At 38.7% G+C, this 70,156-nt stretch overlaps 1 protein-coding gene across 2 annotated transcripts; it reads right to left on the reverse strand.

Annotated features, from left to right (window-relative positions):
- Window positions 1-13,562: 13,562 nt before the first annotated feature.
- On the reverse strand, window positions 13,563-57,972 carry MAP3K7CL (MAP3K7 C-terminal like). 2 transcript variants are annotated; one of them, XM_012764479.2, is made up of 5 exons: window positions 57,701-57,972; window positions 55,208-55,316; window positions 43,353-43,414; window positions 32,845-32,960; window positions 13,563-15,393 (listed from the first exon to the last, which is right to left on the reverse strand). In XM_012764479.2, exons 2-5 carry the CDS (start codon window positions 55,275-55,277, stop codon window positions 15,213-15,215), a joined length of 429 nt encoding a protein of 142 aa, XP_012619933.1. In that variant the 5' UTR covers window positions 55,278-55,316; window positions 57,701-57,972; the 3' UTR covers window positions 13,563-15,212. The 2 variants fall into 2 exon arrangements, with proteins under 2 accessions (XP_012619933.1, XP_012619932.1); XM_012764478.2 differs by lacking the exon at window positions 57,701-57,972 and adding an exon at window positions 57,574-57,661.
- Window positions 57,973-70,156: the final 12,184 nt, after the last annotated feature.

The raw sequence follows: 70,156 nt of genomic DNA on the forward strand, positions 1-70,156 counted from the left end.
GTATGTCTTGTATTACACCATTATTCACAAGGGTTACTAGACAATAGGCTTTTCGAGGCCAGGAATAGCATCCCTTTCTAGTGAAACAGCTCCAAAATCCCAAATCCAAGAACTGAGAAAGAACTGAGTAACTTGGCACTATTGTCAAAACTTTTCTTTGTCATCCTTCACCCTTGACTTTGCCTACTAGAAAGGAAATGCCAACAATGTGGGAGTTTATGACTTGCTATGCAGAAGTAATCATTCTTACTTCCATTTCAGCCACCAAGACTGACCAAATATTTTATTTCCGTATCTTACACACATATCCCCACACACACAATCATATAAACACAAACATATATAAATGGGCAAAGTGACAAAGCTTTATATTTGCAGGTACATTTGTATTCAAAATACTCTAAATAGATATTCTTAAATGAAGGAATTTGGATACGATTAATATCTTTCATGAGCTTTCATCTGGTAGGACAGAGGAGGGAATTGCTAACCAATTTGCTAAAGGAAATGCCTAAACTGCTAAAAATTAAAGTACTCTTCTTGGTCAGCTCCAGAAATAAAAAGACTGCACCAACGTCACTGCTGACTAACAACTACCCCAAAGGACTTGAGCCCCCTTCCTGGGGCAGTTTCATAGTTACACCCACACACATTTCATCCCATACACTCAGTCTCCTTTGTCCATTCTAAGTTCCAGGCAAAAGGATTCTGTTAGTTAGGGTTGTCCAGAGAAACTTAACACACAGGAAAGAGAAAAGGAGAGAGAGATATTTTTTTCATAAGCAATTGGCTCATTAAATTACAAAGGTTGGCAGGTCCCAAAATCTGCAATCAGTAAGCAAGCAAGCAGGAGGCCCAAGGAGAGCTGGTGGTGCTAGTTCCAGTCTGAAAGCCAGCAGGCTCAAGACCCAGGAAGAGGCCAATAATTCAGTTTGAGACTGAAGGCAAGAAAGAACCCATGTCCCAGCTCAAGGCAGTCAGGCAGGAGGAGTTCCCTCTTACTCAAAAGAGGGTCAGTCTTTTGTTCTATTCAAGTCTTCAGCTGACTGGAAGAGGCTCACCCACATTAGGGTGGGCAATATGCTTTACTCAGTCTGCTGATTCGATTGTTAATCTCATCCAAAAATACCCTCACAGACACATGCAGAATAATTTTTGGCCATATATCTGGGCACCCTATGGCCTAGTCAAGTTGACACATAAAATTAACTATCTCAAGAATGTAAGGGGGGGGAGGGTCCAAAAGAGTGGACTAGAAGAAGCCTGCACACAGTGCTATGTGAACATAGGAAACATATGAAAAGATGCTCAACATCACTAATCATCAAGGAAATAAAAATTAAAACCAGAATGAGATAACACCTTACCCTTGTCAGAATGGCCATTATTAAAAAGCCAAAACAATAAAAACAGGTGTTGGCTTGGATGTGGTGGAAAAGGAATGCCTATACACTAATGGTAGTAATGTAAATAAGTACAACCTCTATGGAAAACAGTATGGATATTCCTCAAAGAACTAAAAGTAGACCTACCATTTGATCCAGCAGTCCCACTACTGGGTATCTACCCTAAGGAAAATAAGTCAATTTATAAAAAAAAAAAAAACAAAAAAAAAAACCTGCATCTGATTGTTTATTGTAGTACAATTCACAATTGCAAAGATGTGGAATCAATCTAAGTGCCCACCCTTTATGAGAGGATAAAAAAATGTCACACACACACACACACACACACACACACACACACACCATGGAGTCCTACTCAGCCATAAAAAGGAATGAAATAATGTCTTTTGCAGCAACTTGGATGGAACTGGAGAACATTATCCTAAGTGAAGTGTCTCATGAATAGAAAGACAAATGCCACATGTTCTCACTAACAAGTGGGAGCTAAATGATAGGTATGTATAGTCATAAAATGGTGTAAAGTACATTGGAAACTGAGAAGGAGGGAAGGAGGACAGGGGGCAAGAGATAAAAAAAATCTACCTATCCATGTAACAAAAAGCACTTGAACCCCTTAAATCTATTTTTAAAGTAAAAGTTAATTAAAAATAAAAAAGGAACATGATTGGAAGCTTCTGTGCCAGTTTCTAGAACAGCCAGCCCACTGTCTTGGCCTGTCTTCTTTGTTTCTTCCTCCTCTAGCTACATGGAATATAGATGCTGTCATCTGGGACCATGAGAATGAGGAACATACCTCAATAGTGGCTGAGGAATTTGAGGCCCTCAAATTTTATGGAGCAGAGCCTCCATAGCAGCCCAGGACAACACATCCCCAGTCTTTTACATGAGAGAAAAAAGAAACTTTCACCTTGTTTAAGCCACTGTGATTTCTCAGGCTTCTGCTCTTCATGGACAATTTTTTTTTTTATGTTTTATTTCAGCATATTATGGGGGTACAAATGTTAAGGTTATATATATTGCCCATGCCCCTCCTCCCCCCTCGAGTCAGAGCTTCAAGTGGGACCATCCCCCAAACGTTGCACATCTCACTCATTGTGTTTGTATATACCCATCCCCTCCTCCCTCCCACCTGCCCAACACCCGATAAATGTTACTCCTATATGTCCACTTAGGTGTTGATCCGTTAATACCAATTTGCTGGTGAGTACATGTGGTGCTGGGTTTTCCATTCTTGGGATACTTCACTTAGTAGAATGGGTTCCAGCTCTATTCAGGAAAATACAAGAGGTGCTATATCACCATTGCTTCTTAAAGCTGAATATACTCCATGGTATACATATACCACATTTTATTAATCCACTCACGAATTGATGGGCACTTGGGTTGTTTCCACAGCTTTGCAATTGTGAATTGTGCTGCTATAAACATTCGAGTGCAGGTGTCTTTTTCATAAAGTGACTTTTGATCTTTTGGGTAGATGTCCAGTAGTGAAATTGCTGGATCAAATGGTAGATCTACTTGTATTGCTTTGAGGTATCTCCATATTGCTTTCCACAGAGGTTGAACTAGTTTGCAGTCCCACCAGCAGTGTAGGAGTGTTCCTCTCTCTCTGCATCCACACCAGCATTTACTGTTTGGGGACTTTTTGATAAAGGTCATTCTCACTGGCGTTAAGTGGTATCTCATTGTGGTTTTGATTTGCATTTCCCTGATGATTAGAGATGTTGAACATTTTTTCATATGTTTGTTGACCATTATTCTGTCTTCTTTTGAAAAATTTCTGTTCAGGTCCTTTGCCCATTTTTGATAGGGTTGTTTGATTTTTCCTTGCTGATTTTCCTGAGTTCTAAATAAATTCTAGTTATCAGCCCTTTATTGGATGTGTAGCTTGTGAAAATTTTCTCCCATTCTGTGGGTTGTCTGTTTGCTTTCTTGACAGTTTCTTTGGCTGTGCAGAAGCTTTTAATTTGATCAGATCCCATTTATTTATTTTTGCTGCTGTGATTGCCTTTGGGGTCTTCTTCATAAATTCTTTGCCTAGGCCAATGTCTAGAAGAGTATTTCCAATGTTTTCCTCTAGAATTCTGATAGTTTCACACCTAAGGTTCAAGTCTGTTACCCAGCATGAGTTGATTTTTGTAAGAGATGAAAGGTGTGGGTCCTGTTTCAGCCTTCTACATGTGGCTATCCAGTTTTCCCAGTACCATTTATTGAATAAGGATTCTTTTCTCCAGGGTATGTTTTTGTCTGCTTTGTCCAAGATTAGTTGGCTATATGAGGATGGTTTTATATCTGGGTTCTCGGTTCTATTGCACTGGCCAATTCTGATCCTAAGTGATATACCTCCCTTTTAGGGGAGGACAGGGTAAAATTACAGATCAGACAACAATTTAGACAAAATACCTGTGGCTAGGAAGAGAGAAAACCATAAGACCTGTGTAGGCCACCAACTCTACAGTGAGGGTAATTTGTAAAGCATAGTAATGTCTACACAGCCTTTCAGAGCATTACTTCATTTCTTTCCAAAAATAACCTTGAGAAGCAGAGGAGACTGATGTTTTTATCCTCATTTTTTTCTCTCTGAATAACCTAAGATTGTCTCTGCTTATATAATAATTTGATTTTAATTGATTCTTCATATTAAACTAAGCAAAACCACTCAGTAACAAGTAACAATTTAATAGCTTATTAAATAGAATGCTATTACTTTGCAAATATTTACAGAGAGCTTTAAAACATCTTTATGAATGTAAATTTAGCCTTAAAGAAGATTTTGAGATAATAATAAAATTCTCTTTAACGTGATAGACACTAAAGTGACTTTGTTAAATTTAAACTACATTTCAGTGAAACCAGTGGTCACAGTAGAACAAAGGAATATCGAGACTGTTATTTGTTTGTTGGGATGGCTTTTAAATAAAGCAAGGAAATACTATTATTGGTATCACAGTACATGTTAGCATTATTTGCCAGGACAAATTTTAAAACTGTGAGAACTCTTCAACTATTTTTTAGTCCAGTGTTTTTCTAACTTGCTTGACCATGAGACATTGTTTTCTTTTTTGTTGTTGTTTTTGGAAATATTAGTTAACATTTCAAACACTGGTGTTAAAAGAAATGCTAATCCATATTCTATTTCCAGGGCATTTTCTTCTCACTAAACACACTAGAGTGGAGCACTAGGTTGGGAGTGGTGAGGGGTTACACAGATAAACTTGCAGAGCATTCTCCACACTGACTCTCTAATTAGGGTTGCCTGTACTTATAAAAATACAGAATGCCAAATGGATTTCAGATGAAGAAACAAATTTTTAAGTATAAGTATATCCCAGCAATATCTGGAATATACTATAAAATTACTGATGATTTATCTGATTCCTGAAATTCAATTTTAACTGAGCATCCTGTATTTTCTCTGGCAACCCCACTGTCTTAGTCTACTTTCCCTTGCTATAACAAAATACCTGAGACTGGGTAACTTATTAATATAGAGAGAAACGGTTTATAAATATTAAGAATTATTAAGTCTTCTTGTTGGATTTTTCTCTCCACCACTGTATAGTGACCATCTTTGTCTTTCCTTATTGCTATTTTAAAGTTTATGTTATCTAATATAAAAATAGCTACCCCAGCTTTCTTTTGATTTCCATCTGGCTGGAAGTTTGTTTTTCAAGCCTTCACCTTGAATCTGAAAGCTTCTTTGTAGGTAACATGCATTTTCTAGAAATAGCAGGTACTTGGCTTGTGTTTTTTATTTACTCAGCCAGTCTATGTCTTTTCAGTGGACAATTCAAGCCATTCGCATTTATTGAGATAATTGATATTTGGGGTAGATTTCTGTTCATATTGTTGGATAAATTCTTATTGTTTTGTTTTACCTCTCAAGTCATTTTGGAATCAAGGTTCTGGACTTTAACTCTGAAGTGATTTTTCACTGGTGGGTGTCTATTGTACTGTTCAGAGTATAATGCAAGTCTGAGTACTTTCTGTAGGGCAGGTCTGGTCTTTGCAAATTCCATCAGTGATTGCTTATCTGGGAAAGTCTTTATTTCTTCCTCATATATGAAGCCTAATTTTGCTGGATAAAGAATTTTAGATTTGTCATGATTCTGTTTTAGAAGATTGAGATTGGGTCCCCTGTTCCTTCTGATATGTAAGGTTTCAGTTGAGAAGTCTGCAGTAAGTCTGCCAGACTTGAAGCTTTACTACAATGCTATAATAACCAAAACAGCATGGTATTGGCACAAGAACAGAGATATAGACCTTTGGAACAGGACTAAGAACTCAGATATAAAACCATACTCATATTGTCATCTAATCTTCAACAAAGCAGACAAAAATATACATTGGGGAGCAGAATTTCTATTCAATAAATGGTGCTGGGAAAACTGGATAACCACATGCAGAAGATTGAAACTGGATTCCCATCTCTCACCTGTCACAAAAATCAAATCACAATGGAAAACAGATTCAAGTCTAAGGTGTGAAATCTTAAGAATTCTAGAAGAAAATGTTGCAAAAACTCTTATAGACATCAGTGTAGGCAAAGAATTTATGAAGAAGACACTGAAAGTAATCATAGCAGCAACAAAAATAAATAAATGGGACTTGATCAAATTAAAAAACTGTACAGCTAAGAAAGTTATCATTAGAGTGAATAAAAAACTTACAGAATGGGAGAAAATATTTGCATGCTAAACATCCAAAACGGAGCTGATAACAGAAAATTAATAAGAAAAAGAATCAAACAATCCCATCAAAAAGTGAGCAAAGGACATGAACCAAAACTTCTCAAAAGAAGACAGAATAATGGCCAGCAAACATATTTAAAAAATTTTCAACATCTCTAAATATTAGGGAAATGCAAATCAAAACCACAGTGAGATATCACCTAACTCCAGTGAGAATGGCCTGTATCAAAAAGTCCCAAAACAACAAATGTTGGAGTGGATATGGAGAGATAGGAACACTCTTACACTGCTGGTGGGACTGCAAATTAGTACAACCCCTATGGAAAGTAATTTGGAGATATCTCAGAGAACTAAAAATAGAAATACCATTTGAGCCAGCAATCCCACTACTCGGCATCTACCCAAAAAACAAAAAGACATTCTACAACAGGCGTCCTCAAACTATGGCCCGCGTAGTACCTAGCACATTTATCTGGCCCTCCGGGTGTTTTTGCCACAGCTGCCTGTCCTGCTTAGCAGCCGTCCCAGGCCCACAGTGCGCACTCTCCAATGGTCTGAGGGACAGTGAACTGGCCCCTATTTAAAAAGTTTGAGGACCCCTGTTCTATAATAAAGACATCTGCACTCTAATGTTTATAGCAGCACAATTCACAATTGCAAAGATGTGGAAACAACCCAAGTGCCATCAATACATAAATGGATTAATAAAATGTGGTATATGTATACCATGGCATACTACTCAACTACAAAAAACAGTGGTGAACAGGCACCTCATATATTATCCTGGATAGAGCTGGAGCCCATCCTTCAAAGTGAGCATTGTGGAAGGGAAGGGCATACCATTAATCCTTGCTAGAGAGAGGCAAAGATATAAATTGCAACCAAAATGTTTATACTCTCATATTTTCTTGAAATAAAAAAAAGTGAGGTATCACAAGAATGAAAAAACAAGCACCACATGTACTTGCCATCAAATTGGTACTAACTTATCAACACTAAGGTGCTCACATGGAAGTAATATTCATTGAGTGACAGTCAGATGGGAGGGGGTAATGGGGATAGGTAACCTCACAACTAATGGGTACAGAGTGCACTGTTTGGAGGAAGGGCATGTTTGTAGCCCTGGCTTGGGCAAGGCAAAGACATTATATGTAACTAAAATGTTTGTACTCTCATAATATTCTGAAATTAAAAAATAAATAAAGAGAAAAGGTTTACTTAATTTATGGTTCTGCAGGCTAGGAAGTTCAAGGGCATGGCCTTGGCTTCTGGCAAGGGCTTTGTGCTGTGTCAGAACACAGCCAAGAAGGGCAAAGGGGAAGCAGACAAGTGAGAAGAGGTAGAACCAAATAGAAGCAAAAAACTTGCTTTGTAATAACCCACTGTTGAGGGAACTAATCCATTCCCATGAGAACTAATTCATTCTCACAAGAGCAAAATCTCCCTACCTCGAAAACCATTCATAAGGGATCCCCCTCCATGCCCTAAACATTTCCCACTAGGCCCCACCTCTCAACATTATCACATTGGGGATAAAATTTCAACATGGTTTTTGGTAGGAACCAACAAACCATATCCAAACCATAGCATGTATCTTTAATCTTTGCCCAGGGAAGAGAAGTTGCTGGTCTTCCTGGTTCAGATTTCCAGACATTTAATGAGGCTTTACCACAAGGCACAATCCCAGGATTAAAATCACAAGTCTAGCCATCCTGCTTTCTTCACTAGCTTCTAGGGCATGCCCACCACTTTAGCTCGTCAGTGGTCTGTGCTGGAGAGTCTCCAAGTAACTCTGCAGATCCACTCTCCACCCTTGCCACCTGCTCTGTGCCCTGGGAGACCAGCTGTCTGGACCCCAGCATCTAGGCTCCCTTGTCCTCTGGCTTCCAGCTGGGCATGGCCAACAGGAGCCACCAGGAGAAGATGGAAGGACAGAAGGAAAGAGAAACTCCCTTCCAAGCCCTAAGTAGGCTGTGGCATGGCTTCCCCACCAAAGGACAAGTTCTTGAGAAAAGTCAGTTGTCCTTTGTTTGCCCTTGGAAGCCCAGGCAAGACTTTTCCAGAGATGACCAGCTCCCAGGGCTTCACAGCCCTTCTGGTTTCCCCTAACCTTGCCCCTGACTTTATAAATAATCCCTTCATTATATTCTCTTTTCTTACCCACTTTTGAGCATATTCCTTTTCCCTATGAGAAACCTGGTCAATACAGGGTAAGAGTGAAATGCTGGGTAAATGGAGATTCCCTGCTTAATCCTAAATTTCAGACTTAAACCTAGTCTTGCCAGAAAGTCCTACTTTGGCGGTTTTAGCATCTGGCTAACAATAAAGAGGTCCTTTGTTTCCCATTTGTAGATCAGCTAGCTAAAGATAAAAGAATGGCATTCAGAGAGCTTACTATAAGTTTAATATAAAGCTTGTTATTACTACCACTACTTTTTTTTACATTTTATTTATTTATTTTATTTCAGCATATTATGGGGTACAAATGTTAAGGTTACGTATATTGCCCATGCCCCCCCTCAAGTCAGAGCTTCAAGCATGACCATCCCCTAGACGTTGCATATCTCACTCATTATGTTTGTATATACCCATCCCCTCCTCACCCCTCCCACCTGCCCAACACCCAATAAATGTTATTCCTATATGTCCACTTAGGTGTTGGTCCATTAATACCAATTTGCTGGTGAGTACATGTGGTGCTTACTACCACTACTTTTATTAGGAGGTGGGGGTCAGAGGATTCAAGTGCTGTCAGTGTTTGTCACTCTATACTTTATGGAAAAGGAGATCATACAACAAATTGAGATTTGCATGCAGACCGCAGCGACCCCATGGTGAGTGAGTCTTCATCTCATTTTTTGCCTGGGATCTGAGATCTGACCAGTGTGTTCACGTTCTTAGTTTCCAGAAATCGTAAATCCAAAGATTTGGTTGGCAAGCTAGATATTCTCAGAATACTTAAGGTGAAATATACATAATAACAATTTAAATGATAAACAAAACCAAACAAAAAAAAAACCGCACCAACTTAGCCAATTTCTTGCTTTTTTTTTTTCTAGCTATTTTTAACTACTCAAATCACCATAGTATCTATGACATTTTGGAGATTGCAGTTTGTGAGTCATATCCTTGTTTACAGGAATGGTGGGAGAAAGCTTGTTCAGCATTTACTCCATTTATGAGAAGTGACCAGGCCATTAAGAAACTGGGTGAGCAAAGCTGTTTAACATATAATTTTACCTTGTCCTACAAGCTATTTATCTTTCCTTTTTTTGGGATTCTGACTTGAGAAAACAGCCACTGCCCAGACCTGTTCAGTTTCAGATAAAACAGAGTGTCAGCAGTTTGCAAATGCGAAGTCCTCCTCTTCTGGCTGTAGAAAAACTTGCTTCCTCCTTTAGACACGCTGAATCCTAAATGGATCCTAAACTCCTTAGTCCAAAAGCAGCCAATAAAAAGTTTTTAAAACTCCAACTCTTTAGGGAAAAACTGTTTTCCAGCTTGAGTGACTCAGGGCATCAGTTCATGGTTGTTATCATAGCCTCAATAATCTGCATTCATAAAAGCTGCCCATTTTATCTCTCTGCCTTCAGAGGTGCCTGGAAACCACACACACACAATGACTGAATATGGATATTTTTAAAGTTTCAGAGAGCAAAATGAAATAGATATTATTTTGTCACTAGAACTGAAACTCTTGAGTATAAATTTTTCTTCCAGGGAGTGTTTGTTTGTAACTATGAGAAATTAAAGAATATATTCCCAGTTAATTAAAACATAGGATGTAGAACTGGAAGGGTATTCAGGGAATCTGAAGGTCAATGCTATCATCTTTTTGAGTTGTTCACTCTCCGTCTTTGTGCACTTTCCTTTCTATGTTCATGTTTGATGTGATCTGCATTCCCAGCTCAAATTATTCCCATTCTTTAAAAATAAAAAGACAGCTCAAAATATTGTTTTAAGAGTTCTAATTGTTTGAGAATACTTTGTCACCACTCTGAGTTTGGCAACTCTGAAACATGAGGTAAGCAGTTAAAAAACAGGTGGATTGCTGAAATTTTCATAAAAATCAGGATTATTGGTGTCACCAAATTAGGCAGACTTGATCTGCCTTTTATTCTGCCAGGCCACTTGATATCGCTAAGGGTTTACTTAATTTAATGTTACTTTTCCCTAAGGAGAAAAACATTCATTAAAATGGCATTATAAGTAAAATGTGTATAAGAACCCTATCTAAATAAACCTATCATCTATCTATTAAATATGTATAGCATAAATAATCCTATATAGCACTCTAAGCAACTTAAATCAGGTGATTTATTAAGTAAAAACTCTTACAACATGTTATCCTAGAAGAAAACATGCTGCCTCTTTAACATGCCTAAAATTCTCCGGTGGCTTCTCTGCTTTTAGGATTAAGGCCAAAATACTTCATGTGATCGTCAAGTTCCTGCCTTATTCTACAACTTCATCTTATACCGTATTCTCCCTATCTCTTCCTGTTCAACCACAGGGCCCTTCCTCCAAGTCCTTAGATGTTCCACAAAACTTTTATATGTGTTTTCACTCCGTCTAGATATTCTTCCTCCACCTACCTTCTCTGCCTCTTTAGCTTTTACTCACCCAGCAGATCTCAGCTCAATAGTCACAACTTTAAGGAAGCTATCCCAGAGCCCCCTTTTTGTGTGCCCATTAACTACATTTCTTTCCAGTTTGGCCTTCACCTATTTGTTGTATTCATTATCTATTGCTTCATAACAAATCACTCCAAAACTTAGCATCCTAAAACACACACGTTTATGGCATCAAGTTCCTGAGAATCTGGAACCAGGAGCAGTTTAGCTGGGTGGTTCTGGCTCAGGGTCTCCCGTGAGGTTGTGCTCAAGACTTCAGCCAGACTGCAGCCATTTGAAGTCTGGCTTGGGGCTGGGGCATCTGCTTCCAAGTCACTCATGTGACTGTTGTCTGAAGGCATCAGTTCCTTAGCCCGAGGGCCTCTCCGAAGGCCTGCAGTGTCTCTTCTCAACATGGCAAGGAGTGATCCAAGAGAGAGCAGGTGAGAAGGAAGTGCCAATGTCTTTTATGACCTAGTCTGGGAAGTCACGTGCTGTCACGGCTGCTTGACATTATTTGTTAAAAACAAGTCTTTAAGTCCAACTCACAAGACAGGGGAAACAAATTAGGCTCCACCTTCTGAGGGAATTTTTGGATATAGTTTAAAACTACCCCATGTGGGCATTTAAATAAATGTTTACCCCCTTTACCAGACTAAGGGTCCCTTGAGAACAATATCCCTGTATCTATTGTTCTCTTTTGCATCCCTGGCACCTTCTAGGATGCCTGGCAGAACATGGTCATTCAATAAATATTGAATGAATGAACTAAACTTGGTACTTGAATCCCAGCTCTGGGAACTTCGTACGAATTATGTAACATTGATTTCTGGTTTTGGTGAATGCGGACAATCATCGCTATCTGCTAGGTTTGTTATAAGAATAATACAGCCTATGTAAAGCACCTAGTGTAGTCTGGCACAGAAGGGGCTCTTAAATGTTATTTCTTTTCATCTTCCTTGCCTCAATCACACATGCAATCCATCCCAAGCCATGTGGATTCTACTTCTCATTATGTCTTTCCCATCCCTCCTCATCTGTTATTCCACTTCAATTGCTACTACCCTAAGACTCTCTCACACTCTCCACTCTACTAGCCTCCTAACAGTACCCTGCTCCCCTGCTCTTTGTGTAGTGCAATCTGTCCCACACAGGGCAACCAGATTAGTTATGTCTATGTCTTCATTTTTGCATCCTCTATTGCTGTTGCTTTGCCCTGCACTTGGTAAGTGTTGAATTTTTGTTGAATTGAATTTGAGTTCCAGATCTCTTTTAGATCCTTATTTGTACTGAGTTAATAATACATCCAAACCCAGGTACCAGGATGAGAGAAAGAAATATGCTTTGCCAACACCGCAGGTTATAAATTTGTCTTCTAGCCATATGTAATCACATTCTTTTCATGCCTACACAAACTAAATGGCCCACAAACAGCAAATTCTTTAGTAGAGCAATTGCAGAATATAATGTGAGTTACATTTTCCTTTAATTCTAGCTCTAAAACAAGCACCTTCACCATAATACTAATAGAACCTCTGTGCTCATTTTTGACAGTCTCTAACATTGTCATTATTTTTTTTTTTTTTTTTTTTTTACTTCTGGCGTATTTGGCTACATTGTCATTATTTCTAATAGCACAAATATTGTAAATATGTTTGAAGATAGAAAGTTCTTAAATGATCTGTGTTACATAGATAATATGCAGTGGTAAACAAGATTTGTGAAAACTTGTCAAATGAACGAAGAGATGAGTCTGATACTAGAAGAAATTCTGCCTTTACATTTCCCTGACATGCTATAAAAGTAGATGATGTTTTTATGTTTTAATGAAAAAAATCTGCTTAAAAACATACACAGAGGGAAATACTTGCATTTAAGTCACAAATAGGTATCTTTTGGAAACACATAGTAAAATTTCAGGCTGAGACTAGCAAAGATATGAAAACTATTTACTCAGTGACTCCTTAATATAATACCAATGGTGTGCAAATATTTCCACCTTATTAAATTATTTTTATTCTGGTAGCACAAAGAGATGTTGGAATTGTATTTCCCTGTTTCTCATGGTCAACAAGGGACCGTGACTGCTTGAATTCTATAAATGTACGCAACCCTCTTCAGATGAGCAATAGCCAAAAACTAATCCTTGAACTTAAATGTCAGTAACTTACCTTTCTTCCTCCCATTCCATTAACTTGGGATTTACATAATATTAGTATTTATAAGTCTTATACTAAAAAAAGGGGAGATTACTAAAATAGAAGGTTCTGCCAGGAAAAGAAAGACTTTTGCCTTTGGTCAAATGTTAATCAGCTTAAGGATGAATAGGCTCACATAACATTAAAACTTTGAGACTTATCGAAAAGCTTCATTTTTCAAATGAGGAAACAAACTGAGGATCAACATGCTGAAGGCCCTCACAACTTGGCGCCACGTGGCAGGAAGTCTGTGGCCCTGCAAAGTGCTTCCCCTTGGCATTTGCCCAAACTGCGCAATGATTAGTCTACCCCAGGGTGTATCGATCTTGGTGCTATTGTCACTTTGGGCTTGCCAATTCTTTGTCATGGAGAGTTGCTGTGCATTGTAGGATGGTTAGCAGCATCCCTGGCCTTGGCCCTCTAGATCCCAGTAGCACCCCTTCATACTAGTTGATGCACCAAAAAAATGTTTCCAGACATTGTCAAATGTGTTCTGGGCACAAAATCACCCCCCATTTGAGAACCACTGGTCTGTCTAAGGCCATCTTATTGTGTTAATGAACTATTGTATGTTTTTTGGGCAAATACCGTAAGACACAAATGTTTCATATTCACTATTATAGTTCTGAGTTGTTTATATGAGAAATCACATGATTTCTTTCCAAGAAAAGAGACTTCACTTCTTTTTTTGGCACATGCAAATACAGCTAAGAACAAATTCTGACCAGGATTAGGACATCCCAACTTTTAGTATAAAAGAGATTAACCAAAGGAAAGAAGTCATTTTATAAAAACAAAGCAAAACAAAACCAAAATCCTGCACCCAAGCATCCAAATGTTCATTGCAGCACAATTCACAATTGCAAGGATCAACCTACACACACACCCCTTGGAGTATACATCCCATGAAAAGGAATGAAATAATGTCATTTGCAGCAACTTAGATGGAACTAGAAAACATTATCCTAAGTGAAGTATCCCAGGAATGGAAAAATAAATACCACATGTTCTCACTTATAAGTGGGAGCTGACTGATGGGTATACATGGTCATAAAGTGGTGTCATGGACATTGAAAACTAAGAAGGGGGGAGGGAAGTGGGAGATCAGGGGGATCTACCTAACAGGTACGATTTACCCTATTTTAGTGATGGGTACACTTAAAGCCCTGACTTCAGCATCATAAAATTCATCCATGTAACAAAAAACACCCCATAAATCAATTGAAATTTTTAAAAAATAAATAAATTTTGATTATTTATTTTTATTTATTTATTTTTAAATAAACAGATGTAGTTAAGAAAGAAACAAAATATAAACTGGCAGTTTTGATCTATGTTTAATGAAAAAGAAGTTACACGAATAGAAATGGACATTTAACACAGAGATCAATTTATGAAAATATGGTGATAGGTAGAACAAGGGGAAAATCATTTTCATTCTGAATTTACTTACACATTCCCATTAGTTGTCACTGACCTAAAACATCTCCTTAAATCCAAAACAAAGTAATAGTTACCATTTCACTGATGTTTTCATGGGAACACACCCAAGTAATATCCAAACAAAAATTTTCCATGTCCCCTCCTCCCCCTAGAACACACAGAGAAAGGCAGAGATGTTTACTGTAGGTAACACAGTGTGAAGAAAATGCAGCCTTATCTGTCTTTATTATAATAGCAAGTTAGCACTGGCAAATGTGCTTTGGGCACAAATATGATTTCTGCTGATATTTTCATGAGGAAGCTTTTATGATATGCAACCATTTATTCTTAGTACAGTCAATCATTGAGGGATTAAGTCTGACTGGTGAACATAAATATATGCAGAGAAGTTTCTGACAGTTTAGATTTGAGCACATTTGAAATATTAAAGGCATGCAATTTAAAAACACACAGATGTGGGACTACAGTGAACATCCTACTGGTGTGTTGCATGGCTTAACTCTGCTCAGCTCATGACTCTTACAGGGGTCAGTCAATACTCTATTTTTATCATTTTCTACCCTTGATGTATATGACATGGTTACATCTTCCTAAATGAGAAAAAAATATATATCTTTGGAAAAGAATTCTGATCTCTGAAAACATATATTGGTAACAGCTTTGCATTAATGATCTCATTTAAAATAAAATATCCCCTTCTCTCAAGCTAGAAGCTGAAAAGCATTAAACTCATTATAACGCTTGCCGTGTGGGTAATAAAGAGTAGCAATCAATGTGACTCACTATTCCTTTAAAATAAAAATCTTTTGGCCAGCGCAAAGCAGTCACCAACCTCTTAAGTGTACATTGAATAATTTAAAGTTAGGATGAGCCCTGCCTCTTCTGATACTGTATTCTAAGTTTTTCCAGTTGTTCCACACATTGTGCCTGGGCCAACTTCAACGTCCGATTCTCCTCCGTGAGAGCCTCGAATTCCCGAACCAGCTGAGCAGCATCCACCTTCTCCTTTTCTGCCTGATCCAGCTTGGCAATGAGCTCCTTCCTGAAGATGCAGGGCACACAGGGCAGGAAGATAGACAGAGTTCAATAAAAGCAAATTATTCAGTACCAGCATGATGGAAGCAGATGGTTTCATTCTGCTTTTCTAAATTTCTACCCATCTCTACTTGCCTCCAATGATTTACTTTTATTTTGCCAACTTTGCAAGCTTTATTTAGATCTTTTTATTTTATTCTAGCACCTCTAGTAGACACACCCAAAATATTAGCATATACAAAAAAAAAAGCCCCACAGGTCCTTCAATAGTCAAAAAAAGTGATCTTTATAAGAGTACAAGAAGTTATAAAAATTGCAACTAATTTATGAAAAAAATAAAACATCAGTTTATAATTGTTTATAATTTAAGATGCTGCTATTTATTGTCTGGTAGTTTGCCCCTTACCAAGTCTGTGTTCTCCAAATTTAGATTTTATCGTCCTTTGTTTTCTATATCTGAGTTTTACAAATCTTCACTGGGCTTCTTAGAAGTAAAGAATGCCAACTCTATCCTTGCAGATATTGTAATATTTCCCATGTCTTTCCCTAGTCCTTACATATATATTTCAGCCCTCATTAACAAAATAATGTGTATCCATTTAGTCCTGGCCTGACTCTAAAATTGAGAAAGTAGGCAGAGGGAACAGGAGGAAATTACAGTGACACCTTAAGCAAATTCAGTTCTCAGTAAATATTTGTAAATAATTCATTGATGTAAATACACATTATAAGGAGCTAAAGATCTGCAGTCCGTGTTTAGATTTAATAAACATGACAACCAGGTCTGCTGCCTTTATAGGGTCAGTTAATCCTAACCTAGACTAGAACTAATTAAATTCTCCTTTGCCTCACATTTCTTCCTCCTCTCTAGGGTAAATGTTCTTCAGATACATAGTTTCCTAGATGGGCTTCCTGAAGGGAAGGCTTTGTACTGCTGGCGTTATTAATATCATTAGAAGATTGTAGATATACCTAGGCAAAGTTTTAAGACTTTTAATATGTATTTTAAATAGAAACCAACATATCAAACTCAAAACATCATATACCCTAAGAGTAGACTAGTTAAAAAAAAATCTATGTAAATCTGATTTAAAGAAAAGTATTGAGTAAATGATAGTGCAGATATGGCATAATTCATGGAAGTTGTACCCAACTGACCAAAGCTTGGGACACACTGCCGCCAGTCTCAGTCCCAAGCCTTCTTCTTAGCCTCCCTCAACCCTGCAAAGCCCCTGAGGCTCTGTGGATGTGTTGTCAGGGAACAGTTTTGAACCCCTGTTCTAAAGTAGCAACAATCGTGCCTTAGTGTGTAACAAGGACAAATATTATCCTTATTAAGTTCATTCATTATTATTGTTGGCCACATCTCTAAAAGCCCCTATTCTTCCTTCTTCCACTGATCAGATACCGATCTGATACTACATACTATGATAAGAAAAAAGGAAAGTATATATTCCTGAAAAGCAATAATATTCAAGTTTATATTGGAAATAAGCCCATGGTCACAGGGATCAACGGGGAGTTTCCTGATCGAAAGTATAACCTGTTGTGTTCCAATAATCCAGAACAAGAAAATAGCCGACCATCTCATTCAGTTAGGTCTCCAAACATTTTTTATTATATAATACTATTAGTTTAAAAACATAAAACTTTGAACACAAGCCCAAACTATTTCTACATGTCTGTATATTCATTTGTAAATCATATATGCACTAACATGTACATTACAAAGCATACCCAAATATAGATATGTAACGAGATAAGATTGGATGCTAAAACTAGTGGGTGAAAGACTAATGAGTCACAAGATATTTACACAATCTCAAAATGTATTCCTACAAATTTCTTATTAATTGCAAAGGGGAAAAGTATGGAGAACTTTGGAAGAAAGTGACCAAAGTTGATATCAGTAGTAATGAGGTGAATAGATACAACATACACTGTGAGAGACAGAATATCATTTAAGTGGTATTCTTGCCAAAAATGCATAATCTAAATTTAATCATGAGGAATACCAGAAAATATCAAATTGAGGAAAATTCTACAAAATTGCTAGCCTGTATCTTCAAAAATGTTAAATGTTAAGAAATATTCCATATTTTAAAAACCTAAAGAGAGCCGGGCGCGGTGGCTCACACCTGTAATCCTAGCACTCTGGGAGGCCGAGGCAGGTGGATTGCTCAAGGTCAGGAGTTCAAAACCAGCCTGAGTGAGACCCCATCTCTACCATAAAAATAGAAAGAAATTAATTGGCCAACTAGTATATATATATATATATATATATATATATATAAATCAGCCGGGCATGGTGGCTTGTGCCTGTAGTCCCAGCTACTCGGGAGGCTGAGGCAGGAGGATCACTTGAGCCCAGGAGTTTGAGGTTGCTGTGAGCTAGCCTGACGCCACGGCACTCACTCTAGCCTAGGCAAGAAAGCGAGACTCTTTCTCAAAAAAAAAAAAAAAACCTAAAGAGAAATGACAACTAAATACAACTAAATACAATCTGTAATTCTTGAGTGGGAAAAAAATAGCTAGAACATTAGTGAAAAATTGATTCAATTTGAATATGGACTTTGGATTAAATAGCCAATACTAATTTGTCATTGTATCAATGCTAAATTTCTTGATTTTAGTCATTGCATCATACTATGGTTAAATGAAAGAATGCCCTTATTCTTAGAAAATACTCACTGAAGTGTTTAGGGCAACGGAGGATGATGGTGTGTGTATATACATACACATGTGTACAAATACATACATACATATATTTATACACACATATATTTATGTCCATATACACATAAATACATACATATATTTATATACATATATACACGCAGAGAGAATGTGTGTATGTGTGTTTGTGTGTGTGTATAGGTGAGAAAGAAAGAGAATGCCAGTAATGTTCAGGGAGGAAAAATAAGGCACAACTGGGGAAAATTTTAATAATTAGTGAATCCAGTAAAGGAAATATGGGTGTTCTTTATACTACTTTTGCAACTTTATATAAGTTTGAAACTGTCAAAATAAAGTCATCCTGGAAAAAAGAACAAAAATTAAATCAGAATAGAAGTTCTAGTATTTTCTTCCTGCATCCAATGAACTGACTTTTGCATCCAATTTGGTATTCACTGAGCAAAACTAGGCATTGAAAAGAAAGTGCCCCAACAGGGACAAATGGACAATAATCTGGAATATTGGTACGCATATACACAAAATTCCTTTGGGCTGTTACTGATTTTGGATCTTCTGTGGTATTTAAAATAGAATAGACTGCCAATAAATACCTACTGAATAATTAAAGAAAAAGGCAGCTAAGTGATAAATACATTAGTTTATATTTTAAAGCTAAAGAAAGAGAAATTCAATGTGCTCCATTTAATTGAAAAAGTCACATAGCTAATAAGAGCCAGAAATCAAGCCTATCCTTCTGATTAAATGTTTAGAGCTTTAAGCCAAGTCTAGTTTAAGCAGTAAATGTCAATAATTAAATATTGATTAGTAAAAGTATTCATGTAATTATCCTAAAGAAATTAATAAGTAAAACCTATATAAGTAAATAATAGAGAGAGATGCTCTAAATCCTCTATTCACCAAATTATCTATTTTTGTTCTATTTTTTTTCTTTCAAATTACTTGTGTCATGCAAATAATTTAGGTGGAAATAGAGTTTCACTTTCAAATCATGGTCTGAGAGTTGCCAGTACTGGGAATAACAATGGCTATCTTCCTGGCTCCATGTCTGGCCTCGTTTAAAGCCATCTGTTATGAGTTTTGACTGGTAGAGATAATAAATCACAAAATTGCGTAATTTGCAACAAAAAGAAGAACGGTCAAAACTGTCTATTCCAATCTTCTCACATTGGAGAAAGTTAATAATAATTTCTCCTTTACTGGAATCAAGAAGACTCAATTGACAGGTTTCCAAATTAGTTTCGTGCATTTGGTAACCAATCATACAGCTATTCAATGAATACTGTCAAACCGTCTATTGTTTCCTGTCTAGGACCTATTTATGTAGACATATTTATGCTCATCCATTATTAATTCATAATTAAACTCTGGCACATCAAGCTGCAGACACAGTCTTATAAATAGATAATCTGAAGAACAAATTTATAATTGACTAGAACATGGTCCTGCCTTTGATTTCTCAGTTATCCTGCCTATCATTCCCTTCAATGTAATGTGATACGGAGATAGAAGACCATAGTTACATAAATATTATTTCCTAAGTCAAAACCTGTAACACTGAATTCCATACGGTGTTGTTGAATAGTCTAAAGGTCATAGCCTTGGGGTCCAACACAGATCATTGGCTGTCCCATCTTAAGCCACATGCCTGGAAAAGTTTTCAGTTGCTAAAACAAATGGGGGAAGGAAAAGTTCAAGTGACTTGGTAAAGACTTTGAAAGTTTGCAGAAATTAATGACAATATTAAGGAGATTCTTTATGTTGCAGGAGTTTGAGACATGGATTCATCAGTGGGACAAATATTTCTCTGTTCTAGGAAGACCATTTCCATAGTTCTTGGCACTTTCAAAGTTGACTAAAGGCTTTTATTTGGAAAAGGCAAAATTTTAGACAATTTGGTCCCAGTGAACTAAAGACTTCTGGATAATAATGTAATAAAATAATATCTTCATCCTAGGGAGAATTTTATTTTCAATCACAGATTTAAACTGCACTCTTGGTGGTTTTTGAGAATCTTATCAAATACAAGCATCTGTACATAGAAGAGGAGTAGATGCCAGCAGATGACAAAAAGCACATGAAAGTCTACCTTCATCTTATGCAGGTGGAGGAATAATAAATGGTATTGAACTGGGATTTCCAAAGCTCATTCTAGACTAAGATATTGAAGCCTTACAAATGAATAATGCATGAACAAACATACTTATATCTTCTGGGAACCAAAGAGCAATATTGCACCCTTGGAAGAGGAAGTGGGACTTGCTCTGATATAGGGTTTCTCAACCTTGGCACAATTGATGTTTGGGTCAGACAATTCTTTGTTCTTGGGGGCTGTCTATACAATGGGAGTATAGTAGGTTTAGTGGCGTCCTTGGCCCCTTTATTCTCTAGATGCCAGAAGCAAATCCACTCCTTCTCCCAGTTATTACTACCAAATATGTTTGTAGATATTGCTAATGTAGGGTTGAGGTGGGAAGTGGGATGGGTAGAGAATTGCCTCTTAGAGAACCACTGCTCTAAGGGAAATGGACATTCAACTTGTAAATCATCTGAAAAGAGTTAATCCTAGGATAAAAAGAAGGTGAAAAGCAAAAGGTTTCCTTGCTCTCCTCCCCCAGAGATTGGATTGGAGCCTCTTTCCTCAGCAATGGAAACCTATTTAAAGGCATTCTCGTTAAGAAGAGGTAAGTATTCTGTCCCTTTCAATACATGTGCAGGCAGACAATTAAGTGGAGAGATGCCTGGGAAGGAGATTCCAGTTAAACGACTGCACTGCATGTGATTAAATGGTGTAAATGGCCCAAATCATTATGATTGGGGCATTAACAGAAACTGTAATCTCACAGCTTGATGAAGTCTGGGATGGAGGGATTTCACACAAAACTAAATGCTACAATGAAAGATCCCCTTTGGCAGTACCTCTGCCTCTTAAGCAAGTGAAAAGCTGAGACAGCTCTTTGACTCTTCTATTCATTGACTTAACAAGTATTTATGAAACCCCATTGCAAGCCAGGTACTGTCCTTTATTCTTGCTAACCAAGTCCATCTTTGTAAGCACATCTCCATTGTTGGAAAATGAATTCAAACCTCGTACCTTACCCAGAAGGCATCTTACCGTATCAGACATCATAGGAAAGAGAGGATAGAACTTTTCCCCCATGTTGAACATACCCTACAAACACTTATGGAGAAATGTCTCCCATTTACTGTTTATGATAATGAAAACAATTTTGGGGGGATGAGTAAATATTTAAGAAAAGTATGCTTTGATTCAGTGGTTTTCAGTGTATTCACAGAGTTGTGCAACCATGATCTATCAAAGAAAGTCATACCCTGAAGGGAAGCAAATAAAACAGATAAAATTAAACCTTCTCAGCCAGACATGGTGGCTCATGCCTGTGATTCCGGCACTTTGGGAGGCTGAGGCAGGAGTATCACTTGAGGACAGGAATTCAATGCCAGCCTGGGCAACATAGCAAGACCCCAAATCTAGGAAAAATTTAAAAATTAGCTCAGTGTCGTGGCATGCATCTATAATCGCAGGTACTCAGGAGGCTGAGGCAGGAGGACCACTTGAGCCTAGGAGTTTAAGGCTGCAGTGAGCTGTGATCACTCCAGTGTACACCAGCCTGAGTAACAGAGCGAGACCCTTTCTCTGAGAAAAAAAAAAATTTAAGCTTCTCTAGTTGACCTTGGTACAGTCCCCTGCCTGACATCCTCTCCATCCACAATCATTGAGAGACTCACCAGAACACAGTTTAAAAACCTCTGCTTTCAGGAATGTCCCAAAGAAATAAATTGCTTCTGGTTAAACATGAAAATCTCCTGTACAAATAAATACCATGATTAAAGACAGATCAAAACTGGGCTAATTTTAGACTATGATTTTAGAAATTACATATGTATCCTTTTGTCCTCATCCTGATATGTTTCTCTAGATGGGATGTTGATCTCCCCATCAGCATTTTATATATATATTAACAGATATGAGAATATAGGAATCATATTGATTGTGGTAACCCCATATGAAAACCTTCTTCTAGTGTTTTGCTTGAACCCACTAAAATTACATAAAATTTTTTACCTCAGTAATAAAAAACAATCCAATTCAAAAATGGGCAAAAGATGTTAATAAACATGTCCCCAATCTGGATAGAGCTGGAACCCATTCTACTAAGTGAAGTATCTTAAGAATGGAAAAACTAGCACCACATGTGCTCACCAGCAAATTGGTATTAATGAATCAACACCTAAGTGGACATATAGGAGTAACATTTATCGGGTGTCGGGAGGGTGGGAGCGGGGAGGAAGGGATGGGTATATACAAACACAACGAGTGAGATATGCAACGTTTGGGGGATGGACACGCTTGAAGCTCTGACTCGAGGGAGGAGGAGGGGCATGGGCAATATACGTAACCTTAACACTTGTACCCCCATAATACACTAAAATAAAAAAATAAATAAAAATAAAATAGGCCGGGCGCAGTGGCTCACGCCTGTAATCCTAGCACTCTGGGAGGCCGAGGCGGGCGGATTGCTCAAGGTCAGGAGTTCAAAACCAGCCTGAGCGAGACCCTGTCTCTACCATAAAAATAGAAAGAAATTAATTGGCCAACTAATATATATAATATAAAAAAATCAGCCGGGCATGGTGGCTCGTGCCTGTAGTCCCAGCTACTCGGGAGGCTGAGGCAGGAGGATCCGCTTGAGCCCAGGAGTTTGAGGTTGCTGTGAGCTAGGCTGATGCCACGGCACTCACTCTAGCCTAGGCAAGAAAGCGAGACTCTGTCTCAAAAAAAATAAATAAATAAAAAAATAAAATAAAATAATAACCAATAGGTTATCTCTGAGTAGTGAAAAAATAATAAAATAAAATAAAATAAAAATAAACACGTCCCCAAGAAGACATATGAATGGCCAATAAGCACACGAAAAGCTGTGCAACATCATTAGCCATCAGGAAAATGTAAATCAAAACCACAATGACACATCCACATCCACAAAGATGTGGAGAAATCAGAACCCTGATACACTGCTGGTGAGAGTATAAAATGGTACAATCCTTTTGTAAACAGTCTTGCAATTTCTCAAAAGATTACACACTGAGTTATCATATGACCTAAAGATTCTACGTCTAGGTCCATAGTCAGGAAAATTGAAAACATGTGCCCATTCAAAAACCAGTACACAAATGTTTATAGCAGCATTATTTATAATAGCCAAGAAGTGCAAACAACCCAAATGTCTATTAACTGATGAAAGGATAAATATTGCATATCCATACAATGGAATATTGTTCAACAATAAAAAGCAATTGATGCTGATGCATGATACAATGTGGGTGAACTTTCAAAAGTTACGCTTAGTGAAAGAAGCCAATCACAAAAGACCACATATTATACGATTCCATGCGTATGAAATGTCCAGAATAGGTAAATCCGTAGAGATAGAAAGTAGATTACTGGTTGCCAATGGCCAGGAGTCAGGAGACAATGGACAGTGACTGCTTAAGAGAACAAGGTTTCTTTCTGGGGTAATGAAAATGTTCTAAAAGTGCAATCATGGTTGCACAACTCTGTGAATACACTGAAAACCACTGAATGTTAATAGCCAAGATATGGGATCAACCTGAGCATCTGACAATGGGTGAATGGATAAAAAAAAAATGTGGTGTATATACACGATGGAATACTATTCAGCCATAGAAAGGAATGAAATCCTGTTATTTGTGACAACATGGAGGAACCTAGAGGACATTGTGTTAAGTGAAATAGCTAGGCACACAAAGACAAATACCACACAATCTCACTTAGAGGTGGAATCTAAAAAAGTTGATCTCATAGAAGTACAGAGTAGAACAGTGATTACCAAAGGTCAGGGAAGGTATGGGGGAAAGGGAGGATATAGAGAGAGGTTGGCTAATACATACAAAGTTACAGTTAGGAGGGGTAACTTCTAGTGATCTGTTGCACAGTAGGATGGTTACAGTTACCAATAATATATTGTATATTTCAAAATAGCTAGAAGAGAGGATTTTGAATGCTCTCACCACAGAGAAAGGACAAGTGATGGATATGCTAATTACCCTGATTCGATCTTTACACAATGCCTATATGTATCAAAACATCACATTGTACCCTATAAATAAGTCCAAGTATTATGTGTCAATTAAAAACAAAATAAAATGTTTTAAAGAGTACATAACATTCTTCAACATGACTTTTCTAAGAGTGTCTCTTTCTGACCTTCTAAATCAATCTTCTAAACACCAAAGCATCCAGGACATTGTTTCATGCATATAACAGACAAGTGGTTTATGCACTGGACAAGAGAAAATACTCTATCTAGAATAAAGCAAACTTTACAATTGATCATAGCTTAATCTTATACATTTAAAAAATTCCTGTCAAACAATCTGGTGATAGATTTCAAAAGCCATAAATTGTCTATATCTCACTTCTATTGGCTGGGCGTGGTGGCTCACACCTGTAATCCTAGCACTCTGGAAGGCCGAGGTGGGAGGATCGCTCAAGGTCAGGAGTTCAAAACCAGCCTGTGTAAGAGTGAGACCCCATCTCCACTAAAAATAAAAACAAATTAATTGGCCAACTAAAAATATATAGAAAAAATTAGCTGGGCATGGTGGCGTATGCCTGTAGTTCCAGCTACTCGGGAGGCTGAGGCAGGAGGATTGCTTGAGCCCAGGAGTTTGAGGTTGCTGTGAGCTAGGCTGATGCCATGGCACTCCAACTGGGGCAACAGAGTGAGACTCTGTCTCAAAATAAATAAATAAATAAATAAAAATATAAGTTTCTATTACATACACAAAAGGCTATATATATTGTGTAAAAATACTGTTATCATACTTATGGAAAAGAGCATGCTAAATATTCCATGTTACTATATATACAATTATATAAAACTATTGGGCCAGGAGCAGTGACTCACGCCTGTGATCCTAGTACCCTGGGAGGCTAAGGCAGGAGGAATGCTTGAACTCAGGAGTTCAAGACCAGCCTAAGAAAGAGTGAGACCCTGTCTCTACTAAAAATAGAAAAATTAGCCAGGCATCATGGCATGTGTCTGTAGTCCCAGCTACTTGGGAGGCTGAGACAAAAGAATCGCTTGAGCCCAGGAGTTTGAGGTTGCAGTGAGCTATGACGACACTACCATACTCTACCCAGGGTGACAGAGTGAGACTCTGTCTCAAAAAAAAAAAAAAAAAATTCAGATGCAAAAAGTCTAGAAATAAATAGGCATAATGATACCAGGAATTCTTTAGAGATGTCAGAATTCTTGGCAATTTTTTAAAACCTTTCAACAAAGTTCCCCACCATACCTGTTTTTTGTTTGTTTGTGTTTACAGTGAGAACAAAATTTTAATAAATATCAGAACAAGCTTCTCCTGTATCATTGGTCATAAGCCAGAAGTGATTCTTTAAACTGGATTCATGCCATGCTAAGTTTATAATCCTAGAAAATGTTTGACTCTCTTTATCCATCCAATAGATATGGCTTAAAAATAATAGTTATATCAACTCTTCTCATTGCTCCTTTGTAAATTCTCCCAAACTTGATCCAGGGAGACCTCCTCTGGAGAAGAGAGAGAAGTTCAGCTTAGAGTTCAAACCTTAATCTGTTCCTGAATGACTTCAATTGAAGAAAAAAAAAAAAAACTCTCCTTTAAAATGCCTTAGTTAGCATCTCTCTTTGCATCTAGCTAATGCCAGCCAACCACCAGAGGCAACATAATCAGCCACACTTTATGAAATGATGGGGAAGAAATTCTCACCAGAATCATCAAAAAATGGAGAGTTAATTACCTGGGTCAAATCCATTTGGCCCAATTTATCTTGCTTGAAAACAATGACTGTTTAGGAAGAAATCTGTTGCAAAATGAATTTCTGCTTCAATAAAGTCTTAATGAAAACACTGATCACTAGCAATCCTGGAAAAACAAGTTCATTTATATATAAATATAAGATATAACCATACTTCTTAATTTAACAATTTATCTTAGCAGCATTTTATTGCTGATATTAGCTCCATGTTTTAAATATAGACCATACAAGTTACAAACAAAACATAAGTGCACAGAGGACATTACTAAAAGCTGGAATCAGCCACCCTAAATCCCCCTCACTCTTATTTAACCCTGTTCCCAACACCTATGACTCGTGATTAGGAAACAAAAAGATGTTAAAAAGTGTTCCTGTCTTTGGGATTATACATAGTCAGAAAGGACATAAATTTAAATGGGTAACTCTTGGTAACACTAACCTACAAAACATGCCAGAAGAATCATTCCCGTGAATTTCCTTTGTTCACAAAAAGAGCTGGTCACTGATGGTTGGGGCAAGTATATGATTTGAGTCAGTCCCCTGCAATACTTCCATTTTATCTGTCTTAAAACCTAATGGGATTTCATCCTGCCCATTATCTTAAAAAAAAAAAAAAAAAAAAACCTAATGGGGAGTACCACCTAGTCCAAGACATAAGGATCATTAATGAGGCTGTTGTGCAGATCTATCCCATAGTTCCAAATCCATATCCTATTTTAATTCAAGTTCCAGAGAATCTAATTGGTTTACCATTCAGGACCTGAAAGATGCCCCCTTTTGCAACACTCTACATCCAGGCTCCCAATTTTTGTTTGCTTCGAAGTGGACCGATCCAGATACCTGGACAGTTCTTCCAAATGGTTTAGAGATAATCCTCACCTTTTGGAAATGCCCTGCCTAAGGCATTATGAGACTTGTCCCTTCTACAGGGGGATATTCTTCAATGTGTAGATTATATTCTTATCTGCAGCCCCCCTCCCCAAGGAATCATCTAATGAAAGTTCTGTCCAGGTTCTTAACTTTTGGGGCAACAGAGGATATAGGGTCTCTAAAGCAAAAACCTAAATATCCTTATAACAGGTTGAGTATTCCGGATACATTTTAACCCCAAGACAACATTCCCTATCCACAAAAAGAAAAGAAGCCATTTCACAACTTGGCCCTCCACAAACCTGACAACAACTTAGGACATTTTGGGGAGTGGCTGGGATTTTGCAGAATTTAGATTCCCAGATTCAGTGTCATGGCAAAACCCCTATATAAAGCCTTAAAAGGACCTGACGCTGAGCCCTTAAATTGGGGACTAGGGCAACAAAAGGCCTTCCAAGACATTAAAAGGTCTTTGACAACTGCCCCTTGGGAATTCTTGACCTGAATAAGCTTTTCATTCTCTTTACTGTAGAAAGACAGGGATCACTTTGAGTGTGCTCATCCAACCACTTGAGCAGGGCCTTCAACCCACAGCCTATTTCTCTAAGCAGTTGGACTCAGTGGCCATGGGTGGCCTGGGTTCTTGAGAACAGTAGCAGCCATGACTCTATGAGGGCATTAAGTTGACCTTGGGAATGTCATTAGAGGTCTGAACCACTAATGCCACCAGGTCCAAGTGGTCTTAGAAACAAAAGGTCACCAATGGCAGAAGGATGCCTTACCAAATACCAGGCCCGCCTGCTGGACTACCCAGAAATCAGTCTCAAGGTGTACCAAACTTTAAATCTAGCCACCCTGGGCATCATCCCATGGGACCCCTCACCAACTTAACATATTCCTGTACAGAAACTATAGAACATGTACACTCTAGCAGAACAAACTTAAAAGACACCCCTTTGGAGAACTCGGATGAAAGATAGTATACAGATAGCAGTAGCTTCACGCTGAATGGCATCTGGAAGGCAGGATATAGTATAGTCAGCCTTAATGGTGTTGTAGAAATGGGACCTCTACCCCCCAACACTTCTGCCCAAAAGGTTGTTCTGATTGCTTGCATAAAAGCCTTAGAGTTAGGAAGGAAAAAGAGAAATATATCTACACAGGCTCCAAATACATCTTTCTCATACTTCATGCCCATGCTAATACTAAGAAAGAATAGGAATTACTAACAAAAAACAATTCCCCCATTAAATATCATTTTGAAATCCTTCAATTATTATAGCCTGTCCTGGAATCAGCCAAAGTAGCTATAGAACACTACATATATTCAAACTTCCCAAGCAGTTGCCTCTGGGGCCAACCTTACCAACTGCTGAGTCTGTCAACAAAACCTGTACACTTTGCCTCCTGGCCCACTGGCTTGACCACCAAAAGGGCTAATTTATCCCTATAATCTATGGGGTGGACCTCCCACCATCACTCCCACTGAAGCACTCCTTACTCCCACCATTTGTAATCCTAGTTGGCCTTCCTTTATACTTCCTTTTTTTCCTACTCTTCTTTTTTTTTTATTTTAGCGAATTATGGGGGTACAAGCGTTAAGGTTACGTATATTGCCCATGCCCTCCCTCCCCCCTCAAGTCAGAGCTTCAAGCGTGTCCATCCCCCAAACTATACTTCCTTTAACTAATACCTCCCATATTCTTACCCTGGACTGTAGAACCTCTAACCCCTAAACCACCCAAGCGATGTAAACCTTGTGCTAAAACTCCCGTTAGGGCAAAAGAATGGCTATCAAAGGTCCTGCTCTTGGGGAAAGGCCACACAATCTCCCACAATGGCAATTCCTCCTGCCATTACAATTATAGTCAAAATGCCTTAGTTTGGTGCCAGCTATATACTACTACTTCCCCTAATTGCCAGCCTTACACTGGTCATATTTCCACCTTAAGTTAGCCTGAGGTGGCTGAAGTTTTATTCAAGCCAGATTATTGGAATCAAGGAGACTGAAATCATCTTATACATGAGAATCTCACATTCCCCTGTAATGCCAATAATTCACATCCTTGATAGGCCCAACTAATACATACCCTTAACAAGAGCCAGCCAGTTTGGCAATGTGCCCCTAGAAGTCTGACATTCATCCATTGGCATCCGCCAGGCATCCCCCAGGCCTTGCCTACCCCTGCCTAGAAAATACTTTGCATACCAGGGAACACACTCTAGGATACCCAACACGAGGCAAAATCCAAGCTTTTATAGACTGAATACCACCTGGACTACAAGGGCCATTGGCCTAATAATGGTTGGAGAAGTAGGCACAGTCTGACTACTTGCCCCTTGGGGCGGTTTTATCTACCCTGAGACCATCCTCAACAATATCACCTCCCCCTTAGAAACCACCATTTATAATCATTGAAATGCAATAAACCAGCCGACAGTCTTCCTCAATTCACTTGCAGATTTAGTTTTAGAAAACTGCAGAGGATTAGATTATGTACTGGCCCACCAAAGGCACGGTCTTCACTGCATTAAACTCCTCCTGTTGTACTGGGATTAATACCACTGGCCACGCCTCTATAAATTCACAGGAAGTTTACAAGGCAGCTGAATGGGTGCCCAACTATAATCAAAAGGGACAGTCAGATACAGCTTCTGACATATGGAACAAACTATCCCCCCAGTGGCCTACTTTTAGACAAATGCTATGGTCCTGACTAGGACCTTTATAGTCCCCTTTATTATCCTGATTCTTGCTTTCCTTTTCTCTCCTTGTATTATTAAACTTTTAAAATCTCTTGCCTTTTGGGTTGTCATGACAGTCCAAGGGCTCCACCCCATTTCTCTTCAGAGAGATGAAGAAAGAGACTATCAAAATCTCCTTGATTGGGCAGTTTATTCTTTATACTGGCAGCCACCTGATCATGCTGAGGGCCCTGAAGGTCTCTCCCACCATGGTGAGGTGCCATACAGCCCACACCCTGACACCAGTCCCATCAATACATACAGAACAAGATGTAAGAGACTCTGGTGCCCATAGGTAAGGTCAACACCCCTTAGGAGCAGGAAGCAGCTTCAGAAGATGGATCTCAGCCTCCTTTATAAGATTACAAGGGCCCAAATCTCTTAAATAGGGAAATGTGAGAGTAGGAGAGTAGGAGACAGGGCTGAGACTGGATGCAGGGGCTTGAAGATCAGTGCAGGTGTTGAAGTAAACAACCTTAAACAAAAGAGGATGAAAATCATGGGCAAGAACCAGCTTCAACTCACTTGTCAGCTATCTCTGTCACCTTACATGAACTTTGGCTAATTACAATATCATTTACATTGTGGTTTTAAAATTTCTCTGCCCTTGAAATCACCATAACAGTTCTGAGGCAGACATATGAAATACAAAATGGGAGAGAACCTAATTCTAGAAATTAGAACCTGAATTCTTAGTGAAAGCCAACCACTTGCCCTGAATATTCCTCCCTCAATTATCAAAACTATAAAATATCTGAAACCACCACCTCCCAGTGCAGCTGCTCCCTTTGAGCCTGCTCACTCTCTTCCCTGAAAGTGTACTTTCACTTTCAACAAAAGCTTGGCTTACATGGTGCAACCTGAAATTCTTTTCCCAGTGAATAACAAGAACCTGATAAAAACCTCCACGTAGAGGCCAGGAACAGTGGTAACCAAAGTTATCATTGCTCTCAAAGCAAGCAGAAAGAATATGTTTCAAAGGCCAGCTATGAGTTACTCTCATGTCATTATCCTATCATATTTTTCAAAGCAACATACAAAAACATAAATTTATAGAACATATAATTTATTGCATAAGTCTTGTGTTACCAAAAAAAAAAAGAAGAAGGCCACACATGAAGTTAATTTTAATAACAAAGTCCTTCAGTACCTTCAATCTGAAGAGTTTACAAACAGAGACAGAATTACTGGGGGGTTTTATATCACATCACCACACTTCACAAACACACACACACAAACACACACATGAAGACACATTCACAAGATGCTGATCATATAAACCCTCCTTTCACTTCAATGTTGGTCAAGTTATTAATCTTCTTCAATTCCTTTATGAAATTTTTTTAGGACTCAGACTTTGTATAAACATATATTCTGAGTATTCCAAGCAACTTATCAGAATTCTTAGACCAAAAAGAAACTCTCAGATGAGGGAAAAGTTGTGTTTCTGATCTCTGAGTAAGCATCTTTCAGTCCCCTATAACCAAAAGTCTAGGTACAATTTTACGTTTGAAGCATGGCAGAGCAAGTAAGTAAGAAAGGGTTTGTAATATGCTGAGATCTTACGAAAGTGTGGCCCCAAAATCTCTATTGGCCACAACCGTGTTATACTGTCTAACCACCATCCTGGGAGTCTCAAAAGAGTTTTAAGAATTTCATAAGTTTCTTAAGACAAAATATATTTCACTTACTTTAATTTAAAAAATAAGTACTAAATATATATCAGTGAAATATTCTTTCACTCAAGTGAAAGAAAGGGGAGGCCGGGCGCGGTGGCTCATGCCTGTAATCCTAGCACTCTGGGAGGCCGAGGCAGGTGGATTGCTCAAGATCAGGAGTGCAAGACCAGCCTGAGAAAGAGCGAGAGCCCATCTCTACTATAAATAGAAAGAAATTAGTTAATTGGCTAACTAAAAATAAATATATACATAAAAAAAATAGCCAGGCATGGTGGCATATGCCTGTAGTCCCAGCTACTCGGGAGGCTGAAGCAGGAGGATCACTTGAGCCCAGGAACTTGAGGTTGCTGTAAGCTAAGCTGATGCCATGGCACTCTAGCCTGGGCAACAGAAGTGAGACTCTGTCTCAAAAAACAAAAAAAAAGAAAAAGAAAAAAAAAAAAGAAAGAGGAGAAAAAATAGAAAGTTAAAGAATCACAATATGTTTCATGCATTCAACAATAATTTATTCAGGCTGAACGCAGTAGCTCATGCCTGTAATCCTAGCACTTTGGGAGGCCAATGAGGAAGGATTGCTGTAGGTCAGGAGTTAGAGACCAGCCTGAGCAAGATCAAGATCCCATCTCTACAAAAAATTGAAAAAATTAGCTGGATGTGGTGGTGTGTACCTGTAGTCCCAGCTACTTGGGAGGCTAAGGCAGGAGGCTCAAGCCCAGAACTTTGAGGTTGCAGTGAGCTATGATCACATCACTGAACTCTAGCCTGGGCAACAGAGTGAGATCCTGTCTCAAAAACAGAAAAATTTATTCCACCTCTAGGTGCCATGTATCATACCAGGCTCCAAGAATCTAATGTTGAGCAACACCTGACTATCTGTGTTTTTGTGGCACTTACCACTTAGTAGGAGATGCGAATAGTAATAAAAAGATCTCCCTAATAAATGTATAAGTACAAACTGGCCAGTACTATGAAGGAAAGGTGTCTTATCTGAAGCTTAGAAAGTATAAAAGAATGGGAGTCACTGGGGTAGACATCAGCAGAATCAAGTGCAATTAAAAGGATGGATTCTGAAACAAAAAGTTGTGAGTGAGTAAGATTAGAGTGCTTTAATTAATAGAACTGTATAATTCCCTACAGCAGAACTATAGTGGTAACAGAATCCATTAAGACAAAAACTTACTCAGACTATAAAATGCAGCTAGTCAACTAATACATCTATATTATTCCAAAGAGCTATCTCAATGGCTTTCTCACTTGACGTAGGAACTCCATCATTTAAGCATTAATTAAAATTTGCCCCAAGCCACAGTGCTCTGGGGCCTCTGGGCACATTCGCAGAGAACACAGTGTGGCTCTGGGCGGTACTTGGGCACTTTTAATTTCCTGGACTAAAGTCTTTTATTAAAAATAATTAGGTTTTTAGTAGGAAGCACTCCTGCTATCCCTTTCAATATTCTGTAAAGCAAAGCACTTCATCTCCAGCAGCAACATTTGGACCATTTCTATAATCCCCTCCGCACCCTCCCACCCCTGCGCTCAGCCTACGCCCTGCACACCACCCCAGTGCTTGCCCAGTGGCCAGTGAGAAGTGCTCAGAGGTGAGAGTGCTCAAGGGGAAAGTACTTACTTCCGTTCCTCCAGCAGGGCGATTTCTTTCTTGACCTCATGGTATTCTTCTGCTATTTGGCAGTGCTGTTTGAACACCTGCATGGATTCCACGGAGTCATGACAAGGTGGCAGAGGCTGCACAAACAACAACAAGAAGAAATCAGTCCATTATTTTTGCATCAGAATAAATTAACAAACATTTTGCTCTGTTGATGTTCTTTAGAGGGATATTTTTTTACATGAGAACAGCTTTGTCAATCCGCGTTCAACAGAGTTCTGCTGATTCCATTTGACTGGAAATAGAGAGGTGGATGGATACTGCCCATGTTCATCTCCCAGTATCATTCATGGGCATCTCAGGCCTGAGCCAGAGCCCTGGAACCCATTGCATGTCATGACGATCCCTGCCACGTATTGGAGTAAAAATAAGACTCCTAAGGTTTCTGCAATTCTCCCCAGATATATTAAACTCTGCTTTAGAGAAGGGCAGCAGTGGGGAAATATTTCAGTTGTCTGTCTCAATTACCCTTGCTTTCTGTTCCTGTAGCTCAGAGGCATAATTTATTTTGCAGAGTGGAGAAGAAAGGCTTTCTTCTGAGAAATGCATCCAACCTAAAGAAAGATGCTGAGCCAGAAATAATGCTTGCAAGGATTCACGAACCTGTCTAAAAGGTCTAACCCAAAATAAAACAATGCTCGTTAACATGTGAGGCCAAAGAGAACATGGGTTCATGTCTCTCCTTTTCTCCCACCCATGAAAGAAACAAAGGCCAGAATGCAAACCTTTCTGACCACAACATGGTGAAAATCCTACTTCTAGGAATTATTTTTAAATTATTTTTAAACTAGTATTTTTAAACTAGTTTTCCCTGAGTTTATTATTCTGTCTAGCTTAGCAACATGTGATTAAAAGTACTACTTTTAGGAACACAATAGTCTTTAAAGACATTTTTAATCACCCTTTTCAATTATTTATAGAAAAAAAATTATATAAAATCTGAGACATAATGAGTGTCATGCACACAATCTGGAAGATGGACACACTTGCAGCTGTGACTAGGGGGGGGGGGGAGGAGGAAAGGCAACACACGTAACCTAAACATTTGTACCCTCATAAATATGCTTCAATAAAAAATAAAATAAAAATATAGAATTTCAAGAGAATGACTTCCCCCCTGTATCTCTCCAAAAAAAAAGAAAAATGAGAAGTATCAGCTCATTGTTCAATAGGCTCTTCAGTCTAATTCTTTCTTCATAATAGTCTATATATATAGACACACACACGTATATATAAACCACATATTTGATCAGGTCATATTCTCACTAATTTTATATTTGGAAAATTAGAGCTACTGAGTTTCTTATTCTTTGTTCCTCCTCTCATTATATTCTTCAAGGACACAGATTTCTGTGGGTGTCACATTTAGTGATCTCACCCAGGATGTAATAAAAATTCAATAAAGTTTATTGTCTGACTAATAGATAAGATGACCCTTCGTATTTATCATGAGGCCTCTGAGATGTTCTAAAGGAAATAAAATTCTAAATAGATTTGAATTAAATTTACTTTCCTGTGGAACATCTGTTGTGTCCTAATTCATGAAAAATCTAATAATAATCCTATTATGTAGCATCTTTCCCTGCTGCCCCATGAACACACTCACAGCATAAACTCAGCCTTTTGGAACCATTATCCCTTTCTATGTGGAATTAAATTGAAAAATCGTGCACAGTGGTACTGTAATGTAATTCGCCCCATGCGATAAAACTGTTGCCAAAGGAATTCAGAATTCCTGGCTCTTCCAGACTATGTCCCAGAAATCGTCACCCACTCACCAGATTTCACCTGTTACACTGGCAAATGACCAGGTATAACAGTAAGGGGAATGAAAGCAATTTATCCTGGGCACTGTAGCCAAGCTGTTAAATCATCTGTACCCTGTTAAAGGATTTGCTTCCTGGAAGGCTCTAAGACTTTACACATCGTGTCCTGTCCTTGTGAACACCCCACAGGCTGTTCTCGATTCGAACAAGAGTTCAGTACAGAACTTGCCACCTGTAGGTACCTGAGCCACAAATTCAGCATAGTTAGCTATATGATAGACAAAAGATTCCAGAACTCTGCTTAAGAAGGATTTGCATGCTTCAGAGAATACAGATGAGAGCAGCGATGTACAGGGAGAAATGTCCTTTGCTGCTAGAATTAAAAAGGAAAATAGAAAAATTGCATGTATAATTTTCTAAAGAAGAGAGAGGCCTCTTTTCCCCCTTTATCTTGCACCCTGCAATGTTTTTTATTAAGTGGGAAATTTTTTTCATTTGTTCTGTTTTTATTGGCACTTCTTAATTGTGGGAAATTTGAGGATATTATTACATATAGGGAGTGTGATCATGCTGCTAAGGACACATGGGGGTAGGCAGTATGTATTTCAGGATATATTCGGTGTCCTCGTATGCTCTTAGCAGGAGGAAGATACTAGCTATACATAATATTGTCAAGATTGCCCACAATAAAAAAGTGCTAATTAAAAAAGAATAAGCCAAAAATACTTAATGTACAGTGTTTCATGGAGTATAAAGTTTTCACGTGTCATTTCAGCCCCTAGAGCCTGAAAGCCCTTTCTTCACCCCAACCTGACATATAACTCAGCACCATTTCAAGTTCTCCCAATTTGCATGAAACATTAACGAGCAATATAGATTTCCCTTCTTTTAAGAAATGAGGGAGGTCATATTGCACAACTCACCATAACATTGTAAAATTCCCTCATTAGTTGACAGAGGCTGAAGGAAGGAACAACTGAGGGGTTGTTGTTTAATGGGTATAGAGCTTCTGTTTTGAAAGATGAAAAAGGTCTGGAGAATGGTTGCACAACAATTCGAATATATTTATATTACCGAAATGTATACTTAGAAATGGTTAAGATGAGAAATTTTACTTTATGCATTTTTGACAAAATAAAAAAAAAAGTTAATGCAAAAAAAAAAAAAAAAAAGCTCATTAGACTTTCCGGCTGCACCAGCCCATCTTCGAAAGCCATGCTACCAGGGTTCCCTATCAGAGGCTCACTCCACGTGTACCTAACCTTTCTCTCTTTCCCAAAGTTCTCTCCAGGGAACTTCAAATGTCTTACCCCTTTATAATCCTGAGCCAATTACTGCTAACCCCAAACATCACTGGACAAATCAAGGTGTCTTCTAGTCAGCAGGACCCACTGTCCTTAGAAGACAGTTGACATCACTGGACATTTACCCCAGCCCAGGAAACTGAGCGAAGAATTTGTTTTAATCCATATGGTTCTCATCCCAATAAGAATTCTGATGAATAAAAGTGTTAAGAAATGTAGGTTTTATAGCGAATATAAAGAATGGAATTATGGAAAAATGAGATGTGTCATTTTGTATGACATACAAAACTTTCATTGCTTTATGATAGAATATGTGTATGTGTATAGTATCATCAGATCCTTGCTGAGGGAGATTCTCTCTTATCCCCTTATAACCCCTCAAAATAAGAGATAATTTATGACCAGCAGTGTTCATTGAATAAAAGCTTCTGTTTGAGGAAATAGATTCCTAAAATTCAAGCAAAAGAATCAGGCTGCCAGTTTTAAAATGGAGCTACCAGTAGGCTTAAGTAATGTGACACCTAAAACACATTAATTCATTCAATCATGAATTAATCAGCTATACATGGGTTTACATAACATGCGTTCAAATTAAAAACTGAAAAATATTTTAAAGAATGCCTGTGGTAACCAGATGAAAAACATGTATTAACTTGTTGGCATAAAAGTAGCACTTCCCATTGCTACTAAAAGTAGTTCAATTCTCATTGCTTGATTTTGACTATTCTTGTCAAAGAGTTTTTTGTAGTTATAATCCCATGCAGGGAATGGATGAGCAATAAATAAACTCTTCGTGTTGATGGTTAATATCTTTTCACATCAAGAGGAGAAAACCCTCTTGTTATTGTCTCCATAAACTACGCTACTTCCTCCCACACTTTGGATACATTTATCCCACATTCTTACTTAAACAATGAAATACTGCATTCCAAAGAAAAGGAATCCAAAGATAGTTATGTTTTTAAAAAATGAAAGGTATTCTCAACATACTAGAGCACAAATTCCGTGTGATCACACAAACAGCCTTCCAGACGCACTCAATGCTACCGTATCTGCTTTGCTACTATACGACACAGCCGGTTCTAAGGAAGCTAAATTAAGACATTCTCCTAACAGCACCTCAAGCCAGCTTTGAAACACATTCTTCCAAGGCACACACTGGGGCTGGGATGAGATCAGAGACCAGGAGGGGACACTTCCTCCTCACCCTCTTTCCTCCATCTCCGACTCCTCCCTCTGCTGCCTGAGAATGGGTCTTGCAAGGGCTTTAAATTACATGGCAGTGCAAGAGAGCTGCTATCTCTGGTAACCATCCCAATCATCAGGACCGATTTAACAAGATGAAGTAAGAGAGAAACCGCAGGGTCTCGTTCCAAGAATGCTGGCTTGAGCCACACCATACCATCTCTGCTCTCTGCCAGAGCCATGGGTTCATAGCAAGCTCCTCCTGAAGTGGATTCTGTTCTCTGGAAAAGGCCCCGTGGGAAAGGACTCAGCCAAGCATCCCTCAGCAAGGGGCAAAGCCAGCTTAAGCGTTTCCGTTTTCTACTTGGCTTCTTTGAATACTACTGGCCCCATCCACTTTAGAAATGTAAGAATTTAATTTTCCTATCCCAGCTTCCCACACAGAAGCTATATTTAGGAAGCTAAACATTCTACAGTCGCTGAGCAGACTTGTATTTATTCCTTGATTCTCAGTGTTACCTATTTTGGGGGAAGATGGGAGTGTCATTTAAATTTGTGTTGCAATTTAATGGCTTAAAATTAACAAGCATTTTAATTTTTGCTTGTTAAAAATTTTTGCTAGGCCGGGCGCGGTGGCTCACGCCTGTAATCCTAGCTCTCTGGGAGGCCGAGGCGGGTGGATTGCTCAAGGTCAGGAGTTCAAAACCAGCCTGAGCAAGAGCGAGACCCCGTCTCTACTATAAATAGAAAGAAATTAATTGGCCAACTAATATATATACAAAAAAATTAGCCGGGCATGGTGGCACATGCCTGTAGTCCCAGCTACTCGGGAGGCTGAGGCAGAAGGATCGCTTGAGCCCAGGAGATTGAGGTTACTGTGAGCGAGGCTGACGCCACAGCACTCACTCTAGCCTGGGCAACAAAGTGAGACTCTGTCTCAAAAAAAAAAAAAAAAAATACTTCTGTAGCAAAACCCACAAAAAAAAAAAAAAAAAAATTTTGCTAAAACTGGGAGAAAAGCATAGTCCAGGCTAATTCTGATATTTAAAAACTCCTTTATCTCAGAATTTTAAATATTTTTAAAATATTTTAAGAACTGATATTTCTATAGCATCTATATTATGGTCCAAGTAAGGACTGGTAATTATACAACATAACTTATATATCATATAACATTAGACTAAAATATATTTAAGTCATTTCTATTGACGTAAGCAATATAAAAGGAAGAGAGAACTCAAGAGTGTGCCAAGTTTTTCTAACAAGCCATACCCTAATAACCTTGAGCTTCTAAAAAAAAAAAAAAATTAAAGGTACTACTGTAAAGCTTCAAAGTATCCATATATGTTTTCTGTGTGGTCACAACAGCCAAAGAACTACAGTATAAGATACTTTTCAACATGTGTACGAAAGAGAAAATGTCAGCTATTTTCATTACTTTCTATAAGAGTATTTTTTCTTTATCACATTTCCAGAGAGGTATTGAAGACCAGTGTAGCAGAATCCTGGAATGCTAAGACTTCATTTTCTACCATTTTCATTTCCCAGATATCAAGCAATATACCAATACAAAATTTAAAAGATGTTTCTGGAGAGGCTGCTTGGATAACAAGATATTATGATAAACAACTGAAGCTACGGAATTGTTTATTTGTGGAGGTGACATCAGTTTCTGGACTTATCAGACTCTGTCTGAGAAAAGGCAAGTTCAGTGTGTACCACAGAGACACCTGTCACTGTCATCTCAGATTAGATGGGAGGACTTTAGGAGGGATTGAGGCTATTGCTCAATTTGGTAAAAAAAAAAAAAAAAATGAAAAAAAAGTCATATTGTTTTCTAAACACCTTGGCTTAATGAAAAGAAGAACCTCTATCCCTAACTCAAAAATCCCAGGAAATGCTTCTTTCATTTCATGTTACACAAATAAAAATAAATTACTTGTTTTCAAATATATCACTCAACAAATAATTTTACCAGCAAAGGAAATTTACATTAATTGAGTAATTATTTTACCAAGTAACTGTGCTAGATCTGCTCATTACCATATTAAATTCTAACAACAGTGTGAGACTGTTATTATCTCCACTTCGAGGTTTAGAAAAGTGAGAGAGTAAATAACATTCCTGAAATCACAAAACTAGCTGAGATGTAAATATAGGCCAAGCTAATGCTGATGCCCATGCTCCAGTCATTGTGATTCTCATTAGGATGTCTATTCCAAGCTACTTCTTATCATGTCCTCCATCTGATTATAAAAACATATTTCTCATCCCAGTACAGTTAAGACCACATTATAGCATAGCTTTGAATCACGTATAAGCCAAACCATGGTTCCCAAAACATAGCAACATGCTTAAGCTGTAAGAAAGTCTTGGTCTTGACCCAAATCCTGGGACCATACCAGGATTCCATTGATCTTTCAGAACAGAGAGAGAAAGAGGTCAATCATGACTTCTTTTTCAGATAGAAGGAAGCTGAAACCTAAAGAAAAGTAATGATTTTTCATTAGTTCTTAGAAGTGGACATATAATTGGGCCTCCTTTTTTCAGACTGTGGTCTAAATTAGCTCTACCAAAATACTGTCCCAGATGGGCACAGGGAATTTAGAAACCTAGTCCCAAGAAAGGAATCTGCACAAAATAGAATTAACCTTCCACCTGCCCCTGGGTGGAGCTCCAAGGCCCACAAATGAACATCATAAAGAGATGTTCATTTTCACACCTACCTTACCCTGAGGTCTTGCCCAACATTTTGCATTAATAGAGACATCAAGGGAAATGTTTGTCACTGCTATTCTTGCACAAGGCTTTTTTTGGCTTATGTGAAAATAGAAGCACCACAAATTACATGCTCAAACATGTCCAAGTTCTTGGCAAAGCAACAGAAAAATCTTGAGGGTCAAATTGGTAATAGAGTGTCTACCAAACAGATATTTTATAGCCATGTTTTGTAAATGACCAAAGAATGCATAATGGATATCAGAAAGTCAGAAGAGATTCTATTAGATTATTCTACAACTACATTATAGCAACCTTGTAAACTAGAAATAAACAAAAAATCCACCTATCAAAGCAATTTAAGCAGCCCATACAGTCCAAGAGAAAGAAGGGAATAGCAAATTCATTTAGGCCAAAATTTGACCTCAAGTTTCTTATGTACAAAATGGAGACAAAACAGTTGGCTTGCATAATTATTGCAAGGATCAAATGAGATCATACGTAGGAAAACACCCCTTGCCTAGTGGGTACTCAGTGTGAGTTGGTGGGATTTAAACCTGAGGGTTTGCAGAGAGTAGGGCTGGCAATAATCACCTGGCAACATTTATTTTTCACTAGGTACACTTATAAGACCCCAATAGAAGTAATCAAGAGTCAGTTCATTCTCAAGCTAATTGTGGCAACCTCGAGGTTGCCACAACCCAATGGTTGTTCCTTTTGTGCATAAAGCATTTTCATTGCTTTCAATGCAGAGACTTCCTGCTGCAGGATGGCTCAGATGTATGTGCTTAGGCTAAGCACAGAAAGAAGAATATGCTTTCAGATGTCATTTTCTATGTCAGCTTCCTTCTCCCAACTCCCACCGTCTTGCTTTTTAGTCACTCATGCCCTGGAGTACCGAATTAACAGCTCTCGCAGAGGCAAACCTGACCAAATGTCTTCACAACTGGTAAATGTTTGGAACAAACTCACGCATACCCTTTACTCAATAAACAAGCACTTACGTGCTTTTAGTTGTAATGCTAGTAACATTCTCTGTGTTCCTGAAGAGGTAAAGTAATACCATATGTTGGGGGGGGGGAAAATCAAAACCCCTGAGCCAAAAACCATCCTCTCAACTGCCTAACTCATTAAAGATCAATGAAGATAAGAGAGTCTCACTGGAGTGAAATAATTAAACAGACAATTTCTAATATACGTCAAATGGAATTAAAGCTATAAAATTCAAATGGAACTAGCGATGCTTTAACAGAAAAATTATCTGGATAATTGCCAGAGGTGCTGTGAATCCTGCAGAAGATGATCCACAAGCCAGGGAAGACCATTAAAGTTCCCAAAAGAAAAAATGTTTTTTCCAATACAAATGAATGATCCATAATTTGATAGGGGAACAAGAACCTCAATATGCTTTCACTGCTTTATTTTCAAAACATGCTTACTCCTTACTTTCATCTAATTTCTATGATAATAAAACAGCTTGGAGGTGACAGTAAAATAAAGGAAGGAAAAAAAAAACTGTGACTGGGAGAAAAATAGTTATTATTTCACAATCCCAACTACACCACCAGCAGCACAGACAGAAGCTAAGTGAGGAACTTCACGTGCAGTGTAAGCAGGCCGGAAGGAAATGCAGAGAAAGAGGGCTGAATAGTTCTCCCTGCTGCAAAGAAGAGATGCCGGTAGGGGCAGGGAAGCGGAGAGTTACGGTTAGACATCAGAAAGCAGGAAAGTTGAGTTGAAGACCCTATCTGAGGGACAGGAAAAGAGGGAGATGAGATAGATGGCTGATAGCCAGGGAAGAAATTTTAGGGGATGACAGAGCTGTCTTCGACAGCTAGGTGGCGATCATTATAACCCTCCCACCTCCTACGCAGTCTTCAGTGATACCTACATGACTATAAAGATGCTGCTCTGTTGAGTGAGTTGGCTTTCTGTTGGAGAGCCATGACAATGCCCAGGACATCTATGGAGGTGACAATAAGGGCTCCTCTAAAAGTCCAGGTCACACCTGAGTTGCCCTGGATTGATTTTTAGAGACTGCCCCAATAATAGAGCACCAGCTCTTGAAACGAAACCCAACCTAGTTGCTTCCAGGTTTTTAACTCAGTGCACTGGATACTGAGATAAAGAACTGAAGTAAATCAAAAGGAACACCATCTTGGGCTGCGCAAGGGCTCATTCTTGGTTCTTCCCACCTCTATCGAGGGCTGTCCAGGAACAGGGGTCCCAAACTCAAATGACTTTAGGACATCAGGCATACCCACAAATGGGAAAAGCTCTGGTTATAAGACAACAGGGAATGGCCAGGCCTGTTGGGAACTGGAGGTTGAAAACCTCTCCTATAGGCTTTCAAAAGCACTATTTAGCTAGGGGCAGGGAGGAGGCAGCCAAGCAAAATGTGTATGTACAAGATGCAAGACCCCTATTAGACTTGTCTAAATGTGACTGCAAAGTTCAGTACTCAAGGGAATGGCTGACCCAAGGCCAGGATCCAGGTATTTTAGACAGAACCTCCTCCTAAAGCCATCTTTGCCTGGAATCACCATATACCACCTAAAGAAAATTAAAATGTCACAAATTAGTTCCTTTCAAATAATTCTGATGTGTTAAAATAGGATATCTTTTGATAGATAATCCAGGAACCATGTACCCAAAATATTTTTCTCAGGGGTCAAACCAAACAGTTTTCAGAAGGTTTAACTTAAAATAATTATACTCCATTAAAAGTTGGGGCCAGGTGCAGTGGCTCACGCCTATAATCCTAGCACTCGGGGAGGCCGAGGCAGGTGGATTGCTCAAGGTCAGGAGTTCGAAACCAGCCTGAGCAAGAGCGAGACCCCGTCTCTACTATAAATAGAAAGAAATCAATTGGCTAACTAATATATATAGAAAAAAGTAGCCAGGCATGGTGGCGCATGCCTGTAGTCCCAGCTACTTGGGAGACTGAGGCAGGAGGATTGCTTGAGCCCAGGAGTTTGAGGTTGCTGTGAGCTAGGCTGACGCCATGGCACTCACTCTAGCCTGGACAACAAAGAGAGACTCTGTCTCAAAAAAAAAAAAAGTTGGCAGAACTGGGAAAGGGGCAGGGGGTAGAGAAAGGAAGATTATTCCAAAGTCTTGGCAAACATGACAGATTTTCTCTGCAGAGTTTATCACTAAATCACAAACTCCAAACAGAGCCAAAATTGCAATGGCCCAGGGACATCCATAGCAAAGGAAAGCAGAGACCAGCCCTTTTCCCAGGCTCTGGGTCTCCTTAAAAATAGAAGCTAATTTATGGTATAAGCACCTGATGTCCCAGTGTCATAGTCAGATACCCAGACAGGGGCACTCCATGAGAGCTTCTGCCTGACTTTGGAGCTCTAGAGATGTGAGCCTTGATGATTTAAAAGCCCACCACTCTGTGTCCAGGTCAGTCTCTCTCAGGACGCTTCCCAGCTCACTGTACTTTGCGACACTAAGGAGGAAATAAGAGAGACTTGAGAAAAATCCTTACCTGGAGCTGCTGGTCTAATTCTGGAAAGACCAAAGGAATGGAATCTTCAGGAGGTGTATCATCTAAAACATGAAAATAAAATGATTGTTCACTACAGAGTCCTTTCTCTCATGAGAGTTACCCTGCTGCAACCATCCTTAAACCCACATAGTAAAACCGTCAGTATACACTGTTTCGGGTATTTTAATCACTTTAGTTGGGGACAGACAGAACATATCAGACAATTTTGCTCATTTTCTGTACACACAGAAGCATGGAGAGCTTCGTTGGCCTGACCAAAATTTTGTAAACAAATACCAGAATCCTCAAATGCCCAGTCTGGGAGCTTTCCAATTAAGAAGGACGGCTTGTCTTTCACTACTCCTGCATTGGCCAAACCAAAAAATATGATATACAGGAAAATTCTTAACAAGGTGTTAATGAGATAGACAGACGAACGTCAATGAGACAAAAGAACAAGTGAGTGAAAAACAGAAGCATTCCTTCTGCTCTGAATGACTCCAAATGCCGCAAGTTTTGATGGTTTTGCCCTCTGCTCTTACCACAAACTACCACTCACGGGCAGTTAAGCAGAAACTCATTCTGGGTTACAGCGGGTAACAGGCAGCAACCCAAACAGGGCATTTCTCCCCAGTGCACCAGGCAACGCCCTCAACCTGAGACAGAATTCACAGCTTTGTTACAGGAGAGCGGAGCCCAGAGAGCCTTGAAGAGCCTCCTGAGCAAGCGCTGAGGGTGACTGGCCGGCAATAGGGCAGCTGTTGCTGGATCAAAAGGTGCAGTTCTCAGAAGCATTCGAGGAAACCTGACAGAAATGTGGCCTAAAATATCCAAGTCATCCCCAAATCCCTTCAAGAACATACTGCTGACCCAGCCCTGATGCTAGGGGACAGACCGTTTGTGAGCAGAACCTCTGTATCTCCAGGAAGACTCTGCTCTGAGGGCCCCCCCACCCCCGTACACACACAGGTACATACACAGATACGGGACACAGACAAAACACAAGCTAAAAAGACAATTTACAAAAACCAAAGCTATTTTAAATTATAATAAAGCAAGGAAAGATAATGGTTTTATGTTCTCACTATGAAAACCAAACTCGTTGATAAAAACTGATGTTCTTGGCCAGACACAATGGCTCACGCCTGTAATCCTAGCATTCTGGGAGGCTGGAGAGGGAGGATTGCTTCAGCTCAGGAGTTCGAGACCAGCCTGAGCAAGAGCAAGACCCCATCTCTACTAAAGAAAAAAGAAAAAATTAGTCAGGCGTGGTGGTATATGCCTGTAGTCCCAGCTACTCAGGAGGCTGAGGCAGGAGGATTGATTGCTTGAGCCCAGGAGTTTGAGGTTACAGTGAGCTAGTTTTATGGCCCTGCACTCTAGCCCGGGCAAGAGAGCGAGATTCTGTCTCAAAAAAAAAAGTATGTTCTTCTGAACTAAAGCAAGTGATACAGGCCATATACAATGCAGAAATAAGTATCCTTTCCCAATTCTCTGACAGTCCAGTCCAGAATAAGATGCAGTACACAAGGAATTTGAAGCCACCAAACACAATCACCAGATAGATAATTCAAACAAGAGTGGTATTAACCTCTGCCAAATACCTCAAGGGTCATGTCATTTAATAGCCTCTGGCATATTTTAGTTAATAGTAGTATAATAATACTCCCATTTAAAAGTGCCTTAAAACAATGACAATATATCACCAAATTTGAATCCATTTTGTACCCGCACCAGTGCCAGACAATGCATGTCCACAAGTTCACTGACACTTAACTTTAGCTTTCTAGAGAAAGTAGAAACTGACAAATTTCCCAAGACCTTTGCTGCAGGCTGGAGGACAGTCTTCAGCAAAAACGAGACCCAATCACCCCTCCTAGGCCCTTTGAACACTCAGACTAGAAGTGACATATTCTGCCAATTACTGTGGTTTTTTTAAACCTACCCCACCATTTGCAAAGAATTGGCCAAAAGGTAGAAATATGAACTTGTGACAATTGACCCCTTAGAAGTAACCTTCATTGTAAAACCTATACTTTGTAAAACTGATTTTTGTCTCAAGTGCATTTAAATTTATTTATGTACAATTTCAATGACCTAGACATCATGATTATTTTAGCTCGTTGGGTACAAAGCCAGAATGACTTGGCACAGGTAAATAGAAGCATATTATACTTTGGCTTCCCAACACTACGAATTATAGGCGAGCAGGCACCTGTTGGAAGGAGAAACCACTTCTGTAAAGGATGAGAGCAGATAGGACATTCTGGAATTCTAGGAGACAGCCAGGAATGGAACCCAAGCCTTCCTGAGACTTAATCTACCTTGCCCCTGTGAAGTCACACTCCTTCCTGCTTAATTATAAAAAAAGAAAAATAAAGTTATTCATTTACTTTAGTATGGTAATGTAATAGTAAACGACTGGTATGACCCAGAATTAATGAGGCCCGTTGTGAAAATCTACTTCATTTATAGTCACACCATGCCACATCCCATTCATGTGACCATACTCATAATTTTGCAGATAAAGGAAGGCTTAAGATTGGACTCATTGAGTTGAAATGAAAGTCTAATTGATTAACACAGATACCAACATACAGTGGATGTTTTAGAAAGCAAAATTTAAAAAGTAAGACTTTTTTGTTAAAGAACGGATCGAGTTGGATTAAGCCAAGCAGGAAATAGCAGCGGAAACAAGAAAACCAAGGACAGATGTAGGGAGACTACCGAGTCTGAGAGCCAGGCCTGTATTTCACTGCTTGATGCCATCTGGTTTTGCTGGCATCCCAACCAGCCAGAAATTTCAGGGCTTGTGAGGCTGCTTACAAAGCTGCCCCAAGTTGATGTGTGGTGTGTTTACTTTCAAACAGTGGCTGCCTTCTTTGACTGGTGTTAAAAATAGGCAAATATTCTAAAAGCAGGATGATGAATCACAGGATTGGGCCAAAAGGAAAGAAGGAAAATGACTCAGGCAGACTAGTAGCACAGCTGTTCCACAAACATTTGGCCGAATCGTTGTAAAACATTTTGACAGTGATACTAGATCAGAGTTCCTGAGAGCAGTTAAGTTTATTTGGACAATTCCAGAAGCACAAAGTAGATTGTACAGTAGCTGTGCAAGAGACCTCCTAGCAAATTTACCTTTTTTTAAAAAAAGAAAAAGAATAGTTACTAGATATATTTATAATGGCACAAAATCATAGTATAAGTACATTTTTATTAAAATTTATTTACCAAATATTTATGGAATGCCTATCATGTGCAAGACAGGGACTGAAACTCTATGCTAAATTGGCAAATCACTGTATCATATTTTTTAATGCATTCGGAAGTAATTTAAAAGCTTCCTCTCCAATACGGCACTGTAGGGTTAATGGACGAAGCAAAATGTATCCTAAGGAATTTTTTAAAGGATGAAATATAAAGCAAAGAATTAAAGAGGAATTTTTTTTAAATAAACAGATGTTCACTGCCTATTTGGCAAACACAACGTGACTAAGCCAATGGTCCTTAAGATAGAACTTTCTTATTGGTATCCCAAGCATTATGGCATACCATGGTGCATTTTACAATGGGCTCCATTGCAACACTTATTGAGCAGCTGTTGAGTTGTTTTCATGATTATTTTGTTTGCAGATTCTCCTAAATTTCCTTCTCCATGTTTAAACCTGAATTGATGAGCTGGATAAATGGGACACATTGGGTCTGTAATACAAATCCTCACTGTGATTTTGCAATGAGAGCTATGTGATAAGAGTTATCAGAGAATACAAGCACTGAAAGAGGCTTAAGCAGTCATCTGGTCCAGTCCTCACAGAGTAGAGCTAAGGATGAGGTCCCCAAGAAGGGGCAGAAGCTGCCCAAGACTTTGTGATTAATGGCCCTGTAAAATAAGGTGTGTCCCCCAGCCTGGGCTCTCCCTACCCTGTCACTATGCTTCTCTTCACCTCTGGGTCCACGGTTCCCAGATTTATATTTCATGAACCAGTAAAATTTTCCCTAAAATATAGGGGATCATGCCTTAAAATGTCTTTTTATTTAGCTAATAAAGATAATTCAAAAATAACTACTGTGTGATTTAACTAGTCCTTTGATCCAGATATTTATTAGTTATAAGACCTCAAACAAATAACGCCCTTCTCTTTCTCAAAAAAAAAAAAAAAACTACTGTGTATCATTAGTATCTCTTTATGACAGAATATTTTAACACCAAAATCATAAGACAAACATAATCTTAGAATAAAGGAGTGGTTGTTATATTGGATAAATTTAGCTTTATAGACAAAAACAAACGCACACCCAAAAACCGTCACTCCCATGTCTGTATTTCTTTCATTTTAATATCAGAGACGTAAAAAACTTCATCAAAGCCAGACCAGGTCAACAGACGAGGATTTGAGAACCACTGTTCTAAACAACATCTTGACTGGTCTTTGGAATCAATTATCTCTCTCTCCCACTGTGCTAACCATCACAGACATACCTGGGTCTAGTCTGGCAAACCCTAAATTCTTGCTAGAAAGAATTTAGGTTTCCACATAGGGGAGAATACCTCAAGAGAGAGAGGGAAGCCATGCTCAGAGGACATTCCCAAACCCACCCCATTCCCCACCCAGAACACAAGAGGGAGACCTGCCCATGATCCACTGAATCTGTCTGTGCTTCCTGCAGTCAGAGAGCTGGCTTCATGGGCATGCAACCTGTGCGGCCACACAGAGCCCTTCATCCAGACAGGCCCCACGCTTGGTTTAATGCTCTACTACAATGTCTTAAATTTCTTAATAATTTTTGAAAGAGGAGCCCTGTGTTTTCATTTTGCACCATGCCCTGCAAATGATACAGCTGGTCCTGCCTGTTGTATGTCCTCTGAGTACTGGTGTCCTGGAGACTGTCCTGCAGGGACCAGGGACAAACTGACACTTACGAGGCAAGTGAGTTTGGGCAGTGACTTCCATACTGAGGCTCATACAAAAACTTTCCTGGGAAGTGATTGCCTGTGAAAGCTCCTACCATTAAATACACAGTAGGTGGGTGCAACGTTCAGTAAGACACAGACTCGCATTTCAACCTCAGGTTGACAGCTTTTTAATGGGTGAACATGAATAATCGGTGTATTCTGCCTGAGAGTCAGTTTTCTCCTCTGCAAAATGGGTGGGTATTACCTATCTCAGAAACATGCTATTGATAAAGGAATGCATATGCCAATTACTTAACCTAAAGCCCAGCACCTAGGGAAAAAAAAGTAATAACAATAATTGCTTAATATAATTAAGCTTACTTTTCTTCATAAACCTGACCACAGGGGTAATGTGGAGACGAGGAGACTGTGTATGTTTAGTAGTAGTAGTAGTAGTAGTAATGGTAGTACTAGCTGGGCTTAGCAGTATTATTCTTCATTATCTGAATAATACAAAGAGAACACACCATGTCAAAGTCACTGGCTCTAATTACGTAGTCCTCCTCCTGCCAGTTAAGAAAGATTTTCCTGGTGTAGCCATAACCTCAGGTTTTGTGGATTTACTCTCTTCATTTAAACCTGAATTTAAGAAGATTTTTTTCTTTACTTCCCTATCAAAACAAACACTTTCTATATGAAAGGTTATAAAATATTTAACTTACATATGAAAGTCTTTGAGTACTTTCATTTTAAATCTAAATCAAGATTAATATTTTATTTTTAGAATAAAATAAACAGGCCAGGCATGATGGCTCATGCCTATAATCCTAATATTTTGGGAGGCCAAGGCAGGAGGATCACTTAAGGTCAGGAGTTCAAGACCAGCCTGAGCAGCATAGCAAGACCCCATCTCTACAAAAAATATTAAAATCAGCCAGGTATGGTAGTGCACACCTGTAATCCTTGATCACTTGAGCCCAGGAGTTTGAGGTTGCAGTGTGCTATGATCATGCCACTGCACTCTAGTCCAGGCAACAAAGCAAGACCCTGTCTTTTAAAAAAAGAAGAAGAAGAAAAATAAAATAAATGATATAAGGCTGCCAATCCACATTCCTAATGTATCAAAAAAATTAATTGCTAGATATCTAGGTTTTTGTTAGAGTACCACATAGTTTTGAGACACATCAAATGCTTTATTAAACTTTGCTTTCTGCTTATTAAACACTAGAGATGTGAATTCTTTAATGTACATTGGCTTTTCAGGGCCCATAAGATTAAAAGTATAGCTATAGAGATGGATGTGGATGTGAATACAGATATAAAGGCAGAGATTTGATATGACACCTAGCAGATTGTCAATTCTATATAACTAATAAACACAACGTTACTTAACCAGTACCTAAAATGATCAGGCAAACAAGATCATGCATCAGTAGACTGAATGATGTTTCTCTGCAAAGAGAGACCTGATTCGGTTTAAGGACAGATTTTATGTTTCTTAGAAACACTCATCTATTCACTATTATTGTAGCTATCATTTTGTGAATCTTATCAATTTATCCTATTGTCAGAATATTTTGACACACTTAGCTTATCACATACTCTCCCAAAAACATCTGCTTCAACAAGAGCCTATTGGAAGTATATTTATCCATCAGGACACCACCAAATAAAATGTACCCCTCCAGTTCTTCTCTGCTATCAGAACATACCAGAAGTAACCTTCTTGGCTCATCCCCATGGCCACTTCCTGGGAAGCTATTTTCTGCCAGGAACAATCACGCTTTCACTTACTATTACATGGTCCCTGCCTCTCAATGGGTAATGAAGTAAAAACAGCCCTGAGGACCTGGCTTTAAAAACCCTTGTACTATTTATTAGCCACTTGGTTTGCAGCAAGTTATTTCAGCTCCCTTAGCCAATATTTCCACGCCTGTTAAAATGGGTAGAATAACACCTTCCTGTGGGGTTGCTGCCAACATTAAATTGATGAGAAGATACAAGTAAAAGCTCATAAATTCTCTATTTAGGAAATGTTCGCTTCCTTTATGGCCTGTCTTTACAGCCTTAAGCAACAATAGATCCTATTGTATCTCAAAGAATCCTCATCTGACACAGGAATAATTAACTCCAAGTGATTATCAATATTGTATTTAACATTATTGATGTTATAAGATAATCAAGTTTCTACTATGGTTTTCAAGCCTGTGCTCCATCAGGAATGTGATTATAGTAGACACCCATCTCCTGCTCTGCCATTGAGGAGTTTTCAACTGCATGTTGTCACCGCCTGCTGAGGCCGCTTTAGTGGCAGGGTCAGGATGGGACAGAAGGTGACCGGAGAGAATTCCAAATGGCTGCCTAAGCCACTGTTTCTCCCAAACACCCTTCCTACCAACTTGCCTGAATCCCAGTGAAAACTTTATCTTTTGAATTCCTATTGAGTCCCCCGTTAATATGGAAAAAAAAATCCCAAAGAGAAAGAAAAAGGTAAATCTCAATATTCATTTATAGCTTCCTGTGGATAAGGTCTTCCAGACTCATTCCGGACAACAAGGATTAAGAGTGTGGAGAGAAGATATTACCAGAAACCTTTGTACCCCGAGGAGGGCAGGGGAAATAATACCAAAGGTGGGAAAATTGAAGAAAGAGAACAATGACAAGAGAGACTTCACCTGCATCACAATTTTGCTGAGAGCCCGTTTTACCTGTGTATATAAAAAGACATTCACACTATACCCAGCTTTGTTATAATAAATTAAATTCAAGGATGGCTATCTCAGCTAAGCTACTTAATTCCCACTGCCACATAAGACACCCTGATGCTTGAGGAGAAAATGGTATTTTTTAAAAGAGACACCAATGGAATGAGTCTTGGATTTTTTTCTAACTAAAAGTCATATGATTAATTCATGTCCAGATATGAAAATTTCTAATAGCTTGAAGGAATTTTTAAAAACCAAATACTAAAAAGCTACCAGCTTGAGTTGATACCAGTATCATTGACTGTTTCTAAATGAAAACTAAAAACATTAAAAAAGAGAGAGAAAGAGAATTCCAAAGCCAAGGTCTAAATTTACATGAGAGTGTGTGCCAGATTTTAGCTCAGCCAAAAATAAAGAAAACTCTCAAGTAATTAACATGAAATCCTAATGTCCATCCAACTGTAAATTCTCTCTGATTGGAGAACGGCCAGCGATTCTCTAATAATCCAAGAAGTGGGATTCATATTTCTTTTCTATACATTTTCTATTAAGATAACTAATTGTATGAAAGTCCCATTTTAGAAAGTTAGCACTTTGGAATTCCCAGTTTAGAAGTAATACCAATCATGCCATAAGCTTATTAAAGACAGGTATTGCTGCCTCTTAGAATGACAATTAGCTAAGTATTACTTAATGAAGGGCTCTGATGATAGGCTAGAAATGGTGATTGTATTTTAAAGGGCTATATTTTTTTTTTTTTTCAAAAACTTGGCTTCCTTTATTTAAGCCCCTGCAGGTCCATGGTCTGTCTATGTGCAGTCTTGTGGGTTATTCTACTATCACTAAACTATTAACCAACTCCCCGTCTACCAGGGCCAATCTATCACCAAGTCCTTTTACCCATTCCTTCAAAATGTACTCTGAATCCAGTCATCCCATTTCATTCTCTAACTTAGGTTCTCATTGCCTTGTCTCTATACCATTAAAAAAGCCTCTTCCATTTTCTCATGTCTCCACATTCCAGACTATTTTACCAGATTTTTAACAGTTTCATCATTTCACTACCATGCTTAAGGACTTTTGACACTCTGTTGCTTCCGATCAAGTCCAAACTCTTTTGCTGAACTTTTGTGATTGACTTGGTAACTCTAGCCCACTGCTATCTAAACAGGTGATCTAGGTAACCTCCACCACAACGCCTGGCTCAAAGCAGGGCTCAGCAGACAACATGTTACTGTTCCACCATTCAGACCTCTGCTACAATAGAGTTTTTAGTATTTCCTGAACACATCATACTCTGACTCCTAAGTTTTGTTCATGTCTTCTGTTTGGAGTGAAAAGAAAGAAAACTCATTAAAAGATATGAATCCCCCGTTTTTGTACCTGGGACCCAGAAATGACACCTTTTCTGTATTGCCCCTACACACCCTACCTGCCTTCAAGTCCAGTTCAACTATCACCTCTTCCGAGAAGCTGTTACCAACTGCTCTAGGTGGCACAGACTTTATCCAAATCTCTTTGCCTTATAAAGTTCCTGGGAAAGATTATGCTGTTATCTTCTTTTGCACATCCCTTTACTCATCTGCCACCTTTAATAGAATGTTGGAAACACAGAAACTCAATAAAGGTCAGCTAATTGATCAGAGGAGAAGTAGGACACCCTCAATCTACTAACTAGATAACTAGTCCTTAAATAGTTACTGGTCAGTTACATTATTAAAGCTACCTTGACATCAAGTAGAAGTGTGATATATAGGTGGGACACACAACTCCTTAGTGGTTTCCATGTGCCTTAATACTCCACAGTCAACTATTAATATCGTAAGTACAGGGATAAATTGAATGCTTAATTTGTATCAAGCACTTTGCTAATACTTTACCTGTAAGGTGTCATTTCATTCTTACTGCAATCCTGTGAGTTACTACTATGCATGTCTTTATGGAAAACTGAATTTCAGCCATGCTGAACACTCATCCAAGATTATACAAATAGTGATGGAGATGGGTCTAGAAATCACACCTCTCTGGCTCCAAAGCCCTGTGTCCTTAACCTCTACACTAGAACATCTCAGGAATATATAGTCCTAAAATGACTGGGGGAAATGAGCACTAGACTAGGCTTATAAGAAATGAACACGTCAACATTCACAAGCAAAAATATCTCCTTTTCTCATGGACTCTGCTTATTCATCAGCAATAAATCCAACAATACGGAATTATTCCTCTAAAGCCCTCCTTAGATTCCTCACTTACTGTGAAAGTCTAGGATGTCTTCCTTTGTTTTCCCCTTAAATGTGTGGTCTGCAGGCCACATGCATTGGAATTCAAAAGGCATGCACAGCTTGTGGGATGGCAAGTGCTGCTCTGGGTGACACTCCACATGCTCCTCATTCAAGAATTCAGAAGGAGTGTTCCCAAATATCTGCAAAGTGCTTTTTGTGTACTCACAACCTCATGTGTGTGCAAAAATACAGAGTCCTGGGTCCTGACTGTTCCTTGAAATCTTGCATTTGTGATCTTAGAAAAGTAATGGTGTCAGGTGGTACAAAGGCAATTTACTTAACCAAAACATTTGTACCCCCCTAATACTCCGAAATAAAAAATAAAAATAAAAAAAAAAAGAAAAGTAACGGGTCTCCTGAATCAGAATATACAGGAATGGGGCCTTGGAACATATATGGGTGCTCACGGATGGTTATTTTAATCAGGCAAGGTTGAGAAACAATGAACCCCATTGTTCATTGTTGGGTGAGATTCTCCTGCCTGAGATTCTCCAGTTGGGTGTCCTCTCTATAGTTATGGAGACACATTGATCATAAGATAAAAATAATTAATTTTGGTAGATTTTTTCATAAGCATCTTCTTGTGGAGCTTAAGGGTAGGAATTACTTAAAATAAGTTATAACACCTTCTGAAGCTACCTATTAAAAACAATGAATTTCAAAAGGGGCATTCTTGAGACATTGGAAAGAGAAGAGTGGCCCTCAATCTCTGTCTTTGTACATAGAGAACATTAATGCTTATATTGCATGACTGTTTTAAGGATCAGAAATAATATACGTGAATGCCTAATACAATAAAGAAGTACAATTAATGCAGTTGTCATTTCTATGTTGGGGTGGATCGATTTGCCTGTTAGGAGGATTTCCCCTCACCACTGTCTTTCAGAGTGACCCTGAGTGGGGCCATAGTTCAACAGCAGGTCATGGGAAGAGTGTTGGAAAAATAGATCATGAAGAGTCAAGGCTTCGCCTCTTCCTACTATGAAATACATGCTCCAATGCAGGCTACACAGTCTGGGAAACTACAGTGTAAATGTGTCACCTCTATAATCACCTGGTAGAGTAACCCCAAGCTTATATCAGCTGTGTAACATCAGACTTCACAGTAGCTCCTTACTTTGCATTATTTTGGAATGATTCTGTCCCTTTTCAGTCATTGCTTTTTAAAGTACTGCCCCTACATGGGGATTATAGGGGAAGGGAAGAGAAAAAGCGAGAGACCTCAAAAGACCCAGGGTTTAGATAGTAATGTTGTTTAAGCATGTGATTTTAACAAATGAACTAAACTAAGAGCAATGGCCAACGCCAGTGGAAGACAGCCAAGCCTTCCTTTCCTCACCACTGTGACCTCCTGCCACAGGAGGTCCTTTGTTCAAGAGTGGTGCAATTCAATATGTGTGTTAAGAGGTCACCGAGGGGAGCCGTGACGAAAGGCTCCAAGTATGGCAGCCTCACCTCAGACCTTACTATTTCGAGAGGCTCCTCCTCACCTGTCCCATTCATCACTCCTGCTGAAGTTTGTTTATTTCCCCGGAAGTGTGGGAGCACCAGTGAGAAACCAGCATTTCGAACTTAGGCTGCTGGAACCGGGACAGTGATATTTTTATATTACCTCACCATCTGCCAGCCCTTAATAAATGTTTCCTCATGCGGTTTTGACAATAACACAGTTATCTATTGTTAGAAATGGTTATGGTTCGATCGATTTTCTTCTAAAAGGAAAGCTAACATGGCAGGGGGAAAGGAGGAGGGCTAAAACAACCAGAGGATTCCAGGTGGAGGTGGGGAAAATCGTGACCGGAGGCTTCCCTGGAAGCCACCACCTAACAATGCGTGGTGAAATACCACACTCCCCATCATCAGGTCATGCAAACATGCACGTTTAAATTTTCTACAGAGGTGTGGAATTAGAAACATGGCAGAAAGATGGGACATAAAGGGGGCAGCCCTTTCTCCAAGAGCAGAGTATACCTGAGGCGTCATTGAGGCTAAAGGCGATGCGTACAGGCTTATCTGCAGGTACCCTGGCGGTGCTAATCATGTGGGCACCTGAGCCTTGGCCTTCTCCTGGGTCTTCCAGCTGTGAGGACAAGAAAGAGCCATTGTCACTTTGCCCAGCATCATCCCTCTGAATACTTAGAGGACCCTGGAAATTATAGGGGGAAGTTAATGAGCATTGCCTCCTTATTTAAAAGATACTCCTCGGCCAGGCATGGTGGCTCGTTCCTGTAATCCCAGTACTTTGGGAGATAGAGGTGGGAGGATCACTTAAGGGAAGAAGTTCAAGACCAGCCTGGGAAACATAGCAAGACCCCATCTCTCAAAAAAAGTTTAAAAATTAGCCCTGCATGGTGGTGCACAGTGGTAATCCCAGCTACTCGAGAGGATGAGGTAGAAGGATCCCTGGAGTCCATGAGTTCAAACCTGCAGTGAGCTGTGATCACACCACTGTACTCCACCCTGGGCGACAGAGCAAGACCCCATTTCTTTAAAAAAAATTAAAAAAAAAAAAATTTCTAAGCTTTCTTTTACTATTCACATTCCCCATTTACAAAATATTTTTCTAATTTATTAAAATAATTACTTTTTCAATATACATCCAGAATGAATGATATGTGGCAAGAATCTCCACCTGCCTCACTTTTTCAGTATCCTTTCATGCTGACCAGTTCAATCCTGGCCCTTAAAATTATATATAGTGTTTTATTTTTAATTGAGGAGGATAAAAAGAGATACAGTCTTAATAGGGTAACATACGACTTCAAATTAGACTAGCTTTTCATGCTCAAAGGCCTAAATTGAATCTGAATTATTGATCTGAGAATGGTAAAGAATGACTATCATGGGATCATTTAAATAATAACAAAAATAATTTAATTACATTATGAATATTAATACGTTATGCTCATAAAACTAATACTCAGTTATAGGACAAATATTATGTACTTTAAATATCTGATTAGCTATCTGTAAATCTATCAAACATTTCTAAGTTTGCACATCTTAACAATATATGATCCAAGCAAAAGACAAAACGCAAAATATCCTATTGATGTTCTACTCCATCTATTAAATTATCATTTAAATAATAAACTGAGATATTAATAGAATAAATGAAAAAACATGCTACAGATAGATGGGATGGGCAAGAATATTTCTTTGTTATAAAAAGAGAATTTGGCTCAAATACATTTTAATTAAGATATTTAATAACTTGATATTCACAGGGACTAGAAAAAGATTTTGTTATAAAAACGTATCTTTGTTGTTTAAATATATACATATTTAACTTTCCTATTTTTAGTCCTGCCTTCCCTAAACCCTCTATTTTCCTCTAATGTAGACAGTAAACCAAAAAATCTGAATGATATTTTGAGAAAAATGTCTCTAAATATGGCAAAATATAAATAATCTCTTTAGCCATCCTTAGGGAGATTCTGGGAACTGCTTTAGCAGAACATTTTCTCATAGCAAGGTTTCTCTTTCCCATAACTTTTATCTATCTAAAAATAGTGTCCAGAACACTGAATTTTGTTTTTAAAATTATTTATAGAGCCAAAGTTGATGTACATATACATGTCTATTTAGACATGTATACATACGAAATCATCTTTCCAGTATATGAACAAAGAACTGGCTTATATTAAACACCTAGTATAGCTTTGGAGAAAAAACAGCAACTGTTTATCACCCAGTTAGAATCATATCTGGTCCATTCATTTAACACTACAAATAGCACTGAACCAAAAGCTTGCTACTATCCACGTCATGTAATTCTAAGTTAGAAAGAAATAGTAACATGAAACATTTAATTTAAGAAAATGGTAATATAAAATTGCTGTTACTTGACTCAGGATTTGTTTTATCATAACTCTGACACACTTATATCTAGTCCCATCTGCTTAGAATCAAGTGCTTGGTTAGCCACCTGTTCCTGGAGAACAGCATGGATTGTCTCACATTTAACAGAACAAACAATTAAAATTCTCTTAAAGTTTTAGCCAAAACGAAAAGTTTTACTGTTATGTGTTGTGCAACCACCCAACCACTTTAACATCTAAGGATGGAAACCTTCACTTTTTGGCTAAATCTCCCAACACTTTTCCTGCACCAAGAAATAAAGCACAAGAAGTAGAAATTTGTCTCCAGAATTTTGTAAATAAATCTCTGGTAAGGTTCCCACTTACGAGAAACGGAATTGATAGACACAGCTAATTAGAGTCCCTTCCCTCCGTGCAATGGAGAACATCTGTCTGCCTCCAAAAGGATGGTGGCAAGGTTGGGTGGACTTAGAGTTCCACACGACATCGACCACAAGAGCCCCTAAACCAACTTGCCTTTTCATCACACCGCCTGGGGAAACAGACTACTGATTCCTTCTCTCGGCCGCAGGCTGTAACAGAGCTTTGGTTAAGTTGCTGGTGCTCTGAGCATTAAGTTCAGTTTTCACACCTGTTTGCTTACCTCACTTAGTTGAGTGTCTGCACTTGTGTAACCCAGGGCCAGCCACTGCCTTGGCCAGTCGTTGCCTTTGTGGAGTAAAGAGTCAGCGAGAGACCAGGCTGCACCTGCTGCATAGCAGCCACTGACAATCTGAGGAGCAGAGACAGCTGTCGGGGTGGCACGCTGCTACCTGCTCTGCCCCAGACCCCAGCGTCCCACGGGACCTCCCCGTTCCGCTTCCCTCCACAACCCCTCTTTCCTTCCCTTGCCTCTCCAGCAGCCAGGATGTTGTCATACTTCTAGAAAAAGCAAGAGCAAAAGAAAACCCTCCTCCTGTCAGAGACATTGATAAACAGCAAGTTGTGGAGAGTCCAAATGTTTTAATTCATTAGTCCTGGCAAACCTAAAATACAAACAGACTTGCTTCACAAGACAGGAATGTCTTCAGCATGACCCAATCGGTGCCTGTGTCTATTCCAGCAAACTGGCAAAGATAGCATGACTCCAGTCAGCAAAAATGTCGGCCACTCCAATCGGGTCAGCTGGATCCAGCCAACTTGGACAGGCCACAAGCCAACTCTCAGATGATAGCAGCGATGATCCCGGTTAAGAACGTGAGGTTTGAGGTTGAGCCCGTGTTGGACTTGATGACTTGATCCATTCTACAAATGCAACCAACCGCAAAAGGAGTCAATGGTAAACAGGAATGGGGTGTTAGGATTTTTCAACCTTTTTAACAACTATAAGCCTGGATGTCATTAGTCCTTAAAAATACTTGGACTATGATATTGAGGTTTAATAATTAAAAATAAATATTAGCAGATTGCAAAGACAAGCTACAGACTGGAAGGAAATCTTTGCAAAACACATATCTGTTAAAGGGCTGGTATCCAAAACATAAAAAGTACTCTTTTTAAAACACAATAGGAAAACAAACAACGCAGTCAAAAAATGGACAAAAGATCTGAATAGACACTTCAACAAATAAAATATACATATGGCAAGTAAGCATATGAAAAGATTATCAACACCATATGTCACAAGGGAATTACAAATGAAAACAACAATGAGATACCACTACACACCTATTGGAATAACCAAAATTCAAAATACAATAGCAAATGTTGGTAATGTTGTGGAGCAACAGAAGCTTTCATTCATTACTAGTGGGAATGAAAATGATACAGCCACTTTAGAAGACAGTTTGGCAGTTTCTTACAAAACTAAACATCCTTTTACCACAGGATCCAGAAATCACACTCCCTGTTATTTCCCCAAATGCATTGAAAACGTATGTCCACTTGAAAACCTGCACACAGATAAACTTTTTTGTAGCAGGCTTATTCATAATTGTCAAAACTTGGAAGCAAGCAAGATGTCCTTCAATAGGTGGATAAATATACAAACTGCAGTACCTCCAGACAATGGAATCTTATTCAGAGATAAAAAGAAATGAGCTATGAAGCCACAAAAATACATGGAGGAATCTTAAGTGCATATTACTAAATAAAAGCAGCTAATCTGAAAAAGCAACATGCTGTATGACACATTCTGGAAACAGCAAAACCATGAAGACAGTAAAATGATCAGTGGTTCAGAGAGAAAATAAGGGAAGGAAGGACAGGTGGAGCATGGGAGCTTTTTAGGACAGTGAAACTATTCTGTGTGATGTTACAATGGTGGATACATGTCATATGTTTGTTAAAACCCATAGATATATAATACAAAGAGTGAATCCTAACATAAACTATGGATGTTAGTGAATAATAATATATCAATATAGGCTCATCAGTTGTAATAAAGTACCACATTAATGCAAGAGGTTAATAATAGGGGAAATTAAAGGTGGAAGGGATGAGGAAATATATGGGAATTCTGTACTTTTCACGCATTTTTTTTCTGGAAACCCAAAACTGCTCAAAACAAAATTAAATAAATAAGTATAAGGACTTAGCAGGTTTCCTTAATCTAATGAATAAAAGGCTAATTTATTATGATACACATAGCAATAAAGCCATACAGATTCAGACAATTAAAACATTCACATATAAACCTATTCTGTCCAGGAATTATTATTACTGTTTGGATGTTATTTTATGGCTAATAATATCCCCTTATATAATGTGTTATAATTTATCAAATGAATCTCTTTTCCACTCTCATGGTCAGTATTGTCATCCCTGTTAGACAGATGGAGCAAACTGACGTGCAGACAATTTAAATAACAGGCTCGAGGATAAATGATCATTACAGAATAAAGGACCCAGTTAGGATCCAGGTTTTCTAAGTTTTAGTTCATGCTATTTCCACTACACTGGGATACACTCTGTATTAAAGATTCAATTGAATTTTTTTAGTTAAGAATAAGTCTGACTCTCAGCTTTTGGCTCAAGAGACAGAGGTATGACTTTCTTCAATGGTCCAGCATCCAGGGTGATCTGACACCAGCCATCATTAGCGAGACATCTCAGTTCAACCCCAAGGAAATCAAAGTTGAACATCTCATGTGTGCCAATAGGGAAGTAGGCACCACATCTGCACTGGCTTCCAAATCAGGTCCCTCATCTGCCTTCAGAAAAGCTGTTGGTGACGTCAACTTTGCCAAGGCAATCAGTGACTGGAAGCATCTGGATTTTAGTGAAACTGACAGTTCAGAATGGGAAAACCCAGAATGAGGTGACACCTTCCTCTTCTGCAATGATCATCAAAGTTCTTGAGGAACCATCAAGAGATAGAAAGGGACAATTACACACTAAACACATGGAAATACTGCTTTTTATGATACTGTCAACAGCATCTTACCCAGGCGGCATAGATCTTTACCCAGAGAACTCTCCAGAATCATCAGAGAGATCCTGGGGACTGCCCCATGCGTCTGCTGCAATGTCTACAGCCACATCCTCATGACGTCAAAGATGACATCAAGAGAGGTGTGATGGGTGCCCAGTTGATAAAGAACTACAAAGGAAAAGATTTCATTAAAGGATAATTTGACAACAATGAGAAAGAAACAAAGAGAATACAGTCTTAAGTGTTCTGTGTTGGAGTCTGATAATACAAACTCAAGATTTCACAATCACAATTAATATTTACCAGCTCTTCCATTCCCACAGGAGCAACAGTGTATTTCTTGGCTCTTTATCCAAACACTTTCAAGAGAGTAACAAATCTGAAGCCCAAGTGAAATCCCTTCCCACAAGTGAAACCCAAAATAACTACACAGTATTTTAAGAATTCAATAGAATTACACTAATTCAATCCAGAAAGTCCATGTTTTTGCATCAGGATATTAACAGATTAACAGTATGTTTCAGAGTGCAAGCAATATGTGTAATTTTAATTCTTTTCAACAATAAATATGTTTTTATTGTTATTTGGGAAGTTTTTTTAATAACATTCAAGGAGCTTTTCAGGTAATGAGCTCTAGACTTACGTCTGAATTATGACCAATATTACACTCCTGGCATAGCCTATTGTCACAATTATGTGATGTCAATTTCTCAATACCACTCAAAGCATTTTGTAAAAACTTGGTATGTTCTAGGCTACTGTTTTGCAAATTTGCCTGATTATTGTGTGCCTTTTAAAAATGCCTATTCCCAGGCCAGTGGCAGTGGCTCAAGCCTGCAATCCTCCCACTTTGAGAGGCCAAGACGGGAGGATTGCTTGAGGCCAGGAGTTCAAAATCAGCCTGAGAAACATAGTGGGACTCCATCTCTACAAAATATTAAGAAAAATTTATCTGGGTACGTTGGCAAGCACCTGTTGTCCCAGCTACTCAGGAGGCTGAGGCAAGAGGATCTCTTGAACTTGGGAGTTTGAGGTTGCAGTGAGCTATAATGATACCACTACACTCTAGCCCACGCAACAGACCTCTTTTTTTGAGACACTGTCTCAAAAACAACAACAACAAAAAACCCATTCTCAGACTCTGCCACAATGACTCAGTAAGTTTGGGTAGACCCCTTATTCTGTAAATTAAAAAATAAAAATTCTAATGGCTATTCACAACATTTAGAGAATTATTTAAAAGACATTTTCACCAACACTTAAAATGAGCTCTCTACTGCTATGTGACATATGAAACCTGTAGTCATCAACAAAGAAATATTGCATGATGGTGAAGCAATCCATCTTCCCTTGTATCCAGGGGTCAACAAAACTGTTCTGTAAAGGACAAGATATTTTCCACTCCTGGACTATTATGACCTCTCTTGCAGCAATGTTGTCAGGGTATTACAATGAAAAACCACAAAGCAAGGATCAAGGCTCGAACACAAAAATACAAGACAACACCTCCAAAAGCAGCCATGGACAACGTGCATATGAGTGGATGGGCTCTGACTTTATTGACAGAAACAGAAAATAAATGTATGTGGCTGAGTTACAAAAAAACAACTTTATTTACAAAAGCAGACAGCAGTCTGGATTTGGCCTGCAGGGCGAAGTTTGCCACCTCTGCCTTTCCTGATCCCAATCTGAACATGCAGTGGACAAGCAAGCACAACTCCACTCGCAGTGCCCTATGGCATGGGCGGAGTGCCCTTGGAGAAAAATAAGTCCTTTTTTTCTGCCACTCTCTTTCATTCATCCTTCCCAAATCCATCCCCATGAAAAAAAAATTGCTATTAATAATGTGGCAGATGTTCTCAGTTGGTGAGCAGAAGTCCTGAAGTTATTTATTAACCCTACTGTTCTGTAGAGCACTGATACATCTGTTTGAAACAAACACAAGTGAATAAGTATCTCTTCCAATTGGCTCACGAGCCTGCATGTGTGGGCCGTGGTGAGAAAGCGTCATGAGGACACTTTGCTGGTCTTGTGCCATTGTTCTTTGGAGTGGCCTCTTCCTCTGCCCCTAACGCCAGTCAAGCCTCGGGTAAGATTTCCCAGGTTTTCGAAGAAGTCTCTCTGCAGCCCTTACTTGCAGCAATGTTGTTACTCCTTCTCAAACATACTTGTTAGGGTATTAATATGAAAAACCACAAAGCAAGGATCAAGGCTCAAACACAAAAAAAACAAGACAATACCTCCAAAGAACTTTTTATTTAATTGATAAATAAAAATTGTATATATTTACAGTGTAAGAATTCCTGATCGTATATTGGCATAGCCTTTGGTTTTAAGAATGTCTGGGAGGCCGGGGCGGTGGTTCATGCCTGAAATCCTAGCATTCTGGGAGGCCGAGGCTGGTGGATCGTTTGAGCTCAGGAGTTCAAGACCAGCATGAGCAAGAGTGAGACCCTATCTCTACTAAAAATAGAAAGAAATTAATTGGCCAACTAAAAATATATAGAAAAAAATTAGCTGGGCATGGTGGTGCATGCCTGTAGTCCCAGCTACTCGGGAGGCTGAGGCAGGAGGATTGCTTGAGCCCAGGAGTTTGAGGTTGCTGTGAGCTAAGCTGATGCCAGGGCAATCTAGCCCAGGTAACAGAGTAAGACTCTATCTCAAAAAAAAGAATGTCTGGGAGCCACTTTTCCTAATCCAAGTTCATTTCAGGCTTAAGACAGCAGAATGACCAACCCTCATTTTTACCCCAAAGCTCAAGAGAAGAGTTGGGGGGGGGAGATTAGAACCATTGAACCGATCAATGGTTTCTCTTTCACAAACCTTGTGGTTCCCTTCCTTAAAGACACAGAATAATGTGCAGTGTTTAAGAGTCAGGCTCCTTGGGTCCCCACTCTGGCTTTGTCTCTTGCTCATGTAGGACTTTGGTTAAATTTCTTAACATACCACAACTTCTCCAGGTATAAAATGCAGGATAATTTAGTCTTATAGGTTGTTATGATGATTAAAAGAGTTGATATAAGTATTTGCAACAATGCCAGAAAGATAAGAAACACTATATAAATAGAAATGATTATTTTGAGATTACAGAAACATAAGGAAAACCATACCCAAAGGGTTCCTAGAGTGAATAGACCTAGGTTTGAATTGTGATGCTACCTTCAAAAGCTGTACAAGTTTATACTAGACACTTCACACCTAAAGGCCTTAGCTTTTTCACCTAGGTTGGCAAAATTGGACAGAGGGTAAATATTTTAGGCTTTGCAGACCATATACTCTCTGTCACATTACTCATTCTTTGCTGTTCTAAGCTGAAAGTGGCCATAGACAATACATAAACAGATGGATAGACTCCAATAAAACTTTATTTACAACAAAAGTAAGTAAATGTGCCTAGTTGTATGCCAGTAAAACTGTTTTTCTGGACACCAAAATTAGAATTTGATAAAATTTCCAAATGTCACCAAATATCATTCTCCTTTTGATATTTTTCAAATATTTAAAAATATAAAAACCATTCTTGGCTCCTGGGATACACCAAAACAGGCTGTGGGACTGATTTTACTTGAGGACTATAGTTTTTGGACCCTTGATTTGTAGAAGTAGCCAACAAGTAAGCATGAGATAACACGGAGATTCCCAAACTGGAATCATGTGATGTGTGTGTGGCCATTGTTTTGCCTTTTCAACTATTTGAGTGCATCGTTTTTTAGTTAATTCAATCTGACATATGAGTTCCTACTTCCATAGTTACCGAGACATTAGACTATTGGAGAGAGAATAAAATTACCTTTGATATTCTTGACTGTATCTTATATTTCAACATTTACATCTTTCCTAAGAATATAACCTAGAAGGACTAATAAAACCAGGTTGTAAAATTGTTATTATAGTACAGATAGATTTACTTTATTTTCTTAATGTTATCCTAAGGAAAACATAAATTTCTTATCATCTAAATATCCCAGTGTGTACCTCAAAAAATAGCACTATCACACCAAACAACCACCACCACAGTAATAATTCCCAAAAGTTATCAATCATCCAGACAACATTCAAACCTCCAGTTTTCTTAAAATGTCTTAAATTACTTTCTAGTTCGTTTTTTACTTTTAATCAAGATCCAAACAAGGTCCAAATATATGATAGATTGCTAATTTTTTAAATATTTTTTTAAATTTATAATTACTCTTCTCTACCTTTTTTTTTTTAATTTTTGCAACTTATTTGCTAAAGAAACTATACAGTTACCCATAGTAGCTTTTGGTATACTTCTCTGTCCTCTATACCCCCTATAAATTGGCTGTTAGATTCAGAAACTTGATCAGATTCAGGTGTGATTTTTTTTTCCAAGACTATTTAATAGGCAGTGAATAAAATTCATTTATGAGAAAAATATTCTCCAGCATTGACTTGAATAATTTTGAAAATAATGTTCCCCCCAAAGTATAAGCATAAAACCATATATAAACTTCTTATAAAATTCATAAAATCTAATTTATAAAGCTCTTATAAAACCAAGTTTATAATTTAAATACAAATAAAATAACAAATTTTAAATACAATTTAGCCGTATGAATTTAACATGAGAGGATGCTTTCCTAAAACAAAACTGGTACATAAAACATGAAGGTAGGACACATTCTCTGGTGCATTTGAGTTTCTCCTCCCTACGCTGCCATATGCGTGATGACTGAGTCATTATGGAACCATCTTCTGCGATCTGCTTGGCAACTCATGTTTCACTGGTGCCCATGACACCTCTGGCCTTCACACAGCAAGAACACATTTGTGAGGAAAGTGCTGGACACATGGTGTCCATAAACATTAGCCTCCTTTTGTTTTCTAACCACAACTACATTTACCCATGAACATGAGCCTCTTCAAATGAGCAGCCCTAAACAGATGTATCCCAAATGCCTTTCAGACATTTCTCAGATGAGCTTTAGTTTTAAGGTTACATCTTTGCTGAAATCATTAAGGAAATTCCTTGAATTGTTTCTAAAAATCCCAAACACTGAGTTGCATGGCTCATTAAATATTGTGGCCCACCACCTTTTGAGTGTGTATGTCTTTACCTAGAAATGCTCTTAGTGCAAGAGAAAGGACCAAATGCCAACCAAACCTCCCATGTGAATGAGGGGAAAGAAAAAGAGAAGGTTAGCTCTGAGCAAACCAGTATTCTATTAGCTGCAAAAATGAAGAGCCAATTTAAGATTAGCTCGAATACCAAAAGATATTTATTAGCTCATAAACCTAGGAAATTCCGGGGCCTTCTAGTTTCCGAAATAAATTTATCCAAAGGCACAAATGCTATCGTCAGGAAACTGATTTTCTCCACTTCCTGGTTAGCTTTCTTCTATATTAGTTCCATTCTCAGATGGAGTTTCCCCATGCATGAGGTAGCCACCAGCTGTTTACACTTACATCCTACCAGCTTTACAAGGCCAATAGTAAGAGAAGACGTTTTCCCTCAGAATTCCTGAGTAAGATAGTCATGGCCAAGCATGAGTGTCATTTCCTTCACTGTGGATAGGGAGTAGAATATGTGAACAGATGAGGCCTGTGCCATGGCCCGCTCATGAAGTTGGGAAGGGAGGGAATTATTCCCCAACTTGATAAATTGGTGTTGGAAGGAAGGAAAGAAGGAAGGAAGGAGCGGGGAGGGAAGGAAGGAGGAATGATGAAGGGAGCAAGAGAGAGAGATGACAAAAATTTTATGCTAATAGCTTTATGAGTAGACTATCTCAGAGTCCCATGAAATATTTTTTAAGGTGATGGTGGGAAACAACTTATATGGGGCAAATACTATGTGCCAAACACTTGGCTAAGCTCTTTTCATACTCATGATGTTATTTAATTCGCAAAACACCCCTTTAAGATAGCTACTGTTGGCCGGGTGTGGTGTAATCCTAGCACTCTGAGAGTGGAAGGATTGCTTGAGCTCAGGAGTTCGAGACCATCCTGAGCAAGAGTGAGACCCTGTCTCTACTAAAAAAAAAAAAAAAAAAAAAATAGAAAGAAATTAGCTGAACAACTAAAAATATATAGAAAAAATTAGCTAGGCATGGTGACACATGTCTGTAGTCCCAGCTACTTGGGAGGCTGAGGCAGTAGCATTGCTTGAGTCCAGGAGTTTGAGGTTGCTGTGAGCTAGGCTAATGCCACAGCACTCTAGCCTAGGCAACAGAGTGAGACTCTGTCTCAAAAAAAAAAAAAAAAAAGGATAGCTACTCCTGTTTACATTATAGAGGATCAAACCGAGACTTAAAAAGTTTCGGTGATTTGCCCAAAGTTACAGTGGTCATAAAATATGAGAGCCAATTTATTAACTAAAAATAACTCTCTTCATTACCACATCAAAATCTGTTCAAGGTAGAAAGCTAAAATCGTTTTGTAGGAGATGTCTTTTCCTATGGCCAGAGGGGGAGTCTCAAGAAGACATTTCTTCATGAAGTAGAAACGCAAAGTCTCAGCAAGTTCAAAGACGTTTGCTTATTTTAACAATCTAATACCGGCAGACACAAATCTGATGGCCTCGCCCAGTGAATAAAAACAATGAGTTATTCCTTGTGCAAGGGATGAATATGCAGTCCCTGTAATTAGCAATTAGAGAAACAAGGACTACTAGAATGGAATGGTGTCTTAATCTAATCCTACTTGAGGAAACTGAGGCCCAGGAAAAGAGAGTTCTTGCATTTGGAAGAGAATTAGCACTAGACATTCACACCTTGAAAGAGACTTTCAGCAGCCTCACCCTCTTCACTAACTTTAATTTACTCAGGGATACAGAGATACCCTCCAAATACTACCTCTGAAAACAGAATAGGACTCTGAGAAGGTAGAGGTTTATAACATTTAAATTTTGAAGGAAAAGTAGAAACGGAGGTAGGAAAAGTTCCTAATCTCATTGATCTTTCTCACAAGGGACTTCCTTTCCTTCAACTCTCCACGCAGAACTGGCACCCAATGAATAATGGGCACAAATATACAGTTTGATAGAAAAAATAAGACCTAGTGTTTGATAGATCAGTAGGGCGTTTATAGTTTACAATAATCTATTGTGTATTTCAAAATAGCTAGACGAGACTAATTTGAATGTTTCTGGCATAAAGAAAAGATACATATTTAAGGGGATGGATATCCCAATTACACTGATTTGATCTTTACAAATTACATGAATGTATTAAATGATCACAAGTACAAAAAAATATGTACATCTATTATGTATCAATTAAAAATTAAGTTATGAGAAAAAAATAATTCACAACCAAATCCTGTGAATTCTTCCTCAAAATGCTTCACAATGTCCAGGTGGTAGCTTTTTTCATCATCTAAATCTACCTACCCTGACTCTGTTCCAGTTCATTCTCCACCCAGCTACCACTGTTTGTCTTCCTTTAAAAAGAGAGGTATAGATCACCATTCTACCCTGATGAAAATCATCTATTGACCGGGCGTGGTGGCTCACACCTGTAATCCTAGCATTCTGGGAGCCCGAGATGGGCAGATTGCTCAAGGTCAGGAATTCAAAACCAGCCTGAGCAAGAGCGAGACTTCATCTCTACTATAAATCGAAATAAATTAATTGGCCAACTAATATATATAGAAAAAATTAGCCAGGCATGGTGGCACATGCCTGTGTTCCTAGCTACTCGGGAGGCTGAGGTAGGAGGATTGTTTGAGCCCAGGAGTTTGAGGTTGCTGTGAGCTAGGCTGACGCCACAGCACTTACTCTAGCCTGGGCAACAAAGCAAGACTCTGTCTCAAAAAAAAAAAGAAAAAGAAAAAAGAAAATCATCTATTGAGCAAAGGCAGCTTTCAGGGACCCTCACTCATACACACTCTCTCCAAGGCTGTGGGTGGGACCCTTGCAATGGATTCACATGTTTGGTCATATGTTTGTAAAATTACAAACCTGAGACATGTCAACTGCACTGATTAAGACTGCTGTCTTTTACCATTCTACCTTCCTCTCTGTCACACTTCTTCTCATGTTGAGTGGAAATGGAGAAGCAGAGGGAATTTGAGGGAATTGACCCAAGGGAAGTTGAGTTGGGGACACATTTTTACTAGCCATATGTCTATGTGGTTCTCTGTTTCAATAGAGAGTGTAGGGTTCATTGCTGGCTGTCCCAGTGTAGAAATGGTTTCCAGGATTATATCCACCATGCCCTGTGCCAACTCTCCCCTCACTGCCCCATGTATGAGCAAACAACCAAGGATGCCCAGACAATCACTTTGAGAAAACAGAGATCTAACAAAAAGAAAAAAGCATCCCCAAAACTAGCACTAGCACTGCCACAGAATAAAGGAGAGAGCATTCATAAAACAAACAAGGGTTCTTGGAAATTAAAAACATGATATCAGAAATGACAAACTCAAAAGAAAAAATGGGACATGAAGTTAAACAATCCTCCAGAAAGTACAGTAATAAGAGAAGGAAATGGAAAAGAGAAAATAAAACAAGAGGAAAATTAAAAGATCAGCCCAAGAAGTCTAACAACCAAATAACAGAAATTCCAGAAAGAAAGAATAGAGAAAATTGAGATAGTGAAATCAAAGAAATGATTCAAGAACATTTTTGCAGAACTAAATTTCATCAATTTCCAGAGTGAAGGTGCTTGCCAAGTGCCCAACAAAATGGCTAAGATATACATCAAGGCACAGCATTAAAATTTCCCCAAACTAGAGACAAAAGATCAAGCTTCCAAAAAGGAAAAAAACAATAAATTCTCATAAAAGAATTAGTAATCAGAAAATGTTTTTGGACTTCACTGCAACAATGCTGGAAACCAGAAGGAAATGGAACTAATCTTCATTATTCTAAAGGAAAAATTATTTCCAACCTAGAGTTCCATATCTAACCAAACTATCAATCAAGATTTAGAATTAAGATCTTCAGAAACAACGTTTTCATCCCATGCACTTTCTTCAGAAAGCCAATGGAGTAAACTAGGAAAGAGGAAGCCCAGAACACAGGAAACACAGAGAGGGTAAAATGACCCTCCAGGATGGCAATAAAAGTAAATCACAGAGTGATACTGGGTGCCAAACCCCACGGACACAGGTTTGAAGGCCATAGGAATGACTCCATTAGTAATAGGAAATAGTTAGACTACTTGATTGGTACTATTCTGAGAAAAGATTTAGGCAATTGGCAGAAAGGCAAAGACCTTTAGGATTGAATAGTGAAAAGTACATGGAATAAAAAAGCAAACAAACAAAAAAATGTCAGCCTGCCTTCCAGGGACAGGGCTGAAACTTTATAGCCAAGTAAAAATAACCATAGTTGACTATTTGCCCCAGCTGGAAATAGCATTTACATGAGCTTAGTGATGCAAATACTGAATATTGATCTAGCTAAAATTACACTATTGAAAGGAGGTGCTGTGGAGATACAAGGAAATGAAAGCCAAATCCTCCTCCTCCATGGGGGGGGGGGGGGAGCCAATAGGCAGTGGCCCAGATGCACAAAAACAAGAAATGGCCATGCAGACACATGTCATAGAGGTGGGAGGTAAAGACCAGCACGACTATCTAGGCAGTGGTTACTTCTGGAATGGGGAAGGTGGGAAGGAGAAGGACTGAGCCCCCTTGGGAATTTTGTAACACATACTGCAGAACTATTTAATTCTTTAATGAACGTGAATGTAAAAAACAAAAATCAAAATGTTTAAAGATCCA

Source organism: Microcebus murinus, chromosome 1 (genome assembly GCF_040939455.1).
Source record: "Microcebus murinus isolate Inina chromosome 1, M.murinus_Inina_mat1.0, whole genome shotgun sequence".
Classification (NCBI taxonomy): domain Eukaryota; kingdom Metazoa; phylum Chordata; class Mammalia; order Primates; family Cheirogaleidae; genus Microcebus; species Microcebus murinus.

What these genes read in the sequence shown, in the direction of transcription:
- MAP3K7CL (XM_012764479.2), bottom strand. Translation starts at nt 55,277, where the DNA reads ATGATTAGCACCGCCAGGGTACCTGCAGATAAGCCTGTACGCATCGCC. An exon ending in TAGCCTCAATGACGCCTCAG is followed by an intron (nt 43,415 to 55,207) that starts GTATACTCTGCT and finishes TTCATGTTTTAG; the next exon opens with ATGATACACCTCCTGAAGAT. An exon ending in GCCCTGCTGGAGGAACGGAA is followed by an intron (nt 15,394 to 32,844) that starts GTAAGTACTTTC and finishes CTGCATCTTCAG; the next exon opens with GAAGGAGCTCATTGCCAAGC.